Source organism: Papaver somniferum, chromosome 3, assembly GCF_003573695.1.
Source record: "Papaver somniferum cultivar HN1 chromosome 3, ASM357369v1, whole genome shotgun sequence".
Lineage (NCBI taxonomy): Eukaryota > Viridiplantae > Streptophyta > Magnoliopsida > Ranunculales > Papaveraceae > Papaver > Papaver somniferum.
This window is the reverse complement of record NC_039360.1, coordinates 135,730,776-135,802,864: the sequence shown is the minus strand read 5'-3', so window position 1 is coordinate 135,802,864 and position 72,089 is coordinate 135,730,776. Positions and strand designations below refer to the sequence as shown.

The 72,089-nt window shown below is 37.6% G+C and overlaps 1 protein-coding gene and 2 long non-coding RNA genes across 4 annotated transcripts; 1 reads left to right on the top strand and 2 right to left on the bottom strand.

Moving 5' to 3' along the window:
• The first annotated feature begins 7,026 nt into the window (after nt 1-7,026).
• LOC113357450 lies at nt 7,027-16,630 on the top strand. The gene is made up of 3 exons (XR_003363628.1): nt 7,027-7,240; nt 15,053-15,137; nt 16,150-16,630. It is a non-coding gene; the product is annotated as an uncharacterized LOC113357450 (long non-coding RNA).
• Nucleotides 16,631-53,631: 37,001 nt separating this feature from the next.
• On the bottom strand, nt 53,632-56,468 carry LOC113357449. Its single transcript, XR_003363627.1, has 2 exons — nt 55,415-56,468; nt 53,632-55,279 (listed from the first exon to the last, which is right to left on the bottom strand). It is a non-coding gene; the product is annotated as an uncharacterized LOC113357449 (long non-coding RNA).
• A 2,566-nt stretch (nt 56,469-59,034) lies between these two features.
• LOC113361658 (DNA-directed RNA polymerase III subunit 2-like) lies at nt 59,035-61,431 on the bottom strand. Of its 2 annotated transcripts, none has more exons than XR_003365255.1 (4): nt 61,211-61,431; nt 60,382-60,706; nt 59,782-59,862; nt 59,035-59,687 (listed from the first exon to the last, which is right to left on the bottom strand). XR_003365255.1 is itself a non-coding variant. In XM_026604830.1 (4 exons), the coding sequence occupies exons 2-4, from the start codon at nt 60,382-60,384 to the stop codon at nt 59,256-59,258; spliced, it is 327 nt and encodes a 108-aa protein (XP_026460615.1). In that variant the 5' UTR covers nt 60,385-60,706; nt 61,211-61,431; the 3' UTR covers nt 59,035-59,255. The 2 variants fall into 2 exon arrangements, 1 of the variants encoding a protein (XP_026460615.1); XM_026604830.1 differs by having other exon boundaries at nt 59,035-59,498.
• Between the last annotated feature and the right edge of the window lie 10,658 nt (nt 61,432-72,089).

Genomic DNA, 72,089 nt, shown 5'->3' with positions numbered 1-72,089 from the left:
ATGCCGCACCAATAATGAGAGTCCTGCTGAGTACAGCACAAGAAATACAAGGCAACTCATGCATTAATTAATAATGCTAAAATACACAGAATATTTGGGATTGTTGCTAGATGTACTATTCTGAGTGAATTTTGCATATCTATTGAATTGCTTCAAATAAATAAAACGAGAGGATTTCTATGCTCAACGTTTGTCAAATGGCCTTACCCTTTGCAGGATGTCGGCACACTAAATCTGGTTTTGAAATTTTAGCCCTGAACTAAAATCCACCATCAACACATGTATTCTCGGTTTGAACTCTTTCCTGAACCCAAAACAATTCGTGATCCTGACAGCTTCCTTAACTTAGCACATAACCACCATTTGCGTCATGGATTGCCGATAGGAAGAACGCAGTGCAGCACAAGGAAGTGAACCCTGGCAGAGAACTTAGTAGAAACTGGTTCAACAACTGGGAAGTGGAAAGGGAGAACCGGACGTGGCTGGGTTTCTCCTCTTAACTCTCAAGATGATGGTGGCCCTGGAAAGAATGTTGTCTGCCTTTAGCAGTGACTCATATGGTTGCCCCTTATCCTTAGCTGGGCTTCCAACAACACTTGCCTATGAAATGACAATTTTGCTCTTTTTGCACATATTTCTTCTTATTTTACTCCAATGACTCCAAAAAAGCCTACAAAAGCCAAACAAAGCATAATATACGAAAAATACAAGAGAAATGGATAAGAAAAGCATAAGAAATCAATACTCAAATGATGTATTTTAGGCTCCTATCACATCCCCAAGAACGAAGAAGGAGGCTCAGAAACTAGCGGGACGATTAGCAGCTTTAAATCGTTTTATTTCACACTCGTCGAATCGATTCAAACCATTCTTTGAAATTTTGAAGAAAACAGTGAATTTTGGTTGGACGGATGAATGCGAAAAGGATCTCGATGAAATCAAACAATATTTGTCAACTCCACCCATTGTTGGTGAGTCCAAAAACTGCGCAACCTGTTGGAGTTTATCTGGATGCAATAGAGAATGTTGTAAGCGCAGTGCCGTTTGTTACTGATCCACATGAAAAGCCTTTTTACTTCGTCAGTAAATATTTGACAGAGGCGGAAACACGGTACAAAAATATTGAAAAGATAGCACTTATACTGCTGCACGCATCTCGTCGCCTCAAACCATATTTCCAAGGGAGACAGATCGTAGTCTGCTCTGAATATCCGCTGAAGAGAACCCTGGAACGTGCTGATAATTCCAGGCGACTAGCCATATGGTCGAATTTTCTGGGGGCGTATGAAATCAAGTACGAAACCAGAACTGCAGAGAAAGGACACGCTCTGGCTGCACTGTTAGCAGATTTCCCTATGGACGATATAGAAACAGTTATTGAAGAAGAAGAGTTGTTGAAAAAACTCATAGAGTCAACCACTAATCAGACTGGGGGTGAGTCCGTAATGTAAATTGATACTCCTGAGACACTATGGACTGTGTTTACTGATGGGTCATCAAATGTTGGTGGAGCTGGAGTAGGATGTGTCATCCTTACTCCCGAAGGTTCGAGGATCGAAAAAGCGACTAGATTAGGCTTTCAAGCATCAAACAATGAAGCTGAATATGAAGCAGCAATTATCGGTTTAAAAGCTGTCAAACAGTTATATGCGAAGAACGTGAAGCTGGTAACTAATTCTATGCTAGTAGTTAACCAGTTTCTGGGAACCTACAGAGCCAAGGAAGGGAGGATGGCCCTATATTTAGATCATATGAGAGAGATGGTAAATGAATTCGACCAATTCTCTATTAGGCAGCGACTACGGTTGGAAAACAGGCATGCAGACTTTTTAGCATATCTGTCTTCCGCAGTCGAAACTGATACCACCCGTTTCGTTATAGTGGATTTTCAGGAGTTAACTAGCATCTCCGACAACCACTTTGTTATGGCTCTCGAACACGCTAGTGGGGGAGAGAGGGTAACTAAATCAACACAGGGAGATGTCGAAAACATTGACAGCAATATGGATGTTGACAGTCCACTGATAGACGATTCAGGCAATCCTGCTGAAAACGCTTCAGACTGGCGTCAACCTTATATTCGGTATTTGACAACCAGTGAACTCCCATAAGATGAGCATCTCGTCTCAAAAGTGAAAAAGAATGCATGGAGATATTCAATGATCAAGGGACAGCTATACCGCAAACCTGTAGCTTTGGAGCCATTTTTGCGAAGCATATCAGCCGAAGAAGGTCAGCAGATATTGGCGGAGGCTCATGAAGGAATATGTGGCAACCATTCTGGAGGGAGTCTCGCACACAAGATACTTTCCCAGGGGTACTTCTGGCCATACATGCTGAAATGTGTGCCATGCCAAGAGCACGCTTTAATTCCTAAAAGGCCCGCCAATGAATTGCATCCAGTTTTTAGTCCCTGGACGTTCGATAAGTGGGTACTAGACATCGTCGGACCACTACTCCGAGATCCTTGAAGAGTGAAATATGTACTGGCCTAAGGGTGCACAAGAACCCAGCCGAAAAACCGGACCGTCCCGGAACCGGTGGAACTGTACCTGTTTTTGTACTGAACCGAGGAAGGCGGTACAAGTACCGGTCCAAAAAATAGGAACCGAGGCTAGGGAAGTACATGTACTCGGCCCTAACCATATCCCGTGCCGTCCCATACCGATTGTACCGATAAGTATTGAACGTATAGAAATTAGGTTAGGGTTTAGAAAGAAGTGTTTCATTTTTTTCCTTCTTCAGTTCTCCTTCTTCGCCGCTCTCCTCCTCCATCACTGTGTTCATAAGAACACGCCACCATCACATTTGGGTCTTCTTTCTGCACAAAAAACTGGTGAAAGTAAGACTAAGTTGGTTATTATTCTGTAGAGGGAATGGTCTTGGTGCCCTCAAATTCCTTTATGAGCTTTTCCTGTTGCTTTCTCTTTTCGGCAACTATTAAAGTATCATACATAAATGATTCTAAATTACCGTGTAATCCAATTCATCAAGAGGCTGAAAACGAAATCAATCCAACGAAGAAGAACATGGTAAGATGAAATTAAACGATTCCATCATACTGGAAGAACAAGATGAACCTTACTTTCTTACAGATAAACCTTACTTTCACTGCATTCTTGGGAAAACGCAACTCCATAACATTGTGAGTATGCTTCAAACTCTATCAGTTTCAGTATTTCTTGTTTTCAATTTTGAAATTTTGGTTTCGATTTGGTTGTTAAACAGATATGATTTTTGTTTGAACATAAGAGAATATGAACAAAAAGTTTTCCTCTTTAGGGAATTCCTAAATCTGTCAATCAACTACTTCCAAAAGAAGAGGTTCCAGTCATTCTTTCCTACCAAAAAAAGACATGGAAAGTGAAATATCAAGGCAACCGTGTGTGCAAAAAGTTTGATTCAAGTTGGAAATATTTCGTTCAAGATAACAACCTCAGATTAGGAGATGGGTGCGTCTTTGAACTCACTGAGCATAACAAAAATTGTATTAAGTTCAGAGTTCAGAGCATAACAAAATTAAGGACCAATACTGGTACCAGAACCATCCCTGGTACCGTACTGGTCCCGAATGGTACCGGAACCAAGGAACAAGGTACATGTACCGGTCAAAAAAATAGGAACCGAGGCTAGGGAGGTACAGGTACTCGGCCTTGCCAAGAACCGAGTCGAACCGTACCGTGTGCACCTTTATACTGGCCACAACTGATTATTTTACAAAATGGGTTGAGGCAATGGCATTGATACATGTTACCAGATACGACGTAAAAAGGTTCATATGGTAGAACATCGTCTGCAGATTTGGAATCCCACACAAGCTGGTGTCAGAAAATGGAAAGCAGTTCGATTCCGGAGTGATCAAAGAATTCTGCAAGAATCTGAATATTCGCCACAATTTCTCAGCTCCTTATTATGCTCAGAGCAATGGGCAGGCGGAAGCGACCAATCGCGTTATTATGGAAAATCTCACGAAAATGCTAGAAAAGGCGAAGGGAAAGTGGATAGAGGAGTTCCCTGGAGTCTTATGGTCTTACCGGACAACCCCAAAAAGATCCACTGGATTCTCCCCGTTCACACTGGCTTATGGACCAGAGGCAGTCATACCCACCGAGGTACATCTCAAGACTACCAAAACTCGTGCTGTCAAATCTTGAAAAAATGATGGCATACTAGCTTTAGATAAAGAGTTGCTGGAAGAACAAAGAGAAACATCCTTACAATAGTTTGTTCGATACCAACAAGCAATCAAGCTGAGGTATGATCATAAAGTCAGAGAACGGTCATTCAAACCAGGGGAATATGTCTTGAAGAAAACCCGAGCAGCCACAATGGAACCAAACTGTGGAGCTCGGAGCAAATTGGGAAGGTCCATACATAGTGGACAGGCCAGCATCTCGTGGCTCCTACTACCTAAGGAACCTCGATGGTAATCGAGATTCAAAACCATGGAAGCCATGGAATTCGTTCCACTTGAAGAAGTTTTATCATTAGCTAATTAGTATAGGAGTAGTTTCAAATCCTACTGTGCTGCACTCTTTTACCTTTATGATATTTTTATCCCACTGGGTATTCCACGCAAAAGTTTTAACGAGGAAGTTGTTGTCGAGCAGTAGGTACTTATCTTGTTAATTCTATTCAGAAATTTAATTCAACATTATTTTGGTATTCCACACTATTTCAAAATTGTTCGTGTTTAATAAAAAGCTGTTGCGGACGGTTCGGTCCACAGTCAGCCCCAAATGGCAAAACAATGCAATTCGAGCCTCTTTTCAACAACATTTTCCACGCCTTGCAGATAGGGTGAATGCACAGTTCGAGCATTTTTTACCCTATTCCAAACGCACCCATCATATGGGACGACAGTAAATGTGGCGAACACTTACTCATGCCCAGGCATGGGAAAGTGTACACATCTAAACTCTGCACGCATCTTGAGTAGTAGGATTGCCCCCCTGCATGAACTCAAGATAGCGGAAAAACGTAAACTCTCATTCCATGCGCGAGCAAAATGCAGTAAGGAAGTGCACCCTTGCGCGAGCATTGAGCAGCATGACACAGTTACATATTGGGGGCGAGTTTTATATCACCTCAATCACTTCGGTGCGAGATATAAAACACCTCAGTTCTCAAACAAAACAATACCTGGGGGCGAGTTACGTAACACTCCATAACGCACGTGGGGGAGAGTTATGTAACACTCCAGAACAATGCGAAGTTTAGTCGCAAACATAATTGGGGAAACCGAACTTCTTAACCCATAAAAATTATGGATTAAGAGTGAGCGATGTTTGTACCCTATTATTCTAGACTAGAAATGGGCTTACATGGGCCTAATATGCTCCTCTTATTAGTCAAGCATGGCTCACTAGGCCTCACAAGCACTATATATAGGAGACCATATGCAAAAGTCCAAATCAAGCAAGTAAGGAGCCCCATCACCACTGCCACGTCAGCAACGTTGGCCAATCAGAAGGTGTCACGTCAACTGTAAAGTGCCACGTCAGCAACCGTGGTGAATCAGAAGGCGCCGCGTCAGTAGAAAGGACGAGGATAGCATATTCCGTTAACGCCATCATGATATGCCAGGAATATTACGTTAAGGTTAACTGCGTCAGAATATGCCGATAATATTCCGTTACCGTTAACAGATTCGTTACGCCGTCAGCATGACGTCATTATCGTCAGCAGCAACAGGTTGCTGGCCATTGCATCTTCTCCGGCAACGGTGGCAACATCAGTTCACCGACAGTGAAACCCGGCAGACTCGTCCGGCGGCGCAACCCAGAACAATGCGAAGTTTAGTCGCACTCCATAACAATGCGAAGTTTAGTCGCAAACAGAATTGGGGAACCGAACTTCTTAACCCATAACAAGTTATGATTAAGAGGGGACGATGTTTGTATCCTATTATTCTAGACCAGAAATGGGCTTACTTGGGCCTAATATGCTCCTCTTATTAGTAAAACATGGCTCACTAGGCCTCACAAGCACCATACATAGGAGCCCATGTGCAAAAGTACAAATCAAGCAAGGAACCCCATCACCACTGCCACGTCAGCAACGTTGGACAATTAGAAGGTCTCACGTCAACTGTAAAGTGCCACGTCTGCATGCCGCGTCAACAATCGTGGTGAATTAGAAGGCGCCGCGTCAGTAGAAAGGACGAGGACATCATATTTCGTTAATGCCATCAGGATATGCCAGGAATATTCTGTTAAGGTTAATGGCATCAGAATATGCCGATAATATTCCGTTACCGTTAATAGATCCGTTACGCCGTCAGCATGACGTCATCATCGTCAGCAGCAGGAGGTTGTCGGCAACTGCATCTTCTCCGACGACGGTGGCAACAGCAGTTCACCGGCGGCGAAACCCGACGGCCTCGTCCGGCGGCGCAACCCGGCGGCCGTTGCCGGTGGCGTTTCTCCGTCCGATATGTCTCTGTACTTCGTGGTCAACCTATTACGATGGTCCATAGATTTTTCCGCCCCGCTACTTTATACTGTTGGATGTTTACACCCGCCGAGCCAAGCCAATTTGGCTCGTCCAACTGAGTTGCTAACCGAGCCAAGCCAATGGCTCAATGGATTTTTCAGCCCAATGTTATTAGTCTTTCGGATATTTCCTCCCCTTTGCGTGGGCTTGGACTATTTCACCTATTTTCTTGGGCTTGGTCAATTACTCTCTATGGTGGCTTAGTTCCATAATTGTAAGGACCCTCAAGCTCATCAACGTTATTAGACCAGTCAAGATATGATTTAGCCGCTATTGACTCAATTAGTTAAACATAAAATCTAATTAATAGAAATTAATCTAACAACGATCTAGACACGAAACTAGTAGCACTGGATAGATCTCGAAAATTTATGCGAAATAGACTACTCAAACTTGTCATTCGGATAACGGATAAAGAAGATATCATCGGATGAGTATGAAGGGAAAAATAGTAATTTTTTCTTAGACCGACTTGGCTTCCCTTATCTATTTCTTGGTGCCTCAGTATTTTTCCTTGGTCTTATCCCTAGACCGATCGAAGAAGAATTCATTTTCTTCTCTTCTCTTCTTCTTTCTTTTTTCCTTTTCTTCTTCTCTGTTCTTCTTCTCCTTCTCTCTGTCGATCCGATCTCAGAGATTTGAGTTCTTTTGTGTGAGAGTTTCATGGAAACCTTGTTAGTTTGTTGATCTGGGAAAGAGGGTGATGATGCTGCTATCGATTGAGTTTTGGAAGAAACAGAAAAAGGTAATTTAGAGAATTAAATTTTGGGTTTCAGTTAATTCGATTATCTTCTTGGAATTGTTGTTATTTGATTATATTAGTATATGGGTACGTGTTTGATTGAAGTCTAGATGGATGTATGCAGTTTAATTTGATTTCTTAGAGAAACTAGAATTCCAGTTCTTCCCTAAATCGAATTAGAAATTAGGGTTTGAGTTTATAATTGAGGTTCAATTGAATGATGTTGAAAAGAAGAAGAATTGGTTTTGGGTTTGATTAATTGTAAAGTTTAATTAAAGAGTTCAAGGAATTAGAATTCTGTAATAGAGAGGATATGCAGTTGAGCTGTAAATACAGAATTCTAAGGAGTGGAGATGTGTTAAGTGTTGAAGCATTGAAGATGAGTGAAATTGCACGTGTTCGTGTTGCTGCTTAGGTGACTGAGTAGGAGATAAAAGTGGTGATCATTTTAGTTGAATTACTGGTGAGATGTAGTAACTGATAGGGTTGTGATTGGAACTGGGATTGGTGAAGTGATAAAGGAGATGTTTTAGATAGTGAGTTTGAGATTTCAGTGGTGGACAAGAAATAATGAACTTATGCTGTTGTTTATTCAAGATGATGACTGTCTTTGTGTATGTTCATGGTTGGTTTATGTGGATATCAGTAATTGTGATGCTAAGATGGTATGAGGGAATGTTTGATAAGATGCAAAGAAGTTAAGATGTTGTTGAGCCACAGAGAATAAAGATAAGAAGATGATGATGGGAAGATTGTTGTTGTTGAGAAGGTGATGTGTTGGGTTTGTCAGCATGGTGGATTGCAGGGAAGAGTTACTCAAGTAATTTTAGTTGGAGTAGTGTTTAATTTGTTGAGGTTGAATTGCAGGTGAGAAGAATTAGAACACATCTCATGGATTGGTTGTAATGCTGATAATAAGTTGCAGGTGATCATAGTGGTGTAGTTACAAACTGGGAATAAGTGTTGGAGATAAAAATTGCAGGATTTAATATGAAGTTTATGGCTCAATGTAGGATTAAAGTTGAGCTATAACTATATTTGGTTGAACTGGTAGAGATTAGGTTGCGAGTACAAGGTTATTGAGATGAAGATCAAATAGTTAGTTGAACTGAAACTACATGATTGTAATGGTTTGTGAAATGCAAGATTATGTATTGGAATTAGAATTAGAATTGGTGAATCTATTGTTTGAAATCTGTATTGGAGTTTTTTAGTGATGTGTGTTGTTGTTGTGTTGCATAATGATTGTGTATTAGTGTTATTTGGCCTGAGCAATGGCTCTGGATTATGCTAAGGCTTTGGCCTTGTGTTTGAGGCCCATTTAGTTGACTAAGTATATCTGACTGAGTTGAATCGGTTCAACTCAGAACTAGCTCAGTGAGCCAAAACTAGACTTGACCAGTTGACTATTGACTTGACCGTGGACTTGATTGGACTTTGACCTGGACTTAGACGTTGACCCTTAGTTTGACATGTGACTGTTAGTTGACTCTGGTGGACCGGACCTTAGGTTAATGGACCTGGGCTTAGGTTTAGTTTTCTTATTTTGATGTACCCGACCCTTAAGGTCGGGATTAACCTTTGGTTCCTTCTACAAAGTTGTAGATACCCTTTAGCCTTATCAAATGGACTATATATTCTACCTAATTGAATTAGTAAACTTTTGTTATGCTAAAGATAGATAATGAAATGATGTAGAACCATAAATGGGCTTAGAATCATTAGATAGATCACTTAGCCTTTAACTAGAGAATTGTATGAGATATTGTTATGAGCTTTGTGTGAGCCTTTTGGCTAATCTCTTAGAGTGCTTGTGTGATTAACGGTTACTCTGTATTAACAATGATCGATTCAAAGGACGAACCAGTAGATTGTGAATCTTGAGGTTGGCGAGGCTTGTCTTCAGAACAGGTGGGAACTCTTGTAACTCTCTTGTAATCATTAAGTTACTTTTTACAGCGAGCATGATGTGTCTTATTATTTTTGAGCATGTTTGAATATGACTACATGTTCTTATGCAATACATGTTTGAGTGCAATTGAATGAGTATGTTGCGTATATGCATTGCATAGTCTCCTCGCGAGGATTGTCTGTGTTCTCCCTGGATTCTCGCTAAGCGTTTATAGGTGGGAAAGGCCACGCACTAGTACGTAGGTGAATATCGATACCCAATATTACTATAGGTCAAAGCAACCTATAGATTACATAGACCCTAGAAGTTGTCCGGTGGCAGTTGTGGGTTGATATTACTATTTTATACCTATTTTACTATAGGGGGAATGACTCTTTGCCTTGAGGGTACCTGCGGGACACATCGGGGTATCACTGGGTAGCGGAGAATAATAGTCCCTCAGCTATCAAATATATGTGGGGAGATTGGTCGTTTGCATATCATGCTTGATTTTTCAGTCTTAGTAGTTCGACTGGGTTACTATGATCTCGACTCAGGAAGAAATTATAGGTTCCTGGTAGGATGGGACCTATTGGGAACCTGTTGTGCGGGGTCGAGTCATAGTAATCAAACCTTCTTATATATTCTAGACTTAGATGGTGGCATCAAAATTTATGAGGAGTAAGCATTCCACCAAAATATCTTATGGTACCTGGATTCGTGCTATCATTTGAGACTGGAGTTATTCTAGCATCTTCTCCTTCATTAAGTGAGACGAGGTTGGGATGACACATGTTTAGGTTGCTCTATTTCATCTCCGTAGATCCGTCCGGCGGTGGATCTTTTATAGATATTGTAAAAGAACACAATATCTGGGGAGGTGAGTTGGAGTAATCTTTTGCTTTGTGTTGTGTGTAAATGATGTACAAATATTTTCTCTAGTAGAATTGTGAAGTATGTTAGTGATTACTTGAATGTTATAAAGGTATCCACTGAACCCCCTTTTTGGGATGATGTGCTCACTCGTTCCCACTTCAGTTTTTTCAGTTATCAGAAGAGATGGTGCTCATGAAGATGTTCGTTTTCCTAACTTAAATATTTAACGTTGATGCGAATCATATGAATCACTCTAGGTCTGTACACTCTGTTGTAACTCACAAATACATTATTTTATTGATAAAACTTGAGAGATTCTTCATTTACATTTGCTCGAGTGATGGATTTAGTTTTGGGTTGAGTTTTGTATCAGATTTCTAATTTGGAATTTAATTATAGGATTTAGATCCTTAATGCCTCATTAGGTAGTTGAACTCCTGGGTTAGTAAGTAGCTTAATTTTGGGGCGCTACAAACTTGGTATCAGAGCTCACTATTAGATCTTACATGGGAAACAATAGATAATAGCCAGTGTCAGATAGATTGTTAGAATAGTTTAGGATTGGGTTGGGTTTGTAAGATAAATCGTAATTCACTAAAACAATCAAGAACTAAAAGATTTTTGAATTGAATTGTTTGATTGTCTTGTATACCATGTTGTTTTGTTTGCTCATAATGTTGTGTATGTATGTTCATATATAAAATAATAAGTAACAATTGTAGATTGAAACCAATTACATTATAGTTTGAAAATTTAATAAAGAATCAGAGATTAGTTAGTCTCAGTTATTTAACATCTAAATAATCCAGCACTGGGGAATAGTGAGGTTTGAAATTCTGGTGTGTTGTGTTGTCTTTGTTCGTAGGAAACCGTCGTCGAGTCTTGCTAACCTGGACAAGCCAACTACAATCATGAATTGTCATTCATATTAGGAGGACTACCTTCTATTAGTAAACTGATAGATCCCAAATTTTATTTAGAAACTAACAGAGTACCTTTTCTCCTAATTAGAACCATTAGTCTATTAAGTAGAAATTAAGTTAAATTGCAAGAGTTGTTAAGATAATAGTTCAAACATTAATGTTAATAATAATAATTGATAATAAGGTCACTAATAATCATAATAGGAGTAATATTAACACTTATCAAGTAGTTATGCGATATTATTAATTACTATTTACGGTTAACTTTTGCCAACTAAACTAATTTAAAAAAAAAAATAGAAAAACATTATGTTGCCTCTAAAACCAGATAGTTAAAGTAAGATCATTAGAGTTAGATTTAATAATGTGATGATACTATATAACATTAAATGCTTCATCTTGTTAATGGTCTTATATTAAATATCTTTAGTCATATAAAAGATTTAATGAGCCACTAGTGTAATTAGAATCATTAATCTATTGAAATAAAAAAATTGTTAATACATTTATACGAATGAGTTTTGTAGATTAAATTAGTGACATATTAGAAATTTATGTTTGGCGCATAAACCAGATTGATAATATACGACTTATTCGATTAAAACTTAAGAATGTGGGGATATATAATGCATAAAATTAAAGGGGACTAAATTTTTTGGTAATCTTATACTTGCATTAATTTTAGTTCAATAACTGATTTAGTTGATCCATAAAAATTAAACAAACATACATGAAGAAGTAATAATAACGTTTGGATGTTTAGTACAACAATAGACTTGAAAGAAAATAAATCTTTATATTAACAGGATACTTTACGTCAATAGAAAAATATATAAAAACTATTAGGGTACACTACAATTTTATAGGACTCAAATTAAAATAATATTAAGTTACCAACGTTAATATTTGACAAGACTTATAGTATACGGACTCGATATGAATAAATAAAATCAATTATGTTGATCTTTACGATGTAGAGTTATATTTAGAAAATTAAGACTTAGTGCACCAATTGGGCTATCGACACACCAATAACAATAATAATAAAGATAGTGAGATTAGTAATACAGCTGATAATAATATTTCAATAATTTTGTTAATAGAAAATTTAAAGTAGATAATATTTGGGAAACTTATATATTGTATAACAATAAACTTTAAAACATTAGATGTTATAAAGTGAAGTAAAAATCAAAAAATTTAATTAGTTATATGGATGAATACATAACAAACATGAAACTATATCTTAGTACTAGGTATTAGACTATAAATATTAGTGCAAACAATCTAGACATACTTATTTATTGGGATATAAATTTATAGGATAAGCCAATTATATTATAATTTAGTAGTCTAATAAGAATTAATATAAGAATAATTAGTCTAAAAATTGTGATAACATAGGCAATCTGATACAGGAAAAGTAGTGAGATTAGTATATTTGATAGATCCTGAATATCATATAGAAACTTCATTATAGGGTATCTTCTGATGTACCTTGAACCAGTAGTTTATTAACATATAAAATAGTCTTTTGAACCTAGAGCTACGAATTTTAATTGTAGAAAACCAAATAGGCTTGTGTTTCTTTTCTTGTTGTTTCGAACTCATTTAAAATGAATTGTTTTCTTTCGCGCGTTTGTAAGTATGAGCAGTACTTGCACTTAGGCAAGAGATAGTATGTTTCTTTAAGGTGGGGAGTTTTGAAGACCAGAAGGGCGGTTTGATTTTTGGGGACGAAAATGTATAAGGTGGGGAGAATGTAAGAACCCTCAAGCTTATCAACGTTATTAGATCAGTCAAGATATGATTTAGCCGCTATTGACTCGATTAGTTAAATGTAAAATTTAATTAATAGAAATTAATCTAACAACGATCTAGACACGAAACTATTACCACTGGATAGATCTCGAAAATTTATGCGAAATATACTACTCAAACGTGTCATTCGAATACCGGATGAAGAAAATATCATCCGATGAGTATGAAGGGAAAAATAGTAATTTTTTCTTAGACCGACCTGGCTGCCCTTATCCATTTCTTGGGTGCCTCAATATTATTCCTTGGTCTTATCCCTAGACTGATCGAAGAAGAATTCATTTTCTTCTCTTCTTCTTTCTTTTTTCCTTTTCTTCTTCTTTGTTCTTCTTCTCTTTCCCTCTGTCGATCCCGATCTCAGAGATTTGAGTTCTTTTGTATGGGAGTTTCATGGAAACCTTGTTAGTTTGTTGATCTGGGAAAGAGGGTGTTGATGCTGCTATCGATTGAGTTTTGGAAGAAGCAAAAAAAGGTAAATTAGAGAATTAAATTTTGGGTTTCAGTTAATTCGATTCTCTTCTTGGAATTGTTGTTATTTGATTGTATTAGTATATGGGTTCGTGTTTGGTTGAAGTCTAGATGGATGTATGCAGTTTAATTTGATTTCTTAGAGAGACTAGAATTCCAGTTCTTCCCTAAATCGAATTAGAAATTAGGTTTTGAGTTTATAATTGAGGATCAATTGAATGATGTTGGAAAGAAGAAAAATTGGTTTTGGGTTTGATTAATTGTAAAGTTTAATTAAAGAGTTCAAGGAATTAGAATTCTGTAATAGAGAGGATATGCAGTTGAGTTGTAAATACAAAATTGTAAGGAGTGGAGATGTATTAAGTGTTGAAGCATTGAAGATGATTGAAATTGCACGTGTTCGTGTTGCTGCTTAGGTGACTGAGTTGGAGATAAAAGCGGTGATTATTTTAGTTGAATTACTGGTAAGATGTAGTAGATGATAGGGTTGTGATTAGAACTGGGATTGGTGAAGTGATAAAGAAGATGTTTTAGATAGTGAGTTTGAGATTTCAGTGGTAGACAAGAAATAATGAACTTATGTTGTAGTTTATTCAAGTTGATGACTGTTTTTGTGTATGTTCATGGTTGGTTTATGTGGGTGTCAGTAATTGTGATGCTAAGATGGTATGAGCGAATGTTTGATAAGATGCGAAGAAGTTAAGATGTTGTTGAGCCACAAAGAATAAAGCTGAGAAGATGTTGATGGGAAGATTGCTGCTGTTGAGAATGTGATGTGTTGGCTTTGTCAGCATGGTGGATTGCAGGGAAGAGTTAACTCAAGTAATTTTAGTTGGAGTAGTGTTTGATTTGTTGAGGCTGAATTGCAGGTGAGAATAATTAGAACACAGTTCATGGATTGGTTGTAATGCTGATAGTAAGTTGCAGATGATCATAGTGGTGTAATTACAAATTGGGAATAAGTGTTGGAGATAAAAATTGCAGGATTTAGTATGAAGTTTATGGCTCAATGGAGGATCAGAGTTGAGCTATAATTGTATTTGGTTGAACTGGTAGAGATTAGGTTGCGATTACAAGGTTATTGATATGAGATAAAATAGTTAGTTGAACTGAAACTACAGAATTGTAATGGTTTGTGAAATACAAGATTATGTATTGGAATTAGAATTAGAAATGGTGAATTTATTGTTTGAAATATGTATTAGAGTTTTGTAGTGATGTGTGTTGTTGTTGTGTTGCACAATGATTGTGTATTAGTGTTCTTTGGCCTGAGCAATGGCTCTGGCTTATGCGAAGGCTTTGGCTTTGTGTTTGAGGCCTATTTAGCTGACTCAGTATATCTGACTGAGTTGAATCGGTTCGACTCAGAACTGGCTCAGTGAGCCAAAACTAGACTTGACCAGTTGACCATTAACTTGACCGTGGACATGACCCTTGACTGTACTTAGACGTTGACCGTTAGTTTGTGATCGTCAGTTTGACTGTTATTGACCGTTAGTTGACTCTGGTGGACTGGACCTTAGGTTAATGGACTTGGGCTTAGGTTTAGTTTTCTTATTTTGATGTATTGGACCCTTAATGTCTGGATTAACCTTTGGTTCCTTCTACAAAGTTGTGGATACTCTTTAGCCTTATCAAATGGACTATAGATTCTACCTAATTGAATTAGTAAACCTTTGTTATGCTAAAGATAGATAATGAAATGATGTACAACCATAAATGATCTTAGAACCAGTAGATAGTTCACTTTGCCTTTAACTAGAGAATTGTATGAGATATTGTTATGAGCTTTGTGTGAGCCTTTTGGCTAATCTCTTAGAGTGCTTGTGTGATTAACAGTTACTCTGTATTAACAACGATCGATTCAAAGGACGAACCAGTAGATTGTGAATCTTGAGGTTGGCGAGGCTTGTCTTCAGAACAGGTGGGAACTCTTGTAACTCTCTTGTAATCATCAAGTTACTTTTTACGGCGAGCATGATGTGTCTTATTATTTTTGAGCATGTTTGAATATAACTATATGTTCTTATGCAATACATGTTTGAGTGCAATTGAATGAGTATGTTGCGTATATGCATTGTGTAGTATCCTTGCGAGGATTTTTTGTGTTCTCCACGGATTCTCGCTAAGCGTTTATAGGTGGGGAAGGCCACGCACTAGTACGTAGGTGAAGATCGGTACCCAATATTACTATAGGTCAAAGCAACTTATAGATTACATAGACCCTAGAAGTTGTTCGGTGGAAGTTGTGGTTGATATTACTATTTTATACCTTTTTACTATAGGGGGAATGACTCTTTGCCTTGAGGGTACCTGAGGGACACATCAGGGTATCACTGGGTAGCGGATAATAATAGCCCCTAAGCTATCAAATATATGTGGGGAGCTTAGTCGTTTGCATATAATGCTTGATTGTTAAGTCTTAGTAGTTCGACTGGGTTACTATGATCTCGACTCAGGAAGAAATTTTAGGTTCCTGGTAGGATGGACCTATTGGGAACCTGTTGTGCGGGGTCGAGTCATAGTAATCAAACCTTCTATATATTCTATACTTAGATGGTGGCATCAAAATTTATGAGGAGTAAGCATTCCACGAAAATATCTTATTGTACATGGATTCGTGCTATCATTTGAGACTGGAGTTATTCTAGCATCTTCTTCTTCATTAAGTGAGACGAGGTTGGGATGACACATGTTTAGGTTGCTTTGTTTCATCTCCGTAGATCCGTCCGGCGGTGGATCTTTTATAGATATTGTAAATGGACACAATATCTGGGAGGTGAGTTGGAGTAATCTTCTGCTTTCTGTTGTGTGTAAGTGATGTACAAATTTTTTCTCTAGTAGAATTGTGAAGTATGTTAGTGATTACTTGAATGTTATAAAGGTATCCACTGAGTCCCTTTTTGGGATGATGTGCTCACTCGTTCCCACTTCAGTTTTTTCAGTTATCAGAAGAGATGGTGCTCGTGAAGATGTTCGTTTTCTTAACTTATATATTTAACGTTGATGTGAATCATATGAATCACTATAGGCCTGTACACTCTGTAGTAACTCATAAATACATTATTTTATTGATAAAACTTGAGAGATTCGTCATTTACATTTGCTCGAGTGATGGATTTAGTTTTGGGTTGAGTTTTGTATCAGATTTCTAATTTGGAATTTAATTATAGAATTTAGATTCTTAATGCCTCAGTAGGTAGTTGAACTCCTGGGTTAGTAAGTAGCTTAATTTTGGGGCGCTACAATAACCCTAGAGGAAGTTTCTGGAAACAAGGAAAGTTTTGGAACACTCCAGGAGGCATGCAGGACCAGTCATTACAGGAGGCATGCATGACCAATTATTACAGGAGGCATGCAGGGCCAGTTATTGCAGGAGGCATGCAAGGACAGTTATTGCAATTCATGCCTGCCTCGAAAACAGAAATAGGTAACATATAAATGGATGGTTTGCAATCCTAAATGGTAAGAAATCTTCTCTACACAAACCCATGTGAAAAACTCTAGCTAACTTAAGCATCAGAGGGTTTTTTTGCACCCCCCTCCCCCCCACCCACCCCAACAGTGTTTACGTGGAGAGAAAGGCAACGGTTCGATCATCAACAAATCACCATCAGATTTACCTTACAAACAGTGAGACTGGTGGAGTGGTGACGATAATGTGGTGGCGGAAGAAGTAGTGGTAGTAGGGTGAGAAAAGGTGTCCTAAGATAGGTAAATTATTTATTCACCCTTGTTTAATTTTTGTTTGTTTTGTTTTAATTTGATTTTAGTTTTCAAATTACTTTAAAAAAAAAATTAAAACAATTTTTGAAGGCCAGATTTTTCTAAAAAAAAAAGATGTTGTGATTTTAAGATTTGTCGGGTAGGGGGCAGGAAGAAATATGAAACCTATAAAAAAATTGACCAATCACAAGGCTACGCGTGAATTAATTGTAATCGGTTCAGTTTCTCACACCTCTTTATTCCCCCCTTTTTTTATCATGGTTTCTGTTTTTGTCATTATTTCTCCCATGCTTCATGGGATTATGCAAGGCTACGCGTGAATTAATTGTAATCGATTTAGTTTCTCACATCTCTCTTTATTCCCCTTTTTGTCATGATTTCTGTTTTTTTCATGGATCAAGAATTAAATATTATTATAAATATTAGGGAAATGAATACACAAATCTATGTAAATTAGGGACGCAATAATTTATATCAAAGAGAAAAATTAAATTCTGATGCTAACAGATTTCACAAGATTAATCTAACTGATATTAACATAATTTTAGGTGTTTTTAGTTTTGTTACAAGTTTGGTGAATGACCTGTGATGATATTTTTTTGAAGTAGTGAACGAAGTAATTTTCTACTGCCCATAGGATTTGCTCTAACGATTAACTATGTTTGTCCCAAAGGGTTGTATGACTTACATACACAATATTAAAAGATTTGAGGATACATACATGTTTATTAACCAACTCCTCAAAACGTTTAGACCTGGATCGATCGGTTCGATTCTTCTCAGACAATTACGACATGTATGAACCGATGGATACATTTGAAACACATATCCTTGCCCGTGCCATTACAGCACGGGTTGAGACCTAGTTTATATACAAAATCTCAATTAACCCATCAACCACCACCGCCACCAAACCACCGCTACTGCTCACCGCCATCATCGACAACCACCACCATCGACAACCACCACCTTCGCCCACCACCACCTCCGCCCACCACCATTGTCCGCTCACCACCACCACTAACCACCAACGCCGAAAACCGCCATCACCAATAACAAGCACCACCACCCACCACCACCGCCGACAACCGCCGCCACCACCACCAAACAATCACCACCGCCGCTGACAACTACCACCACCAACGTTAAGCATCACCGCCGCTGCCACCACCGTCGCTGCCACCATCGTCGCCAGGTGGAGTCAACTTGCAGAGGGTGTTGAAGTTTCCTCCAAATTAGATGGAACCAACTAGCTCAAGTTGTCTCCAAATCTAAGGCACTTATTTCAAGTTATCTCCACATTTGGAAGCAACTAGCCAAAGTTGTCTCCAAATCTAAAGTCAAGTTGTTTCCAAATCTAAGGCAACTAACTCAAGTTGTCTCCACACTTGGAAGCAACTAGCCAAAGTTGTCTCCAAATCTATAGGAAACTAGCACAAAGTTGTCTCCAAATCTGAAGGCATCTAGCTAAAATTTGTATCCAAAAAGAAGAAGAAAAAAACATATACAAATGAGTGAACCTGACGTGAGTCGAACACACATCCTCTGACACGAAGTCAGTCATGCTACCGTTGCACCACAGATTCGTCGCAACTACTCTTAGATGTATGTATAAAGCTAATTTCGCATGCTTCTGAAGAAAATGGGGACAACTAGCTCAAATTGCCTCCAAAAATGAAAGCAATTTTCTCTAATTTCCCCCAAAATCTAGTCCAAAAATGAAATGAAGCAAACTATATAAAGTTTAATTGTTGCTAATCTAAAGCCAGAATAGAACCAACAAACGTACCCACTATCTCCATTACTTCAACCATTCTAACGTCATTAAGCCAACAACACCAGCACACCTTGTCGCTACCATTAAACCTACAAGTCCTTGAATATGTGTATAAATATTCAACAGTATACCTTGTCGCTACCATTAAACCAGTAAGTCCTTACTAGTACATAAAGTATAATTTACAATCAAAACGGAAAACTAGATAAAATACAAATAAATGTATGACACAGTACCGATTTTTAATGGGGGAATGTGTTATATACTAACTTGACGACCGTCTATTTGTTGACACAAAGACAGTAACATGTTGAATAGCTCTAGATTCAGAGAATTCATCAAGTACAGCATTAACTTTAAGGGGTTTAATATATTAATAAGCTAGTAGATATGTGTGGTATGTACACATAAAGAACGTTGGAAATCTACTTTATTAGCATTTCCATTCGCATCCAGAAATTACTAATATGTAAAGACTTATCAAGTTAAATAAAAAACAATTCTATCAAAAACGAATATGTAAAGACTTATCAGAATGTGTATCCTTCTACTTTCGCAACAGGAAGAAATCACCACAACCGCGGTTCATAAACCAAAATTGATCAACTTCCTAATTTAAAATCTGCAGCAGATAACAAATTCACAACCAAAACTAATTTTAAAACTCAACATATGAACACCATCAGTTACTCCTAATTTTATTAATACCAAACTAGTGATACAACTCAAAACTAGATACCTAAAGTTCTTACAGAAAGAGACAAATGTGAGTCAAAAATTCATTAAATTCAATGCAGCAAGTTCTTCTCATTATGCTGAGTTATAATCTACTGTATGAGACTACTATGCACCAAAAAACATTCACTCACTAAGCTATTTTATAGATGAGACCAATGTAGTTAATATCAGATATCGGTTTATCTCGACCAGGACCGATACACTGGTACGACTTTATATCGGGATATTATCGTTCAAATATCGGTTTCAAATTTAGAGACTATAATTTTATAGATACCATCAATTTTATCAAAAAACACAAGAGTAACTTCAATTACTTTAAAGTTCACTACCTAAAATGATAAATAAACAAGTTCTAACTAGAAACAGGAGAGTAACTTCAACAACTTAAAAGTTTACTGCCTAAAATGGTAATTAAACAAGTTAAAAGTTCAAACCAAAAACAGGAGAGTAACTTCGACAACTTTAAAGTTTACTACCTAAAATGGTAATTAAACAAGGATATTACAGTCTTATTCAAAATCATACGAGCCACTATTGATATCATCATCTTCAGTAACTCCATTAGCTCCATCAAGTAGTCCATAATCTGTGTCTAGCATCAATTGATTAGTATCATATCCATCATACTCAGAGTCGGTTAGGTAAGTAGACTTACTTCGAGAACTACATGCACCTCTACTACCAACTGGCCGACTTTCTTCACCAAGAATATCTTGCAAATCATCCAAAGTTACATTATCACCTTCTACCGCCAAGTCTTCCAATTTCTATGGATCCAACCATTCATCATTTTCATCATGCTCATCAAGAAAAATAGGATCACGAAATATCCCCGATATATCGGCCGATACGGCTAATATCGGACGATATTATCGCCAAGATATCGTATCGCCGATACAATGCTTATCCTACCGCTCCAAGGCCGATATCCGAAATATCCCCGATATATCGGCCGATACGGCCGATATTGACTACACTGGATGAGACAATGTAGTACATCTCGGCCGAGTCAGACGAGTTACTCGCGAGTAACCCGGGTATCGGCCTTTGGCCGATACGATCCTCAAAAACTCGGCCTAGCAAGGTATTCTCTATTTACTCACAAAGTTATTCGTGACTCTTACCGAGTCAGTCTTATTGAGTCGCGAGTAACTCGGCAGGCAAGGATCAAAATAGTTCCCAAACCACTTTATAAAACCCTAAAAACTTAAACCAGCAGTGGAAGGCACAAGGAATATCCAAACTCTACAAGTTTCTACTTCTTTTCAACTATTTTTCTTCTCCTTATTCTTCCACATCACAAACAATCCACATATCTAGAAACTATATGCACAGTGTGACTGACCTAGTCACTCGGTCTGGGTCGGTCAGGTTCAGGAAATACTCGGGGATCGGTCTCCAGCCGAGTCGGGCCGATACCCGAGGCGTATTACATTGAGACGAGAAGACTTAACTCTTCTCTGAGTTACGTTTCAACTCTCTCTTTAGCTACATAAAGAAATCTTTATTCCAATCTCTCCTTCCTCTTTGTATTCACAATCTGCCAATTATTATTACAGAAAAACGCATAAACAAAAGCTCTGTTGGCATTACTTCTGCCCACTGCATTCTATGTCTTCCATTACCAATTACAACCAAATAAAGAAATAACTAATCCAATTACCTACCACAAACACAATATCACCCACCCATCACCACCGCACATGCTACTGTCCAACCACCACACATGCTACTGTCCAACCACCTCGTTAGTTTCTACTTTCATGAGTCGATACAAGTGCAGAAAACGAATTGAAGAATAAGATAATCAATCACCTAAATAATCTATCTATCTGCATAAAAGTAAAATCTAAAATTAGAGTTTTAAAGTGGAATCATGAAAAATCCAGTTGAAAATCGAAATGAATCTAACATTTTTGATGCTCAAAATTAGGTTTCGAAAATTATTTTCTTGTTTGTTCATCACTAGATTTGAGTTTTATAGTTGAATTCGGAGGTGGTGGTGATGATGCTGGTGTTGAATTTGGTAGAAGTATAGGAGGTAATGCTGAAACTAGTGGTGGGATTAGTGTAGGTGGTGGCAGAATTAAAGGTGATGGACAAACTCACCATTTGAATGGTGATCCCAATTTTGAGCTCAATTTCATGAAATTGTGATTTCCAAAAAGCCAATTTCAGTTTCTCTGCACAAACATTGTGACGGACAAATTCACCATTTTTTCATCACTAAGGGACTCCTCCCTTTGGTCGTCGTCCAATAATGAAATGGGTATATTTTGAAGACCCACTCATATAAGGGGTATACATAAAATTCCCACAATATAAAATAGAAACTAATTAATCGCCATTAGCTAATTTCGAGTGCATCTATGTGCACCCCTATTAACCCAAGATGCACATTCCTCCCTTCCATATTGGCTATTCTTTCGACCCTAGTTAGTAGTTATTTTGTTTATACCTTTTTGGAAAACGAAGATTTGGAAGGGAAAAAAAAAGGAGTACTGAATTTGAGTTCATCTTTCTTCCCTCCCCTTCGAAACTTTTCGACTCTTTCTTTCTCTCGACAAGAAAAAAAAGTCTTGAAATGTTATGCTATATGATTATTGTCTTGGAATTAAACCTTAGGTTCTGGTAAGCATTAATGATTTCAATCAAGTTATAAATCGGCCAAATGGTCTTATCTTTTACTCCAAACTCAAAATTCAGAATTTTTATTTTTTTTAACCAAGAAATAAATCAGAAGATCAAAAAATTGCAAGCAACAATAGATGATCTTGATTTACTTTCCAAACTATGATATTTCATTGATAATGAGCGAATAATACCTACAATGAAGTTGATATATATGAATGGATTTGACTGATTAACTTTAATCAAACAAAAAATATCAGTTGTTATATAAGAAATTAAGAATCAAATGAGAATTTTATGTTTAGTATTTTATTCTTTGAAAGATTTTGTATTATATCATTAGTTGAGGAACTTGAGTTAGAGAACAACTAACTTATAGAATCTATCCGATCAAAAAAAAAAAAAAACTTACAGAATCTTAATTAGATCTAAATCGGTCTCATATGGTTCTTAGTTGGATAATAGTAGGATAACACAGTTACGATATATAATCTTAAAACAAACAAATTTCTATAACTATTTTATGTGAAATATATAGATCATGTGTAGACCACCTCACGGATCTTATAAAATCAGTTTTGAATTCTACTACAACTGCCTTTAATCACTGTATGTGGATGTAGAAAAAAAGGTGAGGAAGAAGAAATGGGCGCAGTTTAAAATGGATTATTTAGAAAAAGAAGTTAGGAGAGATTATACAATAATAATCAGGGTTTTATTTGAACGCACAATTGGGGATACTTATATTAACTGTGGGATAAAGGAAAAAGACAAAAACGAGATATAAATAGTAAATCAGAGTCACCCCTTATATTTTAAGTAATTCTTAATCTACCCTCACTAATTATGTTTAGTGGTTAAATATAACTAGGTAAGTTAATAGATTAGTTTGATAATCATTAAAATAAATCATTATCAAGAAATTTGTCGATGCAACAACATTAAATCAAAATATTTATGATCACGAAGGTTTAAGTGAAGAAACTACCTAAGAAAGTAAACAAGCTGAATATACAAGTGCTCCAATTAGTCATATATAGGTATTAATGTTTTGAAATTTGATTTTTTTTCATAGAATCCGCCATTGTTACGCCTGAAAAACTCAGTGCCGACATGGTAAAAGTATGAATACCATGCCGGCAGGGACCAAATCGGCATGGTATTCATACTTTCACCATGCCGATACACAATATCTCCCAATTTTGAAATTGTAAGTACACTGCCGCACATAAAGTTCATTATCGAGCATGCCGGTAGTAGTACCGGCATGGTAGATTCCCAAGTGTACCGTGCCAGTTTGAGGACAAAAACATACAAAAAATCTGTCTGAAATAACGAGTATCGGCATAATATTCATCATAAGAACCATGCCGGCACCAGATATCGGCATGATAGTCATCCTAAAAACCATGCCGACACCAGATATCGACATGGTATTCATCCTAAAAACCATTCATCATGAACACAAGCCAGGAGTGGATTGAAACTGAAACTGAAAATTTTCAGTTTATGACTAACCCAAACGAAGTTTTAAAACAACAACACTTTAAATATGATTGGGTATCATGTACCTTCTCAATGAAGCCATTTCTTCTTCTTCTTCTTCTTGTTCTTGATCAACAACAATTCAATTTAACCTATCTTTAAGAACTTGTTAGGATTTGATTTTGATTTTGATTTTACTTTCAAATTTTAATTTAGATGGAAGGGTATTTTAGTATTGCTGCCCCCCAAAAAACACCCCTTAGCGGACACTATTGGGTGGGGTTAGTAATTCATATCCCCAACTAATATAAGTATCCCCAATTACGAAATTTCACCTAAATTCAATATTTAGAAATTATAAATAAGATAATAACTTGGGTTAGGGATATAGCCAATAGGGATGGAAGGAGGAATGTGCTCCCCTAGTTTAGAGGGGCGCACATCGATGCCTCGCTAATTTAAATTAGATTATTAACACAAGTAAATAAGGAAAGTTTAGCCATCATAAAACATTTAGATATGAATTTTTTAGAATTATTAACTAATGACCTTTTCTGTCCTAATATAACAGCCACTCTAATAGATTTCCCGGTTTCGAATTGATCTTACTTTTAGTGCTGCTAGTGAGTCCGATTTTATGCACATTCCTTGATGATTGTGCACGTAACATTTCAATCTCCATCGTTTATTAAATTTACGGAGTTATATAACGAAAGTCAATATTTTAAACATGGAGGGTAATGGGCCCAACAATTAACTAATCAACGAATCAAAACATGTCAAATATACACTCCTTAGAGGAGTGTGCACATAACTGAACTCTTTTGCCTTGGGCTTGGTACCCACCACAAATTTTGGTACCCTATTAGCAGGGACTTGTTCAATTTGATCAAGATCGTTTTGTTAAACGAAATCGAAGACTCTTAGATACACAACAATTCCTCCTCGCAATAGGAGTAAGATCTGGAGAGGTAATTCCAGATTCATTTTTCTTTTTTGGGGGATTTAGAAAACAACATACCTAAAAAAAGAGCAATCCTCATTGAAATCTCAACATTTCATTCAAGCCTTACAGATAGACAAGTTTGCAACCATCCTCCATTGACGGACAATTCCAATTTGTCCGTTTGTGTTTACTAAGTTTGGTTTTTTCTGCCATCTCTACCCTCAAATTCAATCATAGTAAGTAATCCAACCATAGTTAACCAGGTTTTGATTATTTTATTTTTTTAGGACCCGGATCTCATATTTCGTATTCTCTATTTCTTTTTTGGACTGACCTCCTTTTGGGCATTATACGACCTCCTTTTTGGTTTCTGATTTGAATTGAAATATCACTTAATTGGTATACACATCGTCCGGTTGTGTTGGGATCAGTGATATCATAACTGAAAAAGCGGGGGTACAACAATCATACCCAACAAGTCGATTAGCAATCTGTATGGACAAACTTCAATATACTTTCTAGAGAATCAACTACACAGTCAGACTCAGTCTAGAGAAAAGTATATCAAAGAGTTTGTATCTCAATCTCTCGATTTGATCTTTACTCAAGCAAATAAAAATCTGCGAGTCTTTATCAAAGGGAGATAACTTGGTGTTGATGGTGGTTTTTAGCTTAGGGTTAAAATCGTAAAACCTTGCATCAGATGTGACGTCACTTTGCAAGGAAACGGTACTGCGAGTACTAACCTCTACGCCGACACATTTATTGAGCCGTTCAATATGCTTTTATCCATAACATTCTGTAAATTCTGGCACCTCGCCAATACTAGACTCACTGAGTACTTTCATGTGCTATGTTCCCCAGCAGAAACCTTAAATCGGTATGGCATGACGGATTTATGCTCACTCGCAGTAGAGTAGCATGAACCTCCAAGTACCAAAGTTAAGGCAATTGCATGAAATGCTCAGACAGAAAGCACACTGCATTCTGTAGATAAGGATTTTTATGGCAGCATACAAAAATCCATCTAATTATTGTGATAACTCACAAGGAACTCATAAATCCGACTAATTTGCAAGATTAGGGTTTCGCGCCTCGCGCAGTATACTAGACCCCTTGGTCGAAACCATGCTTAGCCAAGCTAGGCAACTAAATCCGTCACAGTGCACTAAAAGTGCGGTCGCGCCCTAGCATGCTGACCCTCTTTCCATCAACCAATCAGGTCACTTCAAAACCGCCACCGCGGGTTAGAAGTGTGGCCACGCCTTAGCATGCTGGCCCCACTTCCCATCGACCAATCAGGTTGCTCCAAACCTGCCACGGCCTCAAAATAGGTCGTCATACTAAGTTGGCTTCCCAAAAACATGCTAGCTTCCCAAAAACATGCTAGCTTCCAAAAACACGCTAGCTTCCCAAAATGCGCCTACATGCCGCACGCGCATACCGCGCATGCCAGGCACGCATGCAAAACGCATTATTGCATACTACACGCACTAATTAGGTTTCGACACGCCAAACCCTAATTTGGGAAAGTTGCTACCTAATTCTTCCACAAACGCCAATTTTAGCTTTGGCCGCGTCGCAACTGGCATACCGCTCTGTCGCGACTACTAGCATGGCACCATACCACGGCTATGCCATGGCTACGGCACTGGCATACCACCATCATGTTTCCAATGCCGATATGCAGACAAGATGCGGCCATGATCAATGGCCATCTTTCCTACTGAGATGCAGATCTCAACCGTACAAGTTCGCCACCAAACTTGTGGAAACTTTTGGCCGCAACGCCAAATTCCGCGGTTTATGCCAAAACCCTAATTTGGACGCGCCTAAAGTATGCGAGCCATGCCGGCCATGCCACCATGCCGCTGGCCACCAAACGAAAGGTAGCCATGATCAACGGCTACCCTTTCTCTTGAGATGCGGATCTCAGCCGTACAAGTTCGCCACCAAACTGGCAAGCCTCTCAATATTAACTTTCCACACATAAGCAACATGCTACACGTTTTCCATGAAAACACTCGAGACATCAAAACATGTCACAAACTGGGGGATGTTCATCAGGGTATTGTCTGGCGGTTTACAGCATGCGGCGTGCAATACGGCCGTTACAAGAAAGTGTTATAAGAGTGAGTCGGTTAGTGATGGCAAGAAATAAATGGTGAAACGTATCCTCATTATGGAAACATCAATTCCAGGCGTTCCCCGTTACCACTTTCTTCCATCACTCAATCGCTTCCACTTCTTACGAGGCCAGGGTATGTTTTATTTGCAACTTGTATAAATAGGTCTCACCTATTTCCACCAAACGACAAGTTTTGGTCAGGAGAACAATACCACATCCAGAAATCACCTGGTAGCTTTCTCACTCAGCTAGCCAGATCAACTTTCTGATGAAAGTCGTAAAACGGCCACACTTCCATAATCAACTATTCTGGCCTCAACACTTTCTTCGCTTGCCTCCCTAAGACCAACCCTTCTCCTTCACTTTGTGACTGAAGCAAGCCTGGAACGACCATTTCTTGGTTTAGGACAGGATTGTACAGATTGATCTCTCGAATCAAAAGTACTTCCGTGCAGTACATTGTTTTGGGTTTAGATTTGTTTTGTCACCCACTCGCACACGAAATTACCAAAATCAGCAGAAACGGTTTTCACCCACAAACTATTAGCGACCGAAGTGGGAGATTAATCTCTCGGTTACAATATCAATTTCCAATTCCAAGTTTCATTCTGCAGCCCAGACATCAAATTGGTAGAAGCAAAGGATCGCGAGGGGTTCAATGGCTCAGTTGTCAGTTATCACACGATGAGGAATGACTGGGGACTTCTCACAAACACAACATCGCTCATGAAGCTCAGACATACGCCGGGAGATCAATTTTGTTGGGAGACCCTAAAAGCGAGTAAGTCTTATTAGACAGAGTACGCAATCTACTACTTCAGGTTTTCACATTGGAAACCGACAGCTATGTTATCCCCAAAAACCTCATCCCATACTTTCTACTGTCATACAACGTTCACGGTTCCATGACTCTCCTGGAATATTTATGCTACTAACATTCATAATCAAAACGGCATTATTCCAAAATTCATTCCAAAGAATAATCCAAAACCCTCACAAATAACAATTCTCTATCAATACAAAAATCCAAAAAGAAATCAAACCATAACTAGGCGTTTCGTTTGCCTTTAAAAAACCTAAGAAAAGGAGTTCAGAAAGTAAAAGTATTCAAGGGAAATTGGCTAACAACGGCTCGTTCTTCTTGGAGAAAATATCCATCATGCTCTGAAGAGACGCCTGCTTCAGCTTTAACTCCTGGGACAGCTTCTCGACTTCTGCCGCCTGTTGATTAATCAAATCCGCGGAAGGGCCATCAACCGCTTCAGCCTGCATCTTTTGAATCTCGGAGAATCCCTCACAGAACCAGGAAGCATTAAACTCAAAGTCTACGCACAAATCCTGGTGGAACTCCCAGTTTGAGATCACATATCGAGATATAGTGTGGCCAGTCACTTTGTGCATATCGCGAATTGAATATAATATTTCCTCCACCCGCTTAACCAACGCGAAACGGCTAGTAATCTTCTTGGTCGTTGTGATATGTCTGTACTTCTCCCATATTTTGGTATACAACTCCGCATGCTTGGCTGGTACACTGAAGCCTCCGATCAACACATGGTTTTCATGGGGAGCCAAATATGGAGGAACGAAAATTGCGCCCGCTACTGAATTTGTGACTGGCAGAGGATTCCCGACTACGATTGCGCCAACGGTCACCGGAGTACTTTCCACCATCTGGGTTGCAGCATTCCATTTCCAAATCACCAGCAGGCGCGGTTTCCACGGTTGGACCTTCATCGTGACGCGTCCCCACCTCAAGACCATCTTCGGAAACAATTCCTCCCTGCGACATTACGACTTAGTTTTGTTTGAAAAGAAAAAGGAAGAAGGAGGAGAAGAATGCGGAAACTTACCAACTCATTTGCGGACCCGCCGGAGGAAGACTCAGCGTTACTTTCAGAAGCGCTTTCATCGTCGTCACTGGATCCCGAACTTTCCTCTTCTTCGGATTCTTGTTCATCTTCAGGAAACTTAGTCGCCGATTTTTGTGCAATCCTGGCAAAGGCGTTTGTGTTGTCAACACCCTGAGTTATTAAAGAAGAAAAGATGTTCCGCAACAAAACAGAAGACGAATGTAAACCAGTCAAATTAACAAGGAGTCGTACATACCCGTATGTTGGAAGAATTGAAGGTCACGGGAACTTCCGTATCCGACTTAAAACCACCCGCACGAGTTTTAGACGTTCGCTCCTTTTTCTGAGAACTGCCCACATCCAGGCTGGGAGATTTTTGCTTAGCAGTAGAAGGCTCCCTCAATAATGGATGTTCCACTAAAATCACAGAGGAATGATTGCCACAAGTATTTTCCACAATATTATTCATGAATCCATGGATGGCGAGAAACTCATCCTTCCTGAACATGTTATACTTGTAGGTTGTGGATGGACTTCGTTCTGAGAGCAGAAAAAGGAGATTTTTACCCGGCATAATAACACTAGCATCGAGAGCAGCTGGTAACGAGTCTTCTGGAGAAACCAGCTGACGAATGAGTGGGACCCCTTGGTCAAACCCCATATGTCGAGCCACCCTATCGATATTATAAGAGACTGCCTTGCAAGATCATCGAAAGAAAGACGGCACATGACCATGCATGCAACTTCACATGAATACAACCTCTCCAACGCTCATATCCTTTTTATCAGAAAGCAAAAACATGTTCGGAGCAGGAGCAAAAGTGTTGACCTGAACTATGATGCATACACCGGAGCCCATGGACGAAAGTTGACCGTGTACGAGCTGTCGAGGAATTCAACCAGATTTGAACCGGCTTTTGGGCGCTTATTCAACCAACGAAGTATCCTGGAGCCACTACAAGACTCGGAAAGTGAAGCCAGCGGTCTGGGAGCATACTTCTCGAAATGCTCCCATAACCATGCATGGAGAAAAGCGACATGGACATATGAATCCACTTTCATGTAACCATTTGAGGCGCACATGTCCGCAACCAGATGATCCAAATGTGTGTACAGAGAACTGAGAAACAAGCCACCAATGGGGAGAACGACGCCTTTCGCTAATTTTATGGCAAACTTAATGAGCTCATGTCTTATCTCCTTCTTACCAGATCCATCGTCGAAAATATCTCTGGATAACCAAAGAGCCAAGAATGCCGCGACATGAAGTGTACTATTCTTTTGATTCGGCTCTGACTCACCAGGAAACCATTGAGACACCCACCAGCTATAGAAACACCTCGTATCGTTTTCTTTCCGAACGAACCCTTTCGATTTCGCGACGAGAGCGGCGTGTATTTTTTCTTCATCTTCAGACAACTTGATATCAAGGTTTCCCGTTATGGGAAGGTTTAGCAAGATGGCTATGGTCTCTAAGGAGATAGTCATTTCACCCCACCTGCATATGGTCGTATGAGTAGGGGTGTAAATAATACCCGAAAATACTCGGCCTGTCTGTATCCGCCCGAGCCCGCCTGTACCCGAAGTATCCCAAATCCTGTTATGGCCCGTCATGGACCACCCGGCCTGGCCTGGCCTGGATTAATTTATTGGGCGGTCTCGGGCTTTGAGATTAATTATGATGCCCGGCCTGGTGCCCGACCTGATACCCGGCCTGGTGCCCGACCTGAAAGCCTTCTATGTGCCATTAATCATTTAATATCCTCTTAAAAAGACTTAAAAGTTACAATTTTATAATTGTCAATTTTGTGTCAAGAAAAATAAAATATATAATTGTTTTTACTTATAATTAATCTTTTCAAAACATTAATGGTAATATATTTTCTTATTAGAAAGTTTATTGTACTCTAATTAACTATTTATTATAGGCTAAAATTAAAAATTTGTCAGTGTAATTTAAATATAAAATAATACTATCACTTATGATATGCGATGTTGGAAAGGAAAGGATATTGTATTTAATACCGTTCATTTGAAAATTTAAACTTAAAAAAAAAATTCAAAATAGTGGCATGTCCGGCCCGATCTGGCCTGCCCGTATAAAAATCGGGCTTTGGGCGGTCTTTGGGTAGCAAATTATCTACTTGTGTCTGGCCTGTCCGGCCTGAATTTGTTTACGGGCTCACAAATATTAAGCCTGGCCTGCCCGGCCTGTCTTAGTTTTTGGGTCGGGCGGCCCGGCCTGCCCGAATTTACACCCTACGTATGAGTATCTGGACACCATCTGGAGATGAAAGAAACCAATCCCGGGATATCTTTCCTAATTTGAAGTCTTGCAGAATCCACGACAGCATCGATGATTTGCTTCTTGGTTAAGTTGGCTCTCACATAGTCCTGACTTATCATGAATTGCATCTATTTATCAAAAAAGCACAGTGGACTCTGATAGATTTTAAAGTCAATAGGAGAAGCAGAATACTCTTTCCTTTGAAGGCACAACCGTATTACACCCCCTAGCCGAACCGACCGGGTCCCTCATTCGCTCTCTGGGCCGGTCAGAAGGATCGACACATACTTGGGATGGTTTCTCCTAGCTGTGGCAGAAGACATCGTGAAGAATTCGTCATCCATGTTTGGCTTGGAGTTGCCAACGTCTTTCGGTACGACATGGCTTTTCTCATGAGACATCCTAACAAAAACTTCTTGCGCCGCTTTCACCTTCAAAGTAACTATAATGGAACAAGACGGAGAAATATTACTACAAAAAAACGCATGAAGGCTATTTTATCAACAACAGAGAATCCATTTTGGATGCGAGCCAATTTTTTTTAGTTGCGAGTCATAACATGCATGGCAAAGAAGTGGGGACTAATACTCTCGCAAGACAAGTCCACACTGCCGCGGAAGACGCCCCCTCGCCAAAGTCGCGCCTTGCAGGGAAGTACGCTCTCGGCCAAGGAGGCGCGCCTCCTACCATGGAAACTATGCTCACGACCACACACAAAAGAAAAAAAAAATAAGGAAACCATAACGCCAAAGTTTTCATGAAGTTAATGGCAGTCACCTACCCGTGCATGCCTACTTTACGTAATGATTACCTCCGATACTATTAATGAAGTGGCAAATGTTACTGCGGTGCTATTTGAAGAGGAATCGTTTATGATGAAGTATCTCTACAAATTTGTGGAAAGATATTCCTATGACTAGGGTTTACACTAATACAGAAGAACAATATTTCTACAAATTCATGGAGGGTATACCTACGGCTAGGGTTTGCACCAACACAAGAAAACAAGCTGAAAGAGAAACGCTGGAGTACATACCTGAAATATGCTTGCCCACATTATTGCTACCACTCTGCCGCTAGCACCAGGACGTGAGGACAAAGATACGAGATAGAAAGGGGAGTTAACCCCTTTTATAGGCATGACACTTTTGGAATTTGAATAAGGAAAGGATTTCCTATTTGAGATACGCATGGAAAGAGGCAACCGGTCCCGTAATGGAAAGCTTCACGGTGCTAACATTCCGCGCCCATGCCACGCCATGCCAATACCCACGCCAAGCCAAGCCACGTCCAAGCCTTCCGCCCAAGCCAAGCCAAGTCGCGTCCAAAGCCAAGCCAAGCCGTGTCCAATCCGCGCCAGGCCAATCCGCGCCCAAGCCACGCCCAAGACGCGCCAAGTCGCGCCCAAGCCGCGTCCAAGCCAAGCCAAGTCAAGCTTGCGTCGCGCCAACGCCCCATTAGTCTTACCAAGTTAGCCATGCCATCCGCTACTTCAAGCTAGCGGCACCAACGACCCATGGCCAAGATGAATCTATGCAAAATCCGCCAGCACAAGGATCACGGATTTCTCATGCCTTCTACTAAAGGTTAGTTGAATTTCCTTGGCGATCTCTTCACATATTGCTCTCTCGATTTTACTCTCGCCTGTCACCATCTCATGCTTACCCCGCAACAATGCCACTATTACGTGCTAAGCAGGGGACTTAATGTTGATGGTGGTTTTTAGATTAGGGTTAAAATCGTAAAACCTTGCATCAGATGTGACGTCACTCTGCAAGGAAGCGGTGCTGCGAGTACTAACCTTTCCGCCGACACATTTATTGAGCCGCTCAATATGCTTTTGTCCATAACATTCTGTAAATTCTGGTACCTTGCCAATACTAGACTCACTGAGTAATTTCATGTGCTATGTTCCCCAGCAGAACCCTTAAATCGGTATGGCATGACGGATTTATGTTCACTCGCAGCGGAGTAGCATGAACCTCCAAGTACCAAAGTTAAGACATTGCACGAAATGCTCAGACAGAAAGCACACTGCATTCTGTAGATAAGGATTTTTATGGCAGCATACAAAAATCCAGCTAATTATTGTGATAACTCACAAGGAACTCATAAATCCGACTAATTTGCAAGATTAGGGTTTCGCGCCTCGCGCAGTATACTAGACCCCTTGGTCGAGACCATGCTTAGCCAAGCTAGGAAACTAAATCCGTCACAGCGCACTAAAAGTGCGGCCGTGCCCTAGCATGCCGACCCTCTTTCCATCGACCAATCAGGTCGCTTCAAAACCGTCACCGCGCGTTGGAAGCGTGACCACGCCTTAGCATGCTGGCCACACTTCCCATCGACCAATCAGGTTGCTCCAAACCTTCCACGGCCTCAAAAGAGGTCGTCATACTAAGTTGGCTTCCCAAAACATGCTAGCTTCCCAAAACACGCTAACTTCCCAAAACACGCTAGCTTTCCAAAACGCGCCTACATGTCGCACGCGCATACTGCGCATGCCAGGCACGCGTGCAAAACGCGTCATCGCATACTACACGCACTAATTAGGATTTCGAAACGCCAAACCCTAATTTGGGAAAGTTGCTACCTAATTCTTCCACAAACGCCAATTTTAGCTTTGGTCGCGTCGCAACTGGCATACGGCTATGCCGCGACTACTAGCATGGCATCATACCACGTCCATGCCATTGGCATGCCGCTATGCCATCTCTACGCCACTGGCATACCACCAGCATGTTTCTAATGCCGTTATGCAGACAAGATGCGGCCATGATCAATGGGCATCTTTCCTCCTGAGATGCAGATCTCAAACGTACAAGTTCGCCACCAAACTTGTGGCAACTTTTGGCCGCAACGCCAAATTCCATGGTTTATGCCAAAACTCTAATTTGGCTTCGCCTAAAGTATGCGAGCCATGCCGGCCATGCCACCATGCCGCTGGCCACCAAACGAAAGGTATCCACGATCAACGGCTACCCTTTTTCCTGAGATGCGGATCTCAGCCGTACAAGTTCGCCACCGAACTGACAAGCCTCTCAATCTTAACTTGACACACATAAGCGCTACACGTTTTCCATGAAAACACTCGAGACATCAAAACATGTCACAAACTGGGGTATGCTCATCAGGGTATTGGTCTGGCGGTTTACAGCGTGCGACGTGCAATACGCCTGTTGCAAGAAAGTGTCATAAGCGTGAGGCGGTTAGTGATGGCAAGAAATAAATGGTGAAACATATCCTCATTATGGAAACATCAATTCCAGGCGTTACCCGTTACCACTTTCTTCCATCACTCAATCGCTTCCACTTCTTACGATACCAGGGTACGTTTTATTTGCAACTTGTATAAATAGATCTCACATATTTCCACGAAACGACAAGTTTTGGTCAGGAGAACAATACCACATCCAGAAATCACCTGGTAGCTTTCTCACTCAGCTAGCCAGTTCAACTTTCTGATACAAGTCGTAAAACACCCACACTTCCAGAATCAACTATTCTGGCCTCAACACTTTCTTCGCTTCCCTCCCTAAGACCAACCCTTCTCCTTCACATTGTGACCAAAGCAAGCATGGAACGGCCATTTCTTGGTTTAGGCCAGGATTGTACAGATTTATCTCTCGAATCAAAAGTACTCCCGTTCAGTACATTGTTTTGGGTTTAGATTTGTTTCTCACCCACACTCACACGAAATTACCGAAATCAGCAGAAACGGTTTTCACCCACAAACACTTGGATGGTACCAAAGACCAATATCCAAGTGTCAATCAATTTAAATCAACAACCAAAAGGTTGGATATTCTAATTGATTGAACAACACACAACCTGTGATATTTCAATTATATAAACAAATATAATGCGGAAAAAAAATAACACAGACACCAGAATTTTGTAAACGAGGAAACCGCAAATGCATAAAAACCCCGGGACCTAGTCCAGATTGAACACACATTGTATTAAGCCGCTAAAGACACTAGCCTACTCCAAACTAACTTCGGTCTGGACTGTAGTTGAACCCTAATCAATCTCACACTGATCCAAGGTACAATTATGCTCCTACGCCTCTGATCCCAGCAGGATGCTACGTACTTGATTTCCTTAGTTGATCTCACCCACCACTAAGAGTTGCTACGACCCAAAGTCGAAGACTTTAATAAACAAATTTGTCTCACACAGAAAAGTATACGGTAATGGATAAATCCGTCTCCACGAATATACCTACAACTTTTGTTTCGTCTTTTGATAAATCAAGGTGAACAAGAACCAATTGATAACCCGGACTTATATTCCCGAAGAACAACCTAGTATTATCAATCACCTCACAACAGTCTTAATCGACGTAGCGAAAAAAGATATTTCGGAATCACAAACGATGAGACTAAGTGTTTGTGATGACTTTTCTATCTTGCCTATCGAATACATAAATCTCAAGCCAATCGTTACGATCGTACTCAAAACGATAGAATCAGCAAGATCAGATCACACAACTACAATAAAAGTAGTATCGGCCTGGCTTCACAATCCCAATGAAGTCTTTAAGTCGTTAACCTGGTTTAGAGAAGAAAACCCAAGGTTAGAGGAGAATCGACTCTATCTTACACAACTAGTATCACACGTAAGGTGTGGGGATTAGGTTTCCCAGTTTCTAGAGTTCTCCCTTATATAGTCTTTTAAATAAGGGTTTGCAATCAATGTTATCTTGGTAACAAATCATTCAATATTCACTGTTAGATAAAAACCTGATTAGATTCAAGCTAATATTTCTCAACCGTTGGATCGAAAACTTAGCTTGTTACACACAAATGAAATGTCCAATTTTGGGTTTATGTAATAGTTCCCAAACATTAAGATTTGTTGGTTCAACAATAGTTAACCAAATGGTTAACCATATGATCACTTTCATATCCGTCATATCCTTCTTCACCATAACTAGTCCAAATGACTCAAATGAACTAGTTAGAGAGTTGTTCAATTGCTTAGATCTTATGTAACTACACAAGACACAATCGAAGCAAAAACGGTTTGATTCAATCGAATCGATTCTTGAACTTTATAGCCACGGTTTGCAAAAGCATTCCTTAGTTTATATAAACATGAGATCAAGAAAAACCGATTTTAGATATAACCAAATCAAGTTCGCAGACTGGGTTCACGGACTTAAGCTCACGGAAGGAGTTCACAAACTCCAGCAGAAATTCTCGGGTCGAGAACTTCCGCCAGTTCGCGGGCTTGGCTCACGCCACATTCCGTTTCTCTTGATCAACAAAGTTCGCAAACTTTAGTTCAAGGAATAAGGACTTATACATATATGTGTTTCCACAACAATGCTTATATCCTACAAATGGTTATGTAATCTAAATTCTCATTTCAATCATTGAAACATTCTCAGAGGACGTTATATAGCCGTTATTCACATACCATTTTTCGTCAGAGCAATTTTCAAAGTGATTGAAACATAACATGACATTCGTCACTAGGTAAAGATGAATTTGGCTAAAGCGAAAGCTTACCAACACATATTTCGAGAAATAGATATACGACTTAAACTCGGCTCGAAATAGCAAATGTGTATAATGAAAGTCTACATATCAAAACGATTTTTGTCTCAAGAGGAGGATATAGAGTAAATAGACTTTTGAGTGACAGATAAGTTCAAGTCTCCACATACCTTTTAGTCGATGAAGTTCCACCAGTTCCTTGAGTAGTTCTTATTCTTGTATGATGATTTCCATGGAGTCTTGAGCTCAACTACACTTTCTATCCTAGTCCGAGACCTTTAGCTATATAGTCTAGAAATCAAGACTTATAGTTTTGATCACTAACATGGACAAACATGCTTGAGATAGCAAAGCATGCGAGTTCGACCGAGCAATGCTCTAACAACAACATTTCTTCGTCAAACATACAAATTAATGGCACGAAAAAAATAAACAGATAGACGAATAAACTGGGTACCATACTAGCAAGCAGCAAGTTATAATTTATACTGTATTTTTTATACAACCATTCCTTTTTATGACAGGCAAGATTAATTTATGGAATTCTACAAACAGAAAACAAAACAAAATTTCTTCCATCCACAAAATGAAAGATATTAAAAGTCTGTAACTATGTATGCCACTAAAATTTGTTAGGCGCACGAGAGATGAAAAACAAACTGCTATATGCCAGAATCATCCTGGCCATCAATCGAAAAAAGATAAGCGAAAGTTTGGTAGGTAGTGAACTCACTGCGCAATGTCGTCAAAACTGCAGATCTTTTTTTACACGCTACATATTTACCGTGGAAACGCTGCATTTTGCAAACATAACACTAAAATCATAAGAAGAAAAAAATTCAGCACACAAACAAGCCAAGTAAGTGAATTCAAAGAGGAATCACATTTGGCTATAAAATCTCTATGCATTTGAAGTTGATATCACACTAAGACGATCGTATAAAAAATATATTATTTTCCGACAATCGTGCAAAATAAGTTGGGTATCACGCTAAGACTGTCGTACAAAGTAAATTGATCTATTGTTTCTCATGGTCGTATAAATTAGTATGGTATCTAACTCAGACGATCGTATAAATTAAATTGGGTAACTAATTCAGACAGTCATCTATAAAAAAAACAGAGTAATTCTAGTTCAAACAAACACTGTAAATTCTAAAAAGAGCTTATGCATACTAAAGGAAACACAATGATTATATACTTGGTTTGTGGAACTGGCATTTGCGAATGCCGAGGATGTAATCTTCTCCAAACTAGCATTACTACCAGCCACATGCAAGCACACCACTTTTTTGTACAACGATATGTAAGTACCCCTTGAAGTAGCAACCTTCTCCTTAAAACCAATATGAACTATTGAAAAGGACTCATTAAACAAAGTTCAAAACCCTAAAAGCAACGTGAACATGAAGATATGATCTATAACTTGAACATGAAGATATGATCTATGTAGCACAATGCATAAGAATCAAGAATGAATTAGCATTATCTGTATTATAACTCCTAGCTGGTAAATGTACTTGGTAAAAGTAATAGCTTATCCATTAATATAAGTCTCTTAAGCTAAACTAGATCGGACAAAACAATTTTTTTTTACTCGGACAACAAAAAAAGAATAAAAAAACAAAATTGTACAGGGACTAGGCTATATTAGCGCTAAGCCAAAAGGCTGCACGCCAATAAGACCTAATTGAAACGAAAATAAACCTCTCCAGGCCATTCAACAGAATGAATAAAACCTGGCCTATCCTCATAAAACTCATAATTTTCCTCAGCCAACAAACATGCTTGTTGGCCAAGGCATCAGCTGAAAAATTAGCCTCTCTGTAGCTATGAACATAACTAATATTGTTGTAAAAACTCTTCGCCATTTTCCACTTCTACATTAGCTGCCACTGCAACTCCCCTTTCTGGAGAGCTAATATGCAACTCATCGAATCCCATCTGACGCATAGATTTTTGACATTCCACCTTTGAGCAACAACTGCGCCATAGATAACCGCACAGACTTCAGCATAGTAATTGGTCTGCCAGCCCAGTCCAACGCACAAAACTCCCAAAACTGCCGAGTTAGAATCACGAAAAACCACATCAGAACCAGCTTGGCCCGGGTTGCCAAGTGATGCACCATCACAACAAATCATAAGCTCACCTGGATTAGGCGGCTTCCAAGTAACTTCAATTGGAACAGAGTGCTTGCAAGATTTATGCTTCACTCTAAAGAAATTCAAAATTCGCAAATCATCTAAGGTGTTATACATGTGGCCCTTCATTCTAATTGAGTTATCACGAATTACCTGATGAACCCGTCCCTTAAATTCAAGCCATCGAACTCGCATGTTCTCATAATAAGCCTTATTGCGCAGCTTCCATAATTCCGTAACTATTGCAAGATTTGCAACAAGCCACAGATCCTTTATCATCCTACTATGCCCTTTTGCAACCTTGTAAGAGGCCACAAGATCTTCATTCGGTTTCAGTTTAAAAATATCAGCCGCCCAATTCCAAATCTTCTTAGGAAGTTTGCAATGCCAAGTAATATGGCTGACATCTTCGCAATCCTCCCTGCACAAGCGGCACATATAAGGAATCTCCCTACATGTCTTCTTCATGATGTTATCATCTGTAGCGTAACATTGTTTATTAAATAACTTCCAGTACTGAACACTTAAGGTAGGATGTACAACACTTCTTGTGAAGAGATATGCAGTTGGCGAAACTTCTGCAGGAGCCCTGATGGCAGCCTTAACCGACTTGACAGAGAACACGCCCTTGCTGTCCAAGTCCCAAATTTTGTAATCATCTCCACCACCGATAAGAGGCAAATTGTCAACATCAATATTACACCGTAACATCAATTCCTTAGTCTTTGGAGGAATAACCCAAGAGCCATCAACAATAATATCACTAACTTTGGCCTTAAAATCATTAGGACCCTTTTTAGTGATGCCAAGTCTTTGCGCAATTGAAAAATCAGCACACCAATTATCAAAAAATAAGGAAGTATTAGCACCATTACCTATAATTGAGCGTGTATGCCTTTGCACAAAATTATACACCAATCTGATTCCTGGAAAAACCGAAGAACCCAACTTATAATCGATTAAGTTGCCATTTATATTGAAATACTTCGCCTTCAAAAATCTGGCCCAAGTCTTATCAGAGTCACGAATCGAAACCCACAACTTCATAAGCATGACCCTATTAACATCAATCAATTTCTTAAGACCAAGACCACCTTCACGCCTAGGACGGGATAAATCATCATAAAGAACCGTAAAGTATTTACGCTTCTCGGCATCTCCAGACCACAAGAAATTTTGAATGGCCCTCTCAACTGATTTGATAGTCGTGCATGGACACTTATACACAACCATGGAATGAAGCAAATAACTAGAAATCACTGAGTCAATCAAAACTAGCCAAGCCTGAAAAGACAAGAGATTACCCTTCCAACCTTCCAGTTTATCCATAATCTTCTCCATTACTTTCCGAACATGAATATGACGCACAATACCAGGTTTTAATTGGATTCCCAAATATTTATCTGGGAATAGCGCCCTTTCCATGCCCATAAAGTTTGCAATAGCAACAACACGAGAATATTTGTCACCACCATAATAGAACTTGCTTTTGGCATAACTAACGTATTGTCCAGAAGCAAGTTGGTACATACCAAGCATCTCCTTCAAATGCTGCAAACTGTGAAGATTACCCTTACAGAAAATAAGAATATCATCCGCAAAGAGTAAATGAGTTGGCGCAACACCTTTCTTGCTCACCATATGGTGCATACTTCTTGCTACAAACAACTTAGAGAGATTGCGGCTCAAAACATCTTCAATAAGAAAAAAAATCAAAGGTGAAAGAGGATCACCTTGCCGCATACCTCTAGTGATACTGAAAAAACCTTCAGGGCTACCATTAATCATAATAGAAATCCGAGCAGAGTTAAGAATATTAAGCATCCACGAACACCATGCATCGGAAAAACCATATTGACGAAAAACCTCAACAACAAATTCCCAACTAACCGTGTCAAAAGCTTGGGCTATATCCAGTTTGAGGCCAACATTACCATGTTTCCTTTCCACACTAATTTCATTGATCAGTTCCGACACCAAAGCTATGTTTTCATGATATGTTTCTTCCCTTCATAAACGCCACTTGCTCCTCAGAAATCAATTTATTCAGCAGTGTACCAAGTCTGATAGCCATAATCTTTGTAATGATTTTGAAGAAAAAGTTGCTTAAACCAATTGGCCTATAGTCCTTAATAGCATCAGATTTGTTGGTTTTTGGGATTAGAACAATAAAACTAGAGTTAATGTCATTAGGAATTTTCCGCATCGCCCAACAGTTTGCAATAACATTAAAAAGATCTCTAGAAATAATGTTCCAACAGACTCTAAAGAAAGATCCTGTAAATCCATCAGGGCCAGGTGAAGAGTCCGCGCCCAAATCGAAAACAACTTCCTTAACTTCATCCAAAGACGGAATAGCATCCATAAAAGCACTTTCAGCAGCTGAGATGCTTTCATGCTCATATTCAAACAACTTTGGATCAATATGCACACCTCCACCATTGAATTTTGCACAGTATTGATCAACATAGTAATCTTTTATTTCATCCTGCAAAAACAAAGTAGAGTTAGTGGAAATCTTCAATTCAGAGATTGTGTTTTGGCTTCTCCTCATACTATGGTGTTGTGGAAAAATCGAGTATTTTGATCACCATCTTCCAACCAACTAGTTCTCGATTTTTGTTTAAGCATGACTGCCAATTCAGTTCGCACCTCATCAACAGCTTTCCTAGCATCGGAAACCTTCAAAAATTTCAACTCACACCTAACATTTTGATCCAGAATATCATTCTCCTTATCAAGATTCAATTCCGCTTGTTTTAAGTGAACTGAACATCCCCAAACACAGTTCTATTCCAAATCTTCAATGCATCATTCAGTCTCTTCAACTTAGACGTGAAAACAAAAGGAGGCGCACCATCCAGCCTAGCACTCCAATTTTCCTTTACAAAATCCAAAAAAGATGGATGAGAAAGCCACATTTTCTGAATTCTAAAAGGAGCCCTATTTGGCCTTGGAATGTCAAAAGCAAAACCAAAAAGAGGGGAATGATCAGAGCAAATTCTTGGCATAGCTTTGCACCTCCAATTAGCATACTTATCATACCAAGCATCATTAATAACAACCCTATCATGTTTAGAAACGATTCTATGTATGCCACTCCGACAATTAGACCAAGTATATTTCTTCCCAATAGCATCTGCTTCCACCAAACCATTGTCAGAGATCCAACTTCGAAATTCATTCATATAAGTTTCTTTAATCGGCCTTCCACCCTTCTTTTCATCCAAATGCAAAACACAATTAAGATCACCCAACACCAACCACGGAATAGAAATAAATCCCAACCCCAGTTGATGCCAAAGAGATCTTCTTGCCACCGCGTCAGAAGAAGCATGCACAGCCGTGATATCATCACCAGAAAAATCCAAAGTGATAGCTTGTTTTGAAGAGGATAGGACATTCGGCCTTGCCAGAGAATTCCTCCAAAAGACCCAAATGTTACCTCTCTCACCATTCACCTCATTAGTAATAACATCTTCACAAAAATCAAGCAAATTTAAATTCCTAACAAAACATGTATTGTAACGAACCTGCGGCTCCGCAGTACATATTACATTAGGATTGTGCAAGCGGTAAAGCTCACTCAACTTGGACCTTGCACCATCTTTATCCAAGCCTTGAGCATTCCAATAAAAGACACGCATTAATTAACTATGTTTTTCGAAGGGCTTGTCGAACCCTGTCTGGAAGATCTACCGCCTCGTGTTTGAACTTGACTAACATTTGCCACAGTAATAGTCTTCTTTTTAGTAACTTTTGGTTTTTTCTTCCTGTCAGCCAATTCCTTCTTCTCACACTCATCCAGTTCTTTTTTAGCAAGTAACTCCATATTTATTGCATCATCTTCAACTGCCTTGGAAGTATTTGTATCTGCAACTTCATCATCAATTTCAATAACTACCTCATCAGTTTCTTCGGTCCCAGTTTCAAATCTATTAGAAAGCGTTAAGTTCTCTAAAGATTTAGTCGGAGTAGATCTTCTTGAAGTTTTAGTGGCATCACTAAAACTAGCATCATCATGATCATCCATAGGAGTTGGACTAGCAGCTGGAGAACAAGCTGCTACCATAGTATCTACAGGTTCACTTTCAATGACATTAACCAAACTTGGTTGAGTTGCGGCCTGTTGTAAATCTAAAACCTTCTTTCTCAAATTCTCTAGCCTTGTCTTAGCCATCTCTTGTTGAATTCTAGAAACTTCAGCATCAACCTCACGTTGCAGTGCTGCCCCTTTCATGGCCTCATAAATCTTATAAGCTTCCATCTCTTGCATCTCCAGATTAGCATCATCCTCCTTGTGCAAATTATCTTGCACAGTTTCCGCAAGTTCTGCACCATCATTGCGCAAAAATGATTCTGCACCATCATTGCGCAAAACTGATTCCGCACCATCATTGAGCATCCCAGGATGGGCCACACCATCATCGTTGGCACCATCATTGCGTTTCACAGAATGAACAACACCATCATTGTGCTGCACAGAATGGACAACACCATCATTGCGAACCTCAGATAATGACGCACCATCATTGTGCATCTCTGATTTGTTACCTTCCTCCCCCAATTTTTCACCATTACTAGCACTATTCTCGGGGAAAATTGTATGTTTTCCAGTAGCCATATCAAGGATTTATAGATTCTTCATTGTTCTTGGATCATCTCCAGGTTTGTTTGCTTGATCTCTCTCCAGAATTGGTTGTAGCGGTGGATCTTCTGGCATGTTCTTCTTACCAGTATTTTTAAGAATTATTTCTTTTTGCCAGAAATTCTTAAGATCATCCATATCAGCTTCAATTGATTTTTTGATCTCTGGATCAGTTTCTTCATCAGCCTTGTCTTTCAAATCATCATACTTTTTTGTTCTACAATCAGATTTCTTATGGCCAATAGATTTGCAATAATCACAAAAACTTGGCATGTTTAAAATTTCATAATCTTGAACAAAAATTTCTTCATTCTCTTCACCATCAATCAAAATCCTTCCTAAAGTTTGAGAAAAATCTATGTCAATCAAAGCAGCAGCAAAGTAACCATATTCATGACGCAGAGTTCGTGGATCAACAGAAACCGGCTATCCAAGCCCTCTTGCCATTCGAAAAATCGTCTCTTGATCCCAAAAATCCATTGGCAAAGCCGTGAAACGAACCCAAACTGTAGCTCTAGTAATCTTATCCTTCCTTGGATCAAACATAGGTGTCCAATGATGAATTTTAAGTTGTTGGAACCCAGTTTCAGATTTAATCTTCCACGGGCCATCATAGCTTACTCGTTTTCGATCATCTTCATTGTCTAGCTTAATAACAAAATATCCCTTCTTCCATGGAATAAATTGAACTGAACCTGATAGCTTCCATTGATTCAATAATTCTTTTTTAACATCCTCGAATTTAGGGTTTTGAAAAAAATCAAACGCTCAACCAAACTAAACCTCCACACAGCCTTAATTCTAGCATGAGTCTCCCGCGGGATTTTAATCAAAACATCATTGTTCGTTGTAGAACGAACTTGTGGGGGTGAGAAAGCGTCTCAGCATCAATCTATGATAAAACATGTGATCTCTTCTTTAATATAGCCGCATATGTGCCTTCCTTATGCACGCCATGATTTCCATCTTCAATCAAATTCCCATTCACGCGGTTGCCATCTTCGAGCTGATTCCTATTCGCGGATGAATTAGGGTTTGCAACATTAGTTTTCGGAACATAGACACGCCTGTTGCGTGTATTATTTCTTCTTACTTGATCATCAAACTGGTTTCCTAAAACAGGCGGATTGTTATTTTGATTTTGCGCCATTAGAGCGCAAAATCAAAAGAAAACCTAAAGAATGCAAAAGAGAAAAGAGAGGGAGAAAAAAACGGAGCTTTCTCTCGTGAAACCCTAGAGTTTGCTTTGATTTATTTCGTACAATCATTTGACTGTTTAGCCGATTTATTATCTACGACCTTGCTAGAAGGCTGCCCAATTTATTTTCCTAGCATTTTTAGGGGCCACTCAAAAGGAATTAGGGGCCAAAAATAAGACAAAATAGGGTCACCCAAACGTAAATTGAAGCTAGCCCTTATCTCGCGTATTTCATAATGGAAAAACCCTTCCACAATCGGTAGTTAGTACTACAATCGGTAGTTTAACTACAATTTGTAGTAAAGTGTGTTACTTTAACCTCCGAATGTATTCAATTTTCAAATTTTGGTACTACCATAATCGGTAGTAAATTTAACTTTCGAATGTATATTGTCCCCAAAATGAGATTTTGCCAGAATCCTAAAATTTTCGAACTTTGGTACTACCATAATCGGTAGTAAAGTGTGTTACTTTAACCTACGAACATACTAAATTTTTGAATTTTAGCACTACCATAATCGGTAGTAAATTTAACTTCCAAAAACGTATATTGGCCCCAAAATGAGATTTTGCCAAAATCCTAAAATTTTCGAACTTTGGTACTACCATAATCGGTAGTAAAGTGTGTTACTTTAACCTCCGAATATACTCAATTTTTGAATTTTAACACTACCATAATCGGTAGTAAATTTGACTTCCGAATGTATATTGGCTCCAAAATGTGATTTTGCAAAATCCTAAAATTTTCGAATTTTGGTACTACCATAATCGGTAGTAAACTGTGTTATTTTAACCTCCGAATATATTCAATTCTCGAATATTAGTACTACCATAATCGGTAGTAAATTTGACTTCCGAATGTATATTGGCCTCAAAATATGATTTTGCCAAAATCCTAAAATTTTCGAACTTTGGTACTACCATAACCAGTAGTAAAGTGTGTTACTTTAACCTCCGAATATATTAAATTTTCGAATTTTAGTACTACCATAATCGGAAGTAAATTGTGTTAATAAGTGAGGCTTATTATATGTCGATTGTGTTCATGGCCTCAAATTCAAATTTTCAAAACTTAACAAAAATTTCAAAAATTTCTACTTTCACAATAGGTAGTTAATGGTGTTCATTATCTATCGATTGTGCGTAACTTTTTGTACAGAGAAATTTAATTTTTAGAATCAAGAATAATCGGTAGATATCGATCAATTTACCTACCGACTATGGTTGATGTTCTTAAGAAACGAAGAACATCAACCATAATCGGTAGGTAAAGTAGATTATTATCTACCGATTATGTTTCTGCTAGTGTAAATCCAAGAACATCAACCATAATCGGAAGGTAAAATAGATAGTTATCTACCGACTATGTTTCTGCTACTGTAAATCCAAGAAAATTTTCGGATCAAATTTTTGGTTTCAAGTAATAAAATCCTAATTTTGAATCACAACTACTATCATCTATTCGTTTTGTTTGTTGAACTCCTTTTTTTTTTTTTGATGTTCTAAGTTTCAACTTTAAGGTTAATGATTTTATGTTTTAATTTTAAACAATCAATCATAACATTTGTTTGATCGACGATCTTTGTTTTCAATCAAAATTAAAATGATGAAAAAAAAATTCAATGGGTAGAAAAGAGAAGAAGAAGTGGAATGATATGATTATGAAAATAAAGGATATAGGTTTAGATTTAGTATAAAGGTGAAAGACAATATAGACAATTTTCTATTTTTAAGACACCCCTTAACCTCCTTCAATGGATGAGAATAAAAAGGTGGCCCCTAATTCCTTTTGAGTGGCCCCTAAAAACGCAAGGTTTATTTTACAAGACTGTGCTAGGGAATAATATAAGTTATTTTTTCGTGTCATACTACATAGTGCATATGGCGGCCGGTGAGGATTTGAACTGAAAAGAGATGTATTCACCTATCAAGTATACCATTTGCAAGAGAGCAAACAAAAACATTACTGACATTACATAATTAACATCTCTGTCCATGACATCAGGATTATTGAAACAATAAAAGGTGCATGATAAATATGAACGATTTTTTGGGGACCATGGTTTTTTTGGGGACCATGGTTTTATTTTGGGTATGACATTAGAAGTAAATCTAGGTCACCCCTTATCTAGATATTTATATTATACCTGAATTACCCTCCTGTTTAATTTTGGATGATGAGTAGTTGGTGTTAATAATAGTTAGTGTGATGATTAGTGAGATGATTAAGTTAAAGATAATTAGTGAGATTAAAAAATCAGATGGTTTTTTTTAAAGAAGTAGAATTATTGAGAGAGTAAAGTTAGAGAAGATGAAGAAGGAAAACATGAAAAACGATGGATTTTACCAACCACAACCGAAGGAAGGGTATTTGGGTACCCAGGTAGGCTCCAAACTTAGATAATGTTGGTTGAATTGCTCCAAACTTTCAAAAAAAAAATGAAAATTTTTATGTAGATTTGGGCCAGTTCGGTTACCATATGTCAAGAACATGTAACCGAACACACCTGAAAGTGTAGTTCGGTTACATTTTCCAAACACGCAGGTTATCGAACTCGCTTGTTAATGGAGGTTTTGGCCGTACAGTGTAATGTTCGGTTACCTAGGATAAAATGGTAGGTAACTGAACTTTGAACTTAACAATTTATTTAGGTACATCTTGTGTGTTCGGTTAGTTCGCAAACTTCAACGCAACCAAGTTCCCAACCGAACTGCAGGTTAAAAGTAACCTAGTGTTAGAAGTTCGGTTGGTTCGCAAACTTCAACATATTTTGCGAATCAACCGAATTGGGATTATATATGCATATATGCAATTAGGCAAACGTTCGGTTACTACGAAATTTATTTCTTGGCGAATTAGGTAGAGTTCGGTTACGAAGTTTCAAAGGTAGAGTTCGGTTACAAAGAAAACTTAACATTTTTGCGAACGAACCGAACTTGTGGACTTCTCATTATTTTCGTAAACTAAAGTTCGGTGATATCCTTATTTTGCGAAGGAACCGAACTTATGGACTTGTGATGTTCTAATACAAGGAGTTCGGTTAAAAGTATTTTATTGCGAATCAACCGAACTCTGAGTTCGGTTAAGAAAAAATTAACTATTGATAACCGAACTTTTCTCTGAAAAAAAACCTCCATTAAACCTCTCTGCAACTTCCATTTTCAACTCATTTTAATGATTACTTCTCATTTATTCAACCAAAAACGAATGACAAGTAATGGGTTCGTGAGAATATCTTTGTTAATGTTTTAAATTAAGCTATATATATATATAGTGGTAGTGGTGGTTGGTGGTGGTGGTAATCGGAGGTGGTGGTGGTAATCGGTGGTTGGTGCTGGTGATAATCGGAGGTGGTGACGGTGGTGGTAATCGGCGGTGGTGGGCGGCGGTAGTGGTGGTACTCGGTGGTTGGTGGTGGCGATAATCGGAGGTGGTGGTGGTGGTAATCGGCGATGGTGGGAGGAGGTGGTGGTTATATATATATATATATATATATGTGTGGTTATTGGGTTGGTTTTAAATTAAATTAGGTTAAGGGTAGGTTAGTTATTTCAATGCTTTAGGAAACCCCTTATAACTATAGGGAAGGTGGCCTAATAAAACCATGGTCCCCTAAAAAAAAACATAGTCCCTAAAAACTCGTTCATAAATATGCTTCCCCAGCCCAGCACACATCAGTAACATAAAAGAGGCTTTAGGGGGGATATTCGTAGCCCAGTTGAGTACAAGAACTGTGATAACTTGGAAGAATATTTTTGGGGTAATTTGCGTTACCTCCCCTGGCGAAGATCATAATTTGAGTTACCTCCCTTATAAAACAAATATTAGTAAAACCTCCTCTCGTCACTTTTTCCATCCAAACCCGGTTAGCTGAGTCAGCTGCTTCGTACAGGTGGACAATTTTTTACACGTGGATTTTATACTTTCCCATAATACCCTCCTGTATGATCATCCAACGGCTGTGCATCAGGTCAGACAATGGATGGTTTCGATTTGGCACCGTTTGGGTAGCCGATTAGAATTGAACACGTACCCCTTCGTCTGTACAACTACCCCTCTATAGAGCGGGAACAGACATGAGAGAGAGAAAAAAGTTTATCAGTTGCAGAGAGAGAGAAAAAAACCCAATTTTTTTCTGTGAGATGAGAGTTTAGGGTTTCATCGAAGAGAAGAAGAAATTGATCGAAGAGGAGAACTGGCTTCCTATTTCTTTCTGTTTCATATGTTTTCTAGGGTTTAATCGTGATGAATCATAACCGGAGACGAAGATTGTGAGTTTTTTTTCTAGGGTTTATGTTCTTCCATTCCGTTTTCGTTTAATGATTCGATACGTGATTATGGGTTTGATGTTATGCATGTTGTTCTTGGGTCTTTATCATTATCCTCTGATTTAGGATGGATGTTATATGTTTAATCGATTGTACAAATTAACTGTGTCTGAGTTGGTGATAGTTGAGAAAAGGGTCTCTGATGTGATATGTGTAGGAATTGGGTTTTTCAAAGTAACCCTAATTTTATTTTTTATAATTTCTGTATTTGATGCTCTGTTTTTTTTTGTTCATGTGATTTGGGTTTTTTGTATATTGTACAGTCTATTAAAGTTGTTGATTGTGGTGATTAATTTAGGTTTTTGGTTATGTTGCAGTGAAAGTGTTGTTTATGATACTAAAAATGTCTATTTACACTATGATGGAGAATGGCCTAGGCAACAACCTGTTTGTGGATTCAATTTCCTTGATTATATGAATGGAAAGGAGGTGTATTGGCCTAAGTATGATGGAGACACTCTGAACATGCTGGATCTGTTGCACATTTATGAGTATATTGATGGGATAGATGGCCACCATTGTGATTTTCAGTACTTGGAGAATGGCTTTATTTGTGATGTTGTGGATGATAAAGGTTTGCTGAAGTTTTGGAATGAATCGGATCAAGATGTTCCTAATGAAGTTCATTTGTTCATGACTCATGAGGGACCCCTAAAAGTTGTGCCACCAGGTGAACAAGTTGAGGTGAATTGGTGTGGATGAAGAAGTTGAGGTGAATTATGGTGTGGGTGATGGAGATATTGTTCCAGTCACACAATCTCAGACAGAGCCATATGTTGTTGGGTGTTTGATTGAAGATGGGGAAACAAGTCAGCATATGACACAAGTGTCTGAAGATGATCCAAGTCAGCAGCCAAGTCAGATTGCAGTGACAACAGAGCAGCCAACTCAGACTGCTCAGCATACCCAAACTACAACTCCACATAGGTCACCTGCAACAAAGAAGAAGCTTGCATCCAAACCTCAAACTCCACAGAAGTCACCTGCAACAAAGAAGAAGCTTGCATCCAAACCTCAAACTCCACAGAAGTCAGCTGCAACAAAGAAGAACAAGAGGAAGGAATCAATTATTGCATTAGATGAAGAACATGATACTGTGGATGAGTTGTTAGATATGCCTGAAGAAGAGCTTGATGTACTACCAGAGTGCACCAATATGAAGACTCCTTCAATACATGAACTTCCAATAGAAGATGATTACCACAGTGGCAATTCATCAAGTTCTGGAGGTGAATTTAATGATGAGGGTGAACCTGATACTGATGTGGATGAGGAAGCAGGAGAAGAAGAACCTGCAAGGTACAATGAATATAAAAATGATCACCAGAAATATGATGATATGTATGCTGATGTTGAGAGTGAGGAAGTTATTGAATGGACTTGTGATACTGAAGAGGTTAAGGAAGGGTTGATGTGGCCCAATATGGCAGAGTATAAGTTGTTTGTAACTAAATTTTGCATTGCCAACAGTATTGAAGTTGAGAATTTTAAGGATGATCCAACCAGATTGAGGTGCAGATGCAAAGTCAAAAGGTGTCCATTCAGACTATATGCTAACAGGTAAGCCCAGTTATACCATATTTAAGTATGGGCCTTTTTTTGTTTATAACTTAATGATATTTAACTTTACACTTTGTGGGCTTTTTTGTTTACAACAGGCAACCAGATGGGCATACTATCAAGATCACTAAGTATATTCCTAAGCATATTTGTGTGAATAGAACTGGTACTGGCTACAATAGGATGGCAAACTCAAGTTGGGTAGCTAGTGTCATTGAACAAGATATTAATGAAGATGATTACTCATTGCAACCTAAAAAGATCAAAAGTAGACTGCATACAAGGTATGGTGTTGTACTTAGTTATTGGGTTGCTTGGAAAGGTAAAGGTAAAGCTTTAACAAAGAAGTTTGGGTCTTATGAAGATGGGTACAAGTTAGCACCTGAGGTTATGGATCAGATAATGAAAAAGAATCCAAGGAGTATAGGTGTTGTTTCCACTGATACTGACCATGACTTCAGTTATTGTTGCTTGGCATTTGATGCTTTTTTGACTGGTTTTAAGGATGGATGCAGGCCATTTATAGGTCTAGATGGGTGTTTTCTCAAAGGAAAGTATGGTGGAGTGTTGCTTTCTGCAGTGGCACTTGATGGAAACAATGGTATGTATCCTCTGGCAAAGTTTATTTGTGATTGTGAAAACAAGGAAAATTGGATTATTTTTCTCAATCTACTCAAGGATAGATTGCTAGAACATCCTGCTCCATTAACATTCATCTCACATAGGCAGAAGGGATTGGTCCTAGCACTTGAAGAAGTGTTTCAAGGAGATGGAATGTGGATGTCAAGGAGAAGACTTGTAATTGTAATGTATGGGAACTTACAGGAATACCCTATGTACATGCTATTGATGTTGCTTTACACCTTAGACTGGATATCAATAGGTCAGTTGAACACTTCATGCTAATGTTGGTTCAAATTTTCTGTCATTGTAACTTCAGCTTCCATTTAATAATTTATTTGATACTTTTTGTTGATTTTGTGCAGTCTGGTGGATGATTATCACAAAATCTCATCTTACAAAAAGGCTTATGCTGGAAAAGTTGTTGCATGTGATAGTCAAGATCACTGGAATGAGGAGGTCAGTTAGTAATGTCATTTAATGCAATTGATTAATTGTTAGCATTCATTTGTATTATGTGGTTGAGTGTAACTGTTTGTTTTTTATACTTGATAGCATCCAATGGTGGTGGACAGGCCTAAGTTCAAGATAAAGACAGGTAGACCAAGAACTAAGAGAATTAGGTCTGATGTAGAAGGAGAACAACCACACAAGAAGGCAAAAAGATCTTGTACGAATTTCCAGTCTACTAAACATAACATTAGGACTTGCCCAACCATAAATGCAAGGGCTACACCCCCAAATGGAAGTGGCAGAGGAAGGGGCAGAGGTAGAGGCACAACATCCTCATCTACACCTAATGTATCACCTGCTGTGGGAAGGTCAGTACTGTTTTCTTTCTGTCTTATGCCTTTTTCCAATGTTTACATAATAGTATCTTACCTAGACTGATTGAATATGGGCAGGGAGGGAGCTGCTTCTACACCACCAACACAAGGAAGGGGATGAGATGCTTCTACACCACCAACACAAGGAAGGGGAAGAGCTGGATATGTTGAAGCACCACCAACACAAGGAAGAGGCAGAGCTGCTGCACCACCAACACAAGGAAGGGGCGGAGCTGCTGCACCACCAACACAAGGAAGGGGCAGAGCACAAGGAAGGGGAAGAGGCTTTGAATACCTGTTTTTTGGGACAACAACTGAACCATCACCAGGCAGAGGAAGGTCTACACCAACACAAGGTAGAGGAAGGTCTTCCCCAATGTCAGCATCAAGATCACCCACTATTGGAAATTATCAGAATCTATATGGGACTATGCCAGATGGAATGAGGGAACCAAATAGACCATCTTCTCAGACATTCAAGCCACCAAGATGGAGGATTTAACTAACAGTATGAGCATCTTTTTTTGTAACTTAAGACTTTTACTTCATTACTAATTATGCTATTACATAAGACTACATAGCAATTGAACAATATCTAATGAAACAGATGATAAACTGCCTTTTTTTGTGAATGCTATTACATAACAATAGCTAATGATGAAGCAGATGATGAAACTGCCTTTTTTGTGAATGCTACATAAGACTTTTGAGAATGCTCTTAGTTTTCTTTTTGTTCTCTCTTTTCCACAGTCATTGCACCTTTAAACCTGTCACATATTTCTGCAAACATACTGTCACTAACATCTGAATCAATGACCATTTTCATGTCATGTGTTTCAATTGAATATTTCCCTTTGAGAAAACACCCATCAAGGCTAGCTATTGGTGTGATTTTTTTGTTGGATGCAGGTGAAGCTTCTGGGCATCGTGAAACCCAATGAGAATCACTACCAAACTTGAAGCACCCATCCCCTAACTGTTGTTTTTCTGTTATTGGTATTTCTGTTACAGCAGCTTTATCCAACCACTCAAATTCATTACACTTTGGTTGGTTTTGGCATCTCAAGAATCTCCTTCCTTTGTTGGCTTGAGTGTTTGCTTCCCAAACTCTACGCAAGCCATCACATTTTCTACATTTGGAATAGAGGTAAGGGCATTTCATGGCTAAATGGGTAGTTCCCCTGCAAATTTGACACCTACACAGATGTTCAACACACTGCAAAGACATGAAAAATTCTTTAGTTTTACCTCCTAATTGTAAATATAAAAATTAGTATTACCTCCTCTAATGGTGGTTTTACTTACATCGGTGGAGTTTGAAGATGAATCACCCATAATTTTGGCTGCACTTCAGATGGTGAGATTGGTTTTGTTTGAGAAGAGCAGGTCTGTGGTAATGGATTTAAGGAGAGGTGCAAAAAATTTTCTCTTCATATCTGCTTTATATAGAACTGGAGCATGAAGATGACCGTTGATGGTGACCGCACAAATTCGACCGTTGAACGGTCGAATCTCAGAAAATCCGACCATAAGTTTGCAATGATTCTTGGCCTAACACGTGTCTAGGTGTCTACTTTATACAAGAGGGTATTATGGGAAAGTATAAAATCCACGTGTAAGAAATTGTCCAGCTGTACGAAGCAGCTGACTCAGCTAACCGGGTTTGGATGGAAAAAGTGACGAGAGGAGGTTTTACTAATATTTATTTTGTAGGGGAGGTAACTCAAATTATGATCTTCGCCAGGGGAGGTAACGCAAATTACCCCAATATTTTTTGTACAGGATTTTTTCTTTTCGTGAGCATAAAGTTATCCATCCCTAGATCAATTAGTGCTGCAGCAAATCTGTGACAAGGACAATGTTCAATCGATCATACTGTATAACTTTACAATCACAAAAAACCGCGATAATTCAAGAGTTGGATTCATTTATATTTTCCTTGCACAATGAAAAACAAACAAAAAAACAAACAATTTTGATATTCTGGAAAAGCACATAAAACTTTCATTGGAATTGCATAAAAATAAAAAACTAGTATATTATTAGACTGTCACTCAATTGTTAAGCATATGTAGCCCGAGTCAGTATAAGTTAAATCTAAAAAATCTAAAAAAGAAAAACATAAGAAAAATTCAATAAATAGCGCTCAGCGCACAGTTTGCATCATTGACATGCTTGTCAGGTTCTTGAACTGAGGATAAAGAATCAATCAGTCGACTACAACAAGTTTGTTGTATCCCTCACCAGCGATTGCCTTCTCCATCACTCTAATTGGTGTAAATTCACTTAAATCCGAACCTTCAAGGAAAAGTTTCAACAAATTCTTCGAGAACCCGCTAACCAAAGCCACGCCCTTTTGCTGACCCAACACTGGAGTTGAGCTAGAGTCTCGAAGGTTCCAAAACACAATCTCAGGAACTTTCATGTATCCACTCTTCCTGTACTTATCCTGTATCACCTGGTAGTCCGTCTCCCATGTTGTAACTGGAGCCAACCTCGACTGACCGTAGCCGTAGTAACCACCGTAGTAACTATGGTTACTCTTCCCTGAAGCTTGGTTGAACTCCATATCGCTAAACACAAAAAGCCGCTTTATCATCAATCATCACTGGTTCATAGTTAACAACCACAAAGAGCCAATACTGATGCCTTGATCCTTAAATGCAAGACTAAGAGCATTTTAACATGTATGGGTGGGTTTTGTTATAATCTCAAGTGCTAAGTATACTTCTTGCAAAAGAAATTTATAAGCCAGGAAGATGGGTTTACCGATATGTGAAACCACATGCTCTTCAATTGCATTCTTTTGTCTACTAAGAATCATGAAAAAGAAAGAAACATATCCATTACGACAGACCTATAACACCGCAATTAAAGCAACTTTGGGATTTTATAAAAGAGGAAATTGCACTTAAATGTGTAATGGGATATATAGAGATGTTTAACAACTAAATACCTGAATCAAAATTAATGGATGTCTTGTCAAATGCATTCTTACCCTTTCCCTGAATTTTTGTAACATCTAAGGCTAGTATTCTACCTTGTGAGGACAACTCTGAGTCAAGAAAGCAGAAACGTCCTGTTAATAATAACCAACAATCCAATATGGATTACATGGAGCTTTTAATTTAGTGAAACCTGAGGTTCTGGAAAGTCACGCATCATGCATTGTTGACTATTGACTCGATTCATTTAGTGCAGACTTGGTAGAGATGCTAGAATGCCCACTACGTCTGCATCAACCATCAAACACAACCACATATAGTTGATCATCTATATCCATGTGAGACATGCAATAATGGTATTATCTTAGGCGACATTTAGAAATGGCACGGACAGGAAATCGACAAACACAAAAACCGATATGGCGAATATGAATTGATAGTTGGGTTCTCTGGGAAAATTGATAAAACACGGACGGACATCATGAAATGATTATGATTTAAATGCCAACAGCAGTACTTAATGGCTCACCTTCATCGCTTTTTTGTGTGCATATATACTGATTTCTACATACTTAATGACCAAATTATGAGATGATTGTTGCAACTCTTACAATTTGTGCACTCTAGATGAATGTACTGTGGAAAATAGCTGAACTTGGTATTCCTTGTACGTATATGGACTGAGTGGAATACGCTTATGAGACCATCAACTGTAACTGTAATTTAGTAGCAACAGAAGTTTAATTAAAAGAGAAAGAATGCATTTTGTCAAACATTTAAGGTTCAAATTGATGTAAACCATAGAACACGCATCATATAAAAAATTGGGGTATTCATAATTAAAATCATACCTTTAGAAAATCAGAAGCAGTCTGGAATTTGATTAAGGGTTTGAAATGAAGTAAGAATTCATTTCCTTCACGGTAGAAATGTTTCCTTCAGTGGATACATTAACTCACCACTAATAAACTTCCTAGAATCTGTAACCTGCATCATGCGACAACCAATTTAAATTCTGGATACCGTAGCAATCATACGGAATCAATTTTTCTCCTATCTCTGACTATACAAGACAACAACAACAAAAGAATTATGCTTCAAAAAAAAAAAAAATAGGGTGTCCATCAACTGCTAACGATTGCGTAACAAAGAATTGAGTCCTGTGAATTGACGCACTAGGTTGAATGGAAAGTAGTATGTATGCAAAGCAAAACCTAAAAGTTTGGATTTTGGAGACGATTCCTCGAAAAAAACTTACTAGAAATTACACATTGAGACAAGAATTAGAAATTTATAAGGACGTTCATTCACATCAGAGTTAAAAGGAAATTACAGAAATTAAATATCAGAGTTAAGGAAATTAAGCAGCATCACAATAGATCTACTTTCTCTTTAAAGGAATTATAAACCCTAGATAAAATAAGCTTCTTTCCATTGCATTCATTCCTTCATCTTAATCTTCTTCGTATCAGTTGTAGAAGTCTCTTTATTTGGTAAATTCTTCTCATCAGCCGACTTACGTTTCTTCTCTTCTGCTATAGATTCCTTGTCTCCCGTCTTTCCTGCAAGTGCTTCCCTCTTTGAGTATGCTTCCTCAAATAACCGACTACATTCGAAGAATAGATCGACATCTATGTTTTTCATCGTCTCCTCTTCATCAAACTTGTGACGGCAATCAGCAAATTTACTAAAATCTAAACCTTTGACTATCTTATCTTCTGGGATAATGTATGAATCTCCAAGTGAATCGTACACCATAACCAAATCCATCTTCTCTCAGGAAGAAAGCAGAAAAATAAATAAATAGAGAGCGGGAGATGAAAAAATAAAATAGAGAACGGGAGATTTTTTTTTTTTTTTTTTGAAAAGAAGAAGTTTCATTATTAATAAACAGGAATTTCTCTTGGGTAACGAGTCCCCACCGAGTCATTCATAACAATTACATTAAGAAAATCAGGATGAATGTGCTCTCATATGTGGGTTGATGTTCTGTTACTGATTCCAATCCCGTGTTGTAATTGCTTTTTTTGCTGCAAAGTCTGCAAGTCCATCCGCCGCTTGATTCGCTTCCCTATATGTGTGTTATCACATAAGCCTATAGTAAACGGAGATGTTGTTGTATTTCTTGTAACAAAGTTCGTATGATCCAAGGTGCCTCACAGGGGTCCTTCGAGATAAGTGTTAACAGCGCCGTTGAGTCCGTTTCGAATTGGATGGTGTTCCATTCTTTGAGAGCCGTCATCCTCACAGCTAGTAGTAATGCCCATGTCTCTGCCACGATTGCTATCGTTTTGCCAAGTGGTGCTGCCATAGCCATAATCACTGTACCATGTTCATTTCTGCAGATCCAACCCGCTCCATCCATCTCTGGTTCGCCTTGATTGTTCATTTTGGACGCTCCACCAGGGTTGATTTTGTGCAATTGGTTCTGGTGGGGCCTTCCATTGAACCCAAATCGTTGTCGACCTATCCCGCTGTTGCTGTTGTGTAGCGTGTTGGTTGCAAAAATTGTGTTGGACTGCCCATTTGTATTCCTGACTGAGGAATAAGGCTATATGAAATATTTGTTTCGGTGTTTGCACTATGCTGTTGTAGACCTTAGTATTTCTTGCTAACCAAATATTCCACATTGTATAACAAGCCAACGTGAAATCCTCCTTCCTTGTGTGCATTTCCAAAAAAGCCTCAAAGTTGACAGGTTGTTGTATCAGAACTGGTGTTGTTGTTCTTCCACCCAACCTTTGCCTTTGGTCCCCAGATTGGCTTCTAGCGCAAAGTTGTTGCTGAGCAATGATTGTTGGCCACGGGTGAGGTGGTAGTGCAATGCTGCTGTAAATATTGTATTGGCTGGCCAAGCTATTTACATGCCTACACAGACTTTTATAAGATTTTAACAAACCCTAACCCTGACAACCTCCTATTACCGGTAATAGTGGGGAACAACGAGAATAATGAAGTACTTTAGGCTTATTAATTTCAAAGAAATCAGTGTATATTATATTAAGGGTGGGGATCCTGTAACAAAATGATTTGACAAACCTTTTTGACAAATTAAAATATCCGTTAGATTTTATATATCTAATGGTTCAAATCAAAGATGATGTGGCACGTTAACCTAAAATAAGCCTTCCCCTGGAAAAAAACCTTATTTTGGAAAATAACCTAAAATAAGAACGCGCAATTGGGGATAAAAAAACTAATTGGGGGATAGAGGAAAAAGATAAAAACTGGATTTAAATATCAAATCAGGATCACCCCTTATCTAAGCATTTTATCTAATTCCTAATCTGCCCCTTACTAATCATGTTTAGTGGTTAAATATAATTAGTTAAGTTAATAGATTAGTTTGATAATCATTAGAATAAATCATTATCATTGAATTTGTTGATGCAACAACATCAAATCAAGATATTTATGATCATGAAGGTTTAGATGAAGAACCAACCCAGGAAAGTAAACTAGTTGAACATATAAGTGTTCCAATTACTCATATATAGGAATTAATATATTGAAATTTGATTTTTTTTCATTGAATTCGCCATTGTTGCGCCTGAAAAACTCATTGCCGGCATGGTAAAAGTATGAATATCATGCCGGCAGTGACCAAACCGGCATGGTATTCATACTTTCACCATGCCGGTACACAATATCCCCCAATTTTGAAAATTGGAAGTACACTACCGGCATAGAAAGTTCATTATCGAGCATGCCGGTAGTAGTGCCGGCATGGTTGATTCCCAAGTATACCGTGCTGGTTTGAGGACAAAAACATACAGAAAACTTGTCTGAAATAGCAAGTACCGGCATGGTATTCATATTAAAAAATCATGTCAGAACTAGTATCGTCATGGTATTCATCCTAAAAAACCATGTCGGAACTAGAACCGGCATGGTATTCATCATAAAAAATCATGCCGGCACTAGTACCGGCATGGTATTCATCCTAAACAACCATGTCGTCACTAGTACCGGCATGGTATTCATCCTAAAAACTACGCCGGAACAAAAAAATAGTAGGATATTCATCATAAACACAAGTTGGGAGTGGATTGAAAGTTTATGATTCTAACCCAAACAAAGTTTTAAAACAGCAACACTTTAAATATGATTAGGTATCATGTACCTTCTCAATAAAGCCACTTTTTCTTCTTCCTCCTCCTCAAGAACAATTCAATTTAACCTATCTTTAAGAACTTGTTAGGGTTTCATTTTGACTTTTAATTTTAAATTTTAATTTAGATGGAAGGGTATTTTAGTATTTCAGCCCCCAAAAAACACCCTTTAACGGATATCATTGGATGGGGTTAGTAATTCATATCCCTAATTAGTTTATTTTATCCCCCAATTAATTATTCTAAAATAACTAAAATTTTATAAAATTTTACAGTGTTACCAAAAATATATAAAAAAATAGTTTTGAATATGCCTAATTTAAATCCCAAATAAATATAGAAAACCGTTTAAAATATAGTATAAATATTAATTAGAATCTAATATTTCTTAGGGCCATTTACAAGATGGTCATATTTTTTGTAATTGGGTTACAAAATAGTCATACTTTTCAATATCAATTACAAAATAGCCATCTTCCATCCGATCTAACAGTTTAAAAAAAAACGGTTCCAAATTTTTACATATATACCCTTCCCTTATAACTCAAGTAACCACAGTTAGATATGGCACCACCTGCACCTAAACCCTGGATCTGAAATGGCGAACCTTTTGTGTTTTGAACGCCATGGACACTGCAGCAGCAACAGCCATTTGGTCCATTTCCACCTCCCATAGCATCTGCAAAACCATCGCAGCAAAAACATCCACCTCCATCAACATCTTCAAAATCAACATAAGAACCTCTATCAACATCATCGAAACCACTACAGCAGCACCAACAACAGCTTGGTCTACTTCTACGGTTCTACCACCGTCAAACATCTACAAAACCATCGAATTTAATTACAACATTTTGTTGAGAAATTGAACATGTAAGCTAAAATCGACTGGCAAAAAGTGTAGATTGTGGAGAGGAAATGGAATTAGCCCGGCACAAACACCCAAGATCATGAAAGCTTCAATTTCTATACGAGTGATATCTTCTTTTGGTTCCCCTTCATATAAAGCAATCTAAGCAACAATTTTTCCAAAGTAAGCCATTACTGATAGCTTGGGATTAACATTTTCAAGGAGAACCTAGCAAATATTACAGTTATAGACATACCAATGCATTGTTCTGTTCATTAACGTCAAGATATTCGATTAGCCCTTCGTGTAGGAAGTTGTTAAATGTGCGCACTCCATCCTAAACATGAGAAATCGAATAAAGACAATATTAGATTTGCCTAAGCTTGAGAAAAATTTAGAATACAAACTCGCACCTCATGCATATGGTGTTCTTTTATCCATTTGACTTTCTGTGATAAACTAGTCTGTCTACTCCAATTAGACGAAGGAAATAAGACGTACGATACCAATTTTTGCATTTCTATAGGTTTCAGTTGTCTACTCCAATTAGACGAAGGAAATAAGACGTACAGTACCAATTTTTGCATTTCTATAGGTTTCAGTTAAAACCATTTATATTACAGACAACAACATACATGCCCCTAGTTTAATCTCTAAAAAATGTCATTCATTTGTTCAAAACCCCTAACTAAATCATTTGGTACAGAAACACTAATCCATCCTTTCACGCACAGACCTAAGCATAGTGACATATTTTAATAACAACCCCGCAAGACCTAAACATCAAATCAAACTCTAGAAAATTTATATACATGGCAAAAAAAGAAGATTTGGAGAGGGTTTGGTGTTTAGTTACCATCAGCTCTTTTCTTAAAAACGTTTCCCGACTGTATCAAAATACAACGGCAGCGGCATCACTATCAAACACAACGGATGCAACATCACTTTCCTGACTGTATCAATGCCAGCAGCTTGAGTATGTACCTTGTCAAGTTAATCAAAATAATTTTCACCCCCAAAGTACTTTTCACAAATTCTCTGTAGAGTTCAATACCCATTTCTTCAGTATCAGAAACTAGACCTCTAAATCACCACAGTTCACATCCAAATTATCAAAAAAATAACCTTATTAGTAGCACGATTTCAACCTAAAATTTCTAACTGGATTCTTCACATGCTTCCTGCAAAGACACACAACAAAATACAATTTACACTATCAATTATTAACACAGCCATCAATTGTAACAGATAATCTTTAGTACTCCCTCCGTTCTTTTTTAATAGGCTAGTTTCTATAAATAAAAGTTTCAAAAAAATAGGCCAGTTTCCTAATTGGGAAAGTCAAATGTTATTTTAATTTTTTGGGACCACTTTTCTCTTAACTTCTTTTGATGACAAGTGTCATGTGGACCACTTCACTTTACTTCTTTTGCTAACAAGTGTCATGGGGACCATTTCACTTCACTTCTTTTATTGACAAGTGTCATGAGGACCACTTTCAATGATTAGTTCTCTTAATTTCCTTAAATTTCGCTAAAAACAAAACTGGCCTATTAAAAAAGAACGGAGGGAGTATTAATCCACAATTTTCCTAATTATGGTTAATGATAAAAATCCCTGAATTCAAAAAAATAGGGTTTTTGAAAATAATTCGAAATTCACAGTATGGGTTTCTGATTACCAACCTCATTATGTTTGCAAACATCGTGACGTTCTCTTGTAAGAAAAATGGGGTTTTCCATAACCAGTTACTTGTTTAAGCTTTTAACTGTCATAAAACACCATTAAAGTTAAACCAAACCATAAACACAAACTATGTGTTGTTAGAAACATCTGTTGATGATAGAACTCACTAGAAATCTCTCCTTCACTCAATCGCCATTGTTGCAGAGATTAAAGAATAGAAATGGAGAGAGAAACGGCGGACAATAATGAAGAAGAAGATGAGAACCCTAGTTGTTATATCATCTGATTTTTTTTGACCAATCTTATCCGTTGAAATTATCCTCGAGATTTAACATCAGCACGATCTATGGTTACAGATTTGATTTTGTTAGGTTGGGGACATAAAGGTAAATCCATTACTCTATTTAACTCTGACTTTGTGGGACCTACGGACTTAACACCCTAACTAACGGAAGTGTGACTGTTGTGTAAATGGTTTGTAACTGTATGACCATTTTACAAATCGGATCTTAATAGTGGGACTGTTTTATACATTTCCCTATTTCTTATCTAGAAAGTTTATACAAACAAAAAAGATTCAAACTACAGAGTTTTTAGTTGGTAGCCGAGCAACAAGCTGAGATAGACATTAAATTAGAATACAAAAAAAAAATTCTCATTAGAATTAAACTTTAAATTTGTAAAAAGAATTGAACAAAGGGGAAATTAGGTTCAGGCCCAACCCATGGATAACCCATAATATAAGGCCCTTAATTAAAAGAAATTTAAATCTAGGTCCCAAGTTATTAAAGGACATTCATACCCTTTTATTTATTGTCAAGCCCATAATTAAATAAAATTTAAAACTAAGCCACTAATTAAATAAAATTTAAAACTAAGCCCAAAATTATTACAAATATATGTATTAATTTAATATTTATTTACATCAATTTTTTAGCATGTGTAACTAGAAGTTACACACGCATCTGTCTAGTGTAATTGAGAGTTACATAGGCATCTATCTAGTGTAACTGAGAGTGACACATGCATTTGACTTGTGTATTCAACATCAACTCCAATTCCAGCGAGACCGATATCACATATAATCAATTAGCTTTTATGAAGTTACCGGAATCCTGAAATATAACAACAAGCAATCAGTTTTTATAAGATTAAATGAACAACATATTCACTTTCACATACATCTGACTAGTTTAACTAACAGTTATACATTCATATTGGAATTCAATAAATTAAGGCAAGAACATAAGCATGATTACCAAATGTTATAATTTTCAAACCACTGATTTATGCGGTAAAATTACGAGTTAAGGGTTCAACATTTCCGGGCAACCGAAGAATAAGAAACAACATATAAATCGAGGCATGCTGGAATAACCTTGCAGTATCAAGAGAAATTTTCATTTGCAGGTGCCACGTGAGAGTCGATCCATGAGAAGGTCCTGTAATGTCAATCAAAATAGTGTCAACCTTTACAAGTTTCAGTAACGTCTGACATAAAACGTTCAAAAAGTAATAGTTATGTCATGCAAGTGAGTTTCTATTGATCCATTATGCATCAATTGGTAAAATATGAACTTCGTCTCGCCATAAATACAATAACCCAGTAGGGAAATTATAGTCGAATGTCAAATACTACTCAACGAATATACTTCATTATGTAATTCGAATTCAGTCTAACATCAGAATGACCAAAAAATGAAAAAGAAAACTTTGCAATGATCTCTATAAATGAAGTTGAGTAAACCTTAAATTCAGTTTATGCATCTTGCCTTTCGCAATTCAATCTCTTGACAGATGCAATGAGATTGTCATCATCAATATGAGCTCTATAAACACATCCAAGCCCACCCTTACCCAAAATATTAGTCTCATTAAACTTGTCTGTAAGAGAGCAATACTACTTTTCAGAAAACGAGACAAATATATTTTCAACTTTAACACACTGAAATAGCATGTGTAATTGGCAGTTACACATCCAACTAGCATGTGTAGCTAGCGGTTACACATCCAACTAGCTTGTGTAACTAGCATGTGTAATTTTTGGTTGCAAAGTATGTTCATTTTAGCATGTGTAATTAGAAGTTACTTATGCATATGTCTAGTGTAATTCAGAGTTACACATGCATCCTACTTGTGTAATTAGAAGTTACACAAGCATATAACAAGTGTAATTAGAAGTTACACATATAAATAACTTGTGTATATCACATGTTCTACTACGAAACATCTAAATTGAATACGAGCTATAAATGTTTCCTAATTACTACGGAAAGCATACAAGCTAATTAAATACAGCGGACTTCATTAAAACACTAAATGTAAACATCAAACCCATCAAAAAGTTAAGGTACCTGGGCAGTGTAGTAACTCCCACACAGATCATGAGGAGCCTTTGGAGGAACAAAAAGAACATCATTGAACTCAACATCACCTTCAGCTGTGAAATGACTCCAAGACATAAGCTTGTCCTCACTACAAATCCTGTTAAGAAAACCATAATTCACATTTGAATCAGCAATTTATAATTTATAGTGAACGAACAGTTCAAACTAGCAATTCATAGCAAACTGACGCACTTCAATGTGGCAAGTTCAAAAGAAGAAAGCAACTCAACAAAAATTTAAATTGCATCCATACGATGAAACATAGACTTTATATCCTATCCAATCAGCATGTGTACCTAGAAGTTACACATATAATTAGCTTGTGTAACTAGTAGATACACATCTATTTATTAGCATGTGTAACTAGTACCTGCACATCCATTTAGCATGTGTATCTATAAGTTGCAATACATGAAGTCATTTATTTTATCACTCAATTGATTGCCTGATTTGTATAGATAATGACTTGCTTGCAAGAGAAAGTTGAATACATGTTTCAATACCTATTCCACCAGAACACCACCACTGGTTTCAAATCCTCATACAAACCTGTTCCTATACCACCACCTCTACCACCAAAACGTGCCGAATCTGGGAAAAAACAACAAAAATATGCATTATTTCATGGGACTGTGTACCTAGCGATGTGTATCTATAAAATAAATGACTTCATGTATTGTAACTTATAGATACACATCCATTTAGCTTGTGTACCTAGAAGTTACCCATCTAATTAGCATGTGTAACTAATAGTTACACATCCAATAAAGGTCAGATAACTTACAGCAAATCAGTAGCCAACCTGATTAAACTCCGGAAAGTCCTCAGCTTCCAGAGCTAAACGGCCATGGGTTTCATATACCTGGAACCACAAGAGTTAAAAATGCATCTTACTAGCAAAAAATTCCATCAAAGCATCATACTAACAAGGTTCAAAGACACGTTATCTGATATTATAAGAACAATAGTTGATCCTAGATTCCCAGTGCAATAAATCATACATGTCAGAGCTAAAAAAAAGTTTTAAATACATAAGGTAACTCACCGTTAATTATGTTATACCGAATCAGGATCTGAAGAAAGACGCATACAAGTTTCACAAGTTTGTTCTGCATATAGTTGTCTTACAAAGTAATAAGACAAAAAGGTACCATAATATCAGATTAAAATGAAGTATCTGCTCTTCTTGTTAAATGAAATCTCTTGAATTGCAATCACACTACGAAAAAGTTGTTTTTATGGTCGGATCACAATAACAATGCAACTTAAAAAGGAAAAAAATGCACAACTAGCAAATAAACTGCTTTACTATTTGCAGGAACTAAGTGAATAAATTACAATTAAGAGATCAGTTGCAATAAGAACTTAAATAAATGTGTAATACGACTTGTGTAACCGGAAGTTACACATGCATAAGGCACGTGTAATCGGAAGTTACACATCCAATCAGATAGTGTAACTAGCAGTTACACATTCAGTTAGTATATCCTCGGACATGAACAAAAACGTGCCTATGCAGAGGCACAAACTGATACACAAGCAAACCAATACATGCGCTTACAATCTCTGTGACCATCATCAATCACAGCTAGACCTTCCTGCAAATTTTCAACAGATTGATCGGTTTGAAATGAAAACTAAGGAGAAATCATGTCAACTAAAACGAAAAATCAAATGAAAATTAAAACGGAAAACTTACTTCGAGTAAAGTTTCCAAATTATACAAAAACACAGAAATCACAGCCACTCAAACCTCGATAAGATCACAGACAAGCAAAACAAACTAAACATCTAGGAATTGACATCAACTTTACATACAAACCCCAATCAAGTGCATCGATCATGAAATTAACAGTAAAACAAATTATTATCCACCTCCAATAACATGCAACTAAGTCCACTAAAACCAGATCCGAAATTATTTCAAATCCAAACAAAATCAAACCAAATCTAGAACTTCAAGCTCAAAATTCAACCTCAAAACACCTAGATCAACCACCAAACTACCAAACAAATCTACAAAAAATCAGTAGTGAGATTCTTACGCTTTCCACCACCAAAGACATGATTAACAGGTTTCTTCCTTCCCAAGAGGCGATTAATAGCAGAATGAACACCTTTTGTTGATGAAGATTTAGGTACTGACTGATGTTTAACTTCCTTTTCATTATTAGAATCAGATGAAGACGATGATGATGAATCATGTGAATGAATCTTCTCTGATATCTTCTCCGTCAACGATGAATGATTTTTACGAAATCTCCATTGAATCAAATCAATTCGCAAGGTGGAAAATGAATCTCAGAAAACCCTAGAAATGGTTTCTCCACAGACGAGAGAGAAAGAAAAATTACAAATGAAAATATCTACTGATTTTTTATTCTTGTTTAAATAGAAAAGGGTAAAGTTGTCATAGCGAAAAAAAACATTTTCATTATGAAGCCCTAAAATGAAAGTATTGGGCCTGGAAATATCAAAATATGAAAGTATGGAGTTGATAGTGGAGGATCCACTTTGTGGGGATTCTAAATATTGAACCCATATAGTAGGGTGGTTCTAGTATTTTCACATCGAAATAGACATTGTTCATCCTGATATTTAATGTTTGGTATTCAGCAAATGACCAGCACAATGCTTTGGTACCCAACATTTAAACTATTGAGTGGTACCTGAAAAGTCCAGTATGAAAGCCGACTCGGCGATCAAATCAGTTTCCCTAAGTCAGTTTTTTCTCGATTTAAATCTCTAGTTTTTAATTTTAAAATCGATGCAAATCTAAATCTTTTTCTCAGATCTTGTTTCCTTTACACTTAGTATTCCTACATCTTTTTCTTTCTCGATTTTATGATGTTTTAAAGCTAAATCTAATGATTTCCCTATTTTCTTATAAGAAAAGTTGTTCTTCTCTCTATTGATCTTCCCCAAATCTGATTACTCTTTTCTGCAATACTTCCAATAAGAATCTAGTTTTTTACTTCTATGATGCCTCTAAACAATTCTTAATCAGTTTTTTATCTCTTAGTGGATCAGTTTTTTGTTAGAAAATTCAAAAAAAAAAATCAATTTCTTTAATCTTAAAAAATCTGAATGATATTTTAATCCACATCCCTAATCATCTTATTTTTTTTTCTCCTGTTACAGGATTTATCCCTTCTCGCTTTCCAATCCTGATTGGTAGGTGCTAGGGTTTTTGCTCTGCACTTTGGCGGCGGTTGCATATTTTTGGTCATTGAGAAGAGCAGTGGGTTATCACGCGGGTGTTGAAATCAAGAACCTCTCCACAATTGTTTTGCTATCTGTACAAGTTAAGTTCCACTCCATGAAAACATCAATTTCGTTACTTGGTCTTACTCTTGCTTTCCAAGTAATAATCATTACTTTGAACAAGCATATTCTTCTCAACCAGTCCAAGTACAGTTCTACACACAATGTAATTTTAAATCAAAATCTATGCATGATTAACACTTGGCAAATTAGTATTTTTCCTGAAGTTTCCTGCAGTCTCCTATATAAATCGCATTCCTATTATTCTAAAAATTTCTTTAAGGAGATACATAACAAGAGCAACTATAATCACAACTACAACATTTGTTTTCCTCACTGTATTTCTCAAATGGCAAGCTCAAGTTCAACTGTGAATAAGCTTTCTTCCCAATTAGCAAAACAATGCTCAATATCTCAAAAAACTACTAAGCATGTCACTCTAGAGAGAAAAGGAAAAGTAGTGGAATCATTCAATCTTATTGGTTGCATATGTAGAGAGAATGTAGTAGTAACAAGAGGAGTTCTGAATTACTACATTATATCTTTATGGGGAAATGATCATGAAGTAGTTATCATAAACACCAATAGGAGGAATGTTTTCATATTCAGGCTTCAAAATAGAGAAGTATATCAGAGAATTTTAAGAGGAAGACCACATTTTGTTCAAGGCTATCTTATGATTCTGATGCCATGGGAGTTCCATATGAATGTTCAAAATGTCATATTTCAGTTTGAGATGTTCTATGTTGAATTTAAACTAAGGGCTGATTTACATAGAGATAATATACCTTATATGATAGCTTCTCAGGATGGTGAAGTGATTAAGGTTTTCAACAGAGGTAGAACTGGGATGGTTAAAGCAAGAGTTAGAGTGGATGTTAATCTCCCAATATGCAGAAAGGTCAAAATTACTTTGGAAGATGGGGAAGTGGTGAAGATTGCAATTTTTTACTTGGGGTTTCCATCAGCAACTTGTAGAAACTATTATGTCTTCAATCATAGTGAGCAATATTGTGGAATTGTGGAAAATCTTGCATGGATGAATGAACATGTGCTCTCTCTTCAGGGTGTTGATCCTTTCAATGAAGAAGAAGATGTGAACAATCAAGTTATTCAGGTAGATAAACCTAGGAATAGAGATGAGATATGGAAGATAATGTTCAAGCTAATGTGGTGGAGATAATTAATGCTGAAGTGAGGGAAGCATAAATCAACAGAGACCCTCCTAACTCTCTTGTTCCTGATCAAGTTTATGTTGATACCATGACTGGTCCTACTGAAGGGGAGAGATGTGTTAAAAGAAGGAGAGATGAGGATGTTAGAGAAGATCATCTGAATTTGGAGTCACTACATAGAGACATAAATGATGCTCTGGTTAAACTGGCTGAAGCAGTGAAAAATGATGACAAAGAAGCTGGAAAGAGCAAATGGGTTTGGGGTGATATATTAGATGACTATATTGCCGGAAAGCCAAGGGAGATGGGTGAAAGTTCTAACTCTGATGCTCAAAAGGAGAATATGGAGGAGATCAACAAAGACCAAAGCCAGGAATCTACTACTAGTGCTAAGGATACAGCTGCAATTACTCTGGATATCATAACCAATCAGGTCAGTTTTTATTCTTACTTGACGAGAAATCTAGTTGAATCATACACTACCCTGTTTGTGATTATTACTTTGCGTAGTTTTATAAGCCTAAGTTACTATTTTTTCTGTTCTGATTTCTTTTTTTTTTCCTAGTTTTATATTTGTCTAATCTACTCCTTAACATAATGAAATTATTAGCATGGAATGTGCAAAGAATTGTCCCCCCCTATGACTAGAAATCATTTGAGCTATCTTATAAAACAATTTAACCCCAACATGATATTTTTGTCAGAAACAAAAACTGATAATGATAGAGTGGAAAAGCTGGCTAGAAGATTTAAGTTTTCTGATTGGTTTTTGGTCCCTAGAATTGGCTTAAAGGGTGGAATGCTCATTGCTTGGCATAATAATTTGAAAGTTAAATGCACTGATTTTAAACACAATATTTGCATGTTTAGTATTAATGATAACTTTGGAAACTTTTGGAACTTAGTCTGCATGTATGGTAGTGCTAATGAAAAATATGATCAATGGAATGTTATTAACAATTTTAGTGAGACTAACATCTTCCTTTGGATTATTATAGGAGACCTTAACTTTATCATGCATGGTGATGAAAAAAAATGGGAAATGATAACTATTCAAAAGCTAATAAATTTATTTGTAATACTATTCAAAACCTAGGTCTTATTGATCTTAGATATCAAGGCATTCCCTTTACTTGGTCAAATAACAGATAAGGTCAGGAAAATATTAAGGAAAGAGTTGATAGAGTTTTAGCCTCTATGGGTTGGACTACAATTTTCCATGATGCCATAGTTAAACATTTGGTCAGAGTTGGATGATCATACTCCTATCTTATTAGATACTATTTCTTTAAAAAAACTAAAGAAGTCTAGACCTTTTAGGATTATTAGATCTTGGCTAAGTCACGATAATTTTACCGATTTTATTAAGGATAAATGGGGTCTCATAACACTAAGAATCCTATTACTCTTAAATTGAGAAATATTTCTTATGATTTATCTATATGGAACAAAAAAGTTTTGGAAATATTTTCCAAAACATTAGTGATATTAACATGAAAATCGCTGATCTTCACCATATTGAACCCTTACCTTCAGTTGAAATGAAACAATTACAAGACCAACTTGATGCTTGGTATGATAGAGAAAAGGACTACTGGAACCAGTTAGCTAAAGATAAATTCCTAAAAAATTATGATGGAAACAATGCATATTTTTATCAGACTGCTTCAAATAGAAGGAGAATTAACCATATTCATACTCTTAGAGACTCCTCTGGTCTGTGGACAGAAGATCCTCAACAAATAATTAATATGTTAACGAAACACTTTAAGGATATTGGAACATCTAATAAAATCATGCATAAAAGCATTATTCATGATCTTATTGAACATGTTATCACTGATGAAGACAATAGTGTTCTTACTAGAATTCTTGAGATTGATGAAATAAAAAGTACTTTATTTTGTATAAACCAGTGGGGTGCACCAGGTCCAGATGGTTATCCACCTGGATTCTTTAAAACCCAGTGGGATATTTTTGCTGGTGAGATTGTGAACCTTGTTCAAGAGTTTTTCAAAACCAAACAAATGCATGCAAAGTTAAATCTTATATCACTTTGATTCCTAAAGTTCAAAATCCTTCCAATCCAAATGATTTTAGACCTATAAGTTTAAGTAACACTTTATACAAATTAATTTCTAAGATACTAGTGAATAGGCTTAAACCTCTATTAAACAAAATGATTTCGCAAAACCAATCCGCTTTCATTCCTGGTCGTCAAATTACTGACAACATCATTATTGCGCATGAAATACTTCATACTATGAAAACTTCAAAAAACAAAAATGGTCATTTTGCTTTAAAGATAGATCTTTCGAAAGCTTTTGATCGTATTGAATGGAAATTTTTGGAAAAGACTTTGTCTGCTTTCGGTTTAAATAATGGTTGGGTTCATCTTATAATGCAATGCATGACCAGTACTTCATTTTTTGTTCTTCTTAATGGAATACCTGGTCAAAATTTTGAAGTTGATAGGGGGCTCAGACAGGGAAATCCCTTATCTCCCTATCTGTTCATAATATGTATGGAGTTTTTATCTAGACTTCTTTTTAAAGCTGAATCTGATAATAAAATTGTTGGAATAAAAAATTTTAAAACTGCGCCATATGTTTTACACCTTTTCTTTGCTGACGATTGTTTTTTGTTTTCTAAGGTTGGGATTCCTGAAGCTAGAAATTTGATAGATGTTATTGGATTATTTGGTGATATTTCTGGTCAGGTGATAAATCTACAGAAATTTGGTGTCTATTTATTTCCTAAGATTCATAATAAACACTTTAAAATAATAAGTAGGATCCTTAAGGTTAGACAAATCTCAAAAAATGATAAGTATCTAGGAACTCCTTTATTTTTTTATAGAAATAAAACTAATAGTTTTGAACCTTTGCTTAGCAAGTGTTATGCTGCTCTTCGGGGTTGGAAGGCTAAACCTATGTCATAGGCTGACAGAACTGTCATTATAAAGTCTGCTCTAAGTGCTTATCCCAGCTATCAAATGCAATGCATTTCTTTCCCAAAGACCGTGCTTGACAATTTTGATAAATTCAGCGTGAACTTTGGTGGAATAAAAAAGATGCTGCCAATGAAATCTATACTAAATCTTGGGGTTAGTATATGTACTAGTCTTGAATCTAGAGGTTTGGGAATTAGAAATCCACATAAACAAAATCTTTTTATGTTAACTAGGTTAGCCTGGAGATTGTTAAACAATCCTAATCAACCGTGGGTTATAATTTTAAAACATAAATACTTCCTTAAATCTAACCCTATGATATCCTTTGGAAATATAATCTCTCATGGATTTGGAGAAGCATTAAAAAATGTCCGAATATTATTAATTCTAACTGTGACTGGCAGGTTAATAGTGGTTCGAAGATCAGTATTTGGTCTGATCATTGGTTGTCTAAACAGGATGTCTACATTGTTCCTAAAATAGTTGACAATAACTTACCTTCTATTGTTAACCAACTCACTGATGGTCATGGAAACTGGGATGACTCTGTGATTAACAAATATATTCACCCTTCTCCGCATAATAAAATTAAGTCTATAACTTTAGATACTAAAATGCCTGATAGGATTAGATGGAAGCATACTAATTCTGAGAATGCACAACTAATCTTCTTATCATGTGATTTCTAATACTAATAACTAGTTGCAGTGAGAGACTTTTCTGGAAATCTCTGTGGAAGATAGATTGTCCTCCCAGAATTAAACTTTTTTGCTGGAAAATGGTTTCTAATGTCTTAGCTCTATAAAAAGAAACTTATAAGTATAAAAAGAATGCTTATCCTTGTTGTTGCCTATGTAATGATAGTCAATTAGAAGATGAATGTCATTTATTTCTGAATTGCAGTTTTTCATAAGGGTGCACACGGTACGGTTCAGCTCGGTTCTTGTCGAGACCGAGTACCTGTACCTCCCTATCCTGGGTTCCAATTTTTTGGACCGGTACCTGTACCCTGTACCTCGGTTCCGGTACCATTCGGGACCAGTGCAGTACCAGGGACGGTTCTGGTACTAGTCTCGGTCCTCAATGTCAATTAAGAAAA

Coding starts and splice junctions, on each gene's coding strand:
- LOC113361658 (XM_026604830.1), bottom strand. Junction 59,499..59,781: donor ATGAACAGAACAATGCATTG/GTATGTCTATAA, acceptor ATGGTTTTGTAG/ATGTTTGACGGTGGTAGAAC.